This window comes from Rhinoderma darwinii, unplaced genomic scaffold, assembly GCF_050947455.1.
Source record: "Rhinoderma darwinii isolate aRhiDar2 unplaced genomic scaffold, aRhiDar2.hap1 Scaffold_3910, whole genome shotgun sequence".
Classification (NCBI taxonomy): Eukaryota; Metazoa; Chordata; class Amphibia; order Anura; family Rhinodermatidae; genus Rhinoderma; species Rhinoderma darwinii.
Window position 1 is genome coordinate 1,228 of NW_027463533.1, and position 71,879 is coordinate 73,106.

At 46.6% G+C, this 71,879-nt stretch overlaps 4 protein-coding genes across 8 annotated transcripts; 2 read left to right on the plus strand and 2 right to left on the minus strand.

Annotated features, from left to right (window-relative positions):
* Positions 1-18,001: 18,001 nt before the first annotated feature.
* On the minus strand, positions 18,002-33,372 carry MVP (major vault protein). 3 transcript variants are annotated; one of them, XM_075848377.1, is made up of 17 exons: positions 33,324-33,372; positions 28,889-29,027; positions 28,337-28,532; positions 27,641-27,761; positions 27,424-27,555; positions 27,248-27,342; positions 25,787-26,023; positions 23,563-23,688; positions 23,324-23,482; positions 22,588-22,826; positions 21,929-22,126; positions 21,229-21,373; positions 20,769-20,980; positions 19,574-19,690; positions 19,017-19,143; positions 18,509-18,697; positions 18,002-18,424 (listed from the first exon to the last, which is right to left on the minus strand). In XM_075848377.1, exons 2-17 carry the CDS (start codon positions 29,008-29,010, stop codon positions 18,287-18,289), a joined length of 2,553 nt encoding a protein of 850 aa, XP_075704492.1. In that variant the 5' UTR covers positions 29,011-29,027; positions 33,324-33,372; the 3' UTR covers positions 18,002-18,286. The 3 variants fall into 3 exon arrangements, with proteins under 3 accessions (XP_075704492.1, XP_075704491.1, XP_075704490.1); XM_075848376.1 differs by lacking the exon at positions 33,324-33,372 and adding an exon at positions 30,451-30,562; XM_075848375.1 differs by lacking the exon at positions 33,324-33,372 and adding an exon at positions 30,272-30,354.
* Positions 33,373-38,283: 4,911 nt separating this feature from the next.
* On the minus strand, positions 38,284-41,865 carry PAGR1 (PAXIP1 associated glutamate rich protein 1). Its single transcript, XM_075848379.1, has 4 exons — positions 41,576-41,865; positions 40,663-41,096; positions 39,448-39,530; positions 38,284-38,939 (listed from the first exon to the last, which is right to left on the minus strand). The coding sequence occupies exons 2-4, from the start codon at positions 41,094-41,096 to the stop codon at positions 38,755-38,757; spliced, it is 702 nt and encodes a 233-aa protein (XP_075704494.1). The 5' UTR covers positions 41,576-41,865; the 3' UTR covers positions 38,284-38,754.
* Positions 41,866-41,928: 63 nt separating this feature from the next.
* On the plus strand, positions 41,929-53,138 carry KIF22 (kinesin family member 22). The gene is made up of 14 exons (XM_075848378.1): positions 41,929-42,172; positions 44,406-44,605; positions 44,781-44,908; positions 44,982-45,139; positions 45,209-45,418; positions 46,767-46,997; positions 47,254-47,407; positions 48,988-49,105; positions 49,199-49,367; positions 50,003-50,195; positions 50,346-50,404; positions 50,673-50,870; positions 52,224-52,283; positions 52,464-53,138. Exons 1-14 carry the CDS (start codon positions 42,080-42,082, stop codon positions 52,491-52,493), a joined length of 2,001 nt encoding a protein of 666 aa, XP_075704493.1. The 5' UTR covers positions 41,929-42,079; the 3' UTR covers positions 52,494-53,138.
* A 9,303-nt stretch (positions 53,139-62,441) lies between these two features.
* On the plus strand, positions 62,442-71,012 carry MAZ (MYC associated zinc finger protein). Of its 3 annotated transcripts, none has more exons than XM_075848380.1 (6): positions 62,442-62,746; positions 64,437-65,176; positions 65,275-65,338; positions 65,429-65,600; positions 66,608-66,809; positions 67,146-67,233. In XM_075848380.1, exons 1-5 carry the CDS (start codon positions 62,714-62,716, stop codon positions 66,796-66,798), a joined length of 1,200 nt encoding a protein of 399 aa, XP_075704495.1. In that variant the 5' UTR covers positions 62,442-62,713; the 3' UTR covers positions 66,799-66,809; positions 67,146-67,233. The 3 variants fall into 3 exon arrangements, with proteins under 3 accessions (XP_075704495.1, XP_075704496.1, XP_075704497.1); XM_075848382.1 differs by lacking the exon at positions 62,442-62,746 and adding an exon at positions 63,040-63,205; XM_075848381.1 differs by lacking the exon at positions 66,608-66,809 and having other exon boundaries at positions 67,146-71,012.
* The last annotated feature ends 867 nt before the right edge of the window (positions 71,013-71,879 follow it).

Here is a 71,879-nt window from a genome sequence, read left to right on the forward strand (position 1 = left end):
CTATATACAAGAATATAACTACTATAATACTGCCCCCTATATACAAGAATATAACTACTATAATACTGCCCCTATGTACAAGAATATAACTACTATAATACTGCTCCTATATACAAGAATATAACTACTATAATACTGCTCCTATATACAAGAATATAACTACTATAATACTGCCCCTAATGTACAAGAATATAACTACTATAATACTGTCCCCTATATACAAGAATGTAACTACTGTAATACTGCCCCCTATATACAAGAATATAACTACTATAATACTGCCCCCTATATACAAGAATATAACTACTATAAAACTGCTCCTATATACAAGAATATAACTACTATAATACTGCCCCCTATATACAAGAATATAACTACTATAATACTGCCCCCTATACACAAGTCTATAACTACTATAATACTGCCCCTATATACAAGAATATAACTACTATAATACTGCCCCCTATATACAAGAATATAACTACTATAATACTGCCCCCTATATACAAGAATATAACTACTATAATACTGCCCCCTATGTACAAGAATATAACTGCTATAATACTGCCCCTATATACAAGAATATAACTACTATAATACTGCCCCTATATACAAGAATATAACTACTATAATACTGCCTCCTATATACAAGAATATAACTACTATAATACTGCCTCCTATATACAAGAATATAACTACTATAACACTGCCCCTATATACAAGAATATAACTACTATAATACTGCTCCTATATACAAGAATATAACTACTATTATACTGCCCCCTATATACAAGAATATAACTACTATAATACTGCCTCCTATATACAAGAATATAACTACTATAATACTGCCTCCTATATACAAGAATATAACTACTATAATACTGCCCCCTATATACAAGAATATAACTACTATAATACTGCTCCTATATACAAGAATATAACTACTATAATACTGCTCCTATATACAAGAATATAACTACTATAATACTGCTCCTATATACAAGAATATAACTACTATAATACTGCCCCTATATACAAGAATATAACTACTATAATACTGCCGCAATATACAAGAATATAACTACTATACACTGCTCCTATATACAAGAATATAACTACTATAATACTGCTCCTATATATAAGAATATAACTACTATAATACTGCCTCCTATATACAAGAATATAACTACTATAATACTGCCCCTATATACAAGAATATAACTACTATAATACTGCTCCTATATACAAGAATATAACTACTACTAATACTGCTCCTATATACAAGAATATAACTACTATAATACTGCTCCCTATATACAAGAATATAACTACTATAATACTGCCCCTATATACAAGAATATAACTGCTATAATACTGCCCCCTATATACAAGAATATAACTACTATAATACTGCCCCCTATATACAAGAATATAACTACTATAATACTGCCCCTATGTACAAGAATATAACTGCTATAATACTGCCCCCTATATACAAGAATATAACTACTATAATACTGCCCCCTATATACAAGAAATATAACTACTATAATACTGCCCCTATATACAAGAATATAACTACTATAATACTGCTCCTATATACAAGAATATAACTACTATAATACTGCCCTATATACAAGAATATAACTGCTATAATACTGCTCCCTATATACAAGAATATAACTACTATAATACTGCTCCCTATGTACAAGAATATAACTGCTATAATACTGCCCCCTATATACAAGAATATAACTACTATAATACTGCCCCCTATATACAAGAATATAACTACTATAATACTGCCCCTATATACAAGAATATAACTACTATAATACTGCTCCTATATACAAGAATATAACTACTATAATACTGCCCTCTATATACAAGAATATAACTACTATAATACTGCTCCCTATATACAAGGAATATAACTACTATAATATTGCCCCCTATATAAAAGAATATAACTACTATAATACTGCTCCTATATACAAGAATATAACTACTATAATACTGCCCTCTATATACAAGAATATAACTACTATAATACTGCCCCTATATACAAGAATATAACTACTATAATACTGCTCCTATATACAAGAATATAACTACTATAATACTGCTCCTATATACAAGAATATAACTACTATAATACTGCTCCCTATATACAAGAATATAACTACTATAATACTTCTCCTATATACAAGAATATAACTACTATAATACTGCCCCTATATACAAGAATATAACTACTATAATACTGCTCCCTATACACAAGAATATAACTACTATAATAATACCCCTATATACAAGAATATAACTACTATAATACTGCTCTTATATACAAGAATATAACTACTATAATACTTCTCCTATATACAAGAATATAACTACTATAATACTGCCCCTATATACAAGAATATAACTACTATAATACTGCCCCTATATACAAGAATATAACTACTATAATACTGCCCCCTATATACAAGAATATAACTACTATACTACTGCCCCCTATATACAAGTATATAACTACTATAATACTGCCCCCTATATACAAGAATATAACTACTATAATACTGCTCCTATATACAAGAATATAACTACTATAATACTGCTCCCTATATACAAGAATATAACTACTATAAATACTGCTCCTATATACAAGAATATAACTACTGTAATACTGCTCCTATATACAGAATATAACTACTATAATACTGCCCCCTATATACAAGAATATAACTACTATAATACTGCCCCTATATACAAGAATATAACTACTATAATACTGCTACCTATATACAAGAATATAACTACTATAATGCTGCCCCTATATACAAGAATATAACTACTATAATACTGCCCCTATATACAAGAATATAACTACTATAATACTGCCCCTATATACAAGAATATAACTACTATAATACTGCCCCCTATATATAAGAATATAACTACTATAATACTGCCCCCTATATACAAGAATATAACTACTATAGTACTGCCCCCTATATACAAGAATATAACTACTATAATACTGCCCCCTATATACAAGAATATAACTACTATAATACTGCCCCCTATATACAAGAATATAACTACTATAATACTGCCCCCTATGTACAAGAATATAACTGCTATAATACTGCCCCCTATATACAAGAATATAACTACTATAATACTGCCCCCTATATACAAGAATATAACTACTATAATACTGCCCCTATATACAAGAATATAACTACTATAATACTGCTCCTATATACAAGAATATAACTACTATAATACTGCCCCTATATACAAGAATATAACTGCTATAATACTGCTCCCTATATACAAGAATATAACTACTATAATACTGCTCCCTATGTACAAGAATATAACTGCTATAATACTGCCCCCTATATACAAGAATATAACTACTATAATACTGCCCCCTATATACAAGAATATAACTACTATAATACTGCCCCTATATACAAGAATATAACTACTATAATACTGCTCCTATATACAAGAATATAACTACTATAATACTGCCTCTATATACAAGAATATAACTACTATAATACTGCTCCCTATATACAAGAATATAACTACTATAATATTGCCCCCTATATAAAAGAATATAACTACTATAATACTGCTCCCTATATACAAGAATATAACTACTATAATACTGCCCCTATATACAAGAATATAACTACTATAATACTGCTCCTATATACAAGAATATAACTACTATAATACTGCTCCCTATATACAAGATATAACTACTATAATACTGCTCCCTATATACAAGAATATAACTACTATAATACTTCTCCTATATACAAGAATATAACTACTATAATACTGCCCCCTATATACAAGATATAACTACTATATACTGCTCCCTATACACAAGAATATAACTACTATAATACTACCCCTATATACAAGAATATAACTACTATAATACTGCTCTTATATACAAGAATATAACTACTATAATACTTCTCCTATATACAAGAATATAACTACTATAATACTGCCCCTATATACAAGAATATAACTACTATAATACTGCCCCTATATACAAGAATATAACTACTATAATACTGCCCCCTATATACAAGAATATAACTACTATACTACCTGCCCCCTATATACAAGTATATAACTACTATAATACTGCCCCCTATATACAAGAATATAACTACTATAATACTGCTCCTATATACAAGAATATAACTACTATAATACTGCTCCCTATATACAAGAATATAACTACTATAATACTGCTCCTATATACAAGAATATAACTACTGTAATACTGCTCCTAATATACAAGAATATAACTACTATAATACTGCCCCCTATATACAAGAATATAACTACTATAATACTGCCCCTATATACAAGAATATAACTACTATAATACTGCTCCTATATACAAGAATATAACTACTATAATGCTGCCCCTATATACAAGAATATAACTACTATAATACTGCCCCTATATACAAGAATATAACTACTATAATACTGCCCCTATATACAAGAATATAACTACTATAATACTGCCCCCTATATATAAGAATATAACTACTATAATACTGCTCCTATATACAAGAATATAACTACTATACTGCCCCTATATACAAGAATATAACTACTATATACTGCCTCCTATATACAAGAATATAACTACTATAATACTGCCCCCTATATACAAGAATATAACTACTATAATACTGCCTCCTATATACAAGAATATAACTACTATAATACTGCCGTCTATATACAAGAATATAACTACTATAATACTGCCCCTATATACAAGAATATAACTACTATAATACTGCCCCCTATATACAAGAATATAACTACTATAATACTGCCCCTATATACAAGAATATAACTACTATAATACTGCCCCCTATATACAAGAATATAACTACTATAATACTGCCCCTATATACAGGAATATAACTACTATAATACTGCCCCTATATGCAAGAAATATAACTACTATAATACTGCTCCTATATACAAGAATATAACTACTATAATACTGCTCCTATATACAAGAATATAACTACTATAATACTGACCCTATATACAAGAATATAACTACTATAACACTGCTCCTATATACAAGAAATAACTACTATAATACTTCTCCTATATATAAGAATATAACTACTATAATACTGCTCCCTATATACAAGAATATAACTACTATAATACTGCCCCTATATACAAGAATATAACTACTATAATACTGCCCCTATATACAAGAATATAACTACTATAATACTACCCCCTATATACAAGAATATAACTACTATAATACTGCCTCCTATGTACAAGGATATAACTACTATAATACTGCCCCTATATACAAGAATATAGCTACTATAATACTGCCCCCTATATACAAGAATATAACTACTATAATACTGCCCCTATATACAAGAATATAACTACTATAATACTGCCCCTATATACAAGAATATAACTACTATAATACTGCCCCTATATACAAGAATATAACTACTATCATACTGCTCCTATATACAAGAATATAACTACTATAATACTGCCCCTATATACAAGATTATAACTACTATAATACTGCCCCCTATATACAAGAATATAACTCTTATAATATTGCCCCCTATATAAAAGAATATAACTACTATAATACTGCTCCCTATATACAAGAAATATAACTACTATAATACTGCCCCTATATACAAGAATATAACTACTATAATACTGCTCCTATATACAAGAATATAACTACTATAATACTGCTCCTATATACAAGAATATAACTACTATAATACTGCTCCCTATATACAAGAATATAACTACTATATACTTCTCCTATATACAAGAATATAACTACTATAATACTGCCCCCTATATACAAGAATATAACTACTATAATACTGCTCCCTATACACAAGAATATAACTGCTATAATACTACCCCTATATACAAGAATATAACTACTATAATACTGCTCTTATATACAAGAATATAACTACTATAATACTTCTCCTATATACAAGAATATAACTACTATAATACTGCCCCTATATACAAGAATATAACTACTATAATACTGCTCCTATATACAAGAATATAACTACTGTAATACTGCTCCTATATACAAGAATATAACCTACTATAATACTGTCCCTATATACAAGAATATAACTACTATAATACTGCCCCCTATATACAAGAATATAACTACTATAATACTGCCCCTATATACAAGAATATAACTACTATAATACTGCTCCTATATACAAGAATATAACTACTATAATACTGCCCCTATATACAAGAATATAACTACTATAATACTGCCACTATATACAAGAATATAACTACTAATACTGCCACTATATACAAGAATATAACTACTATAATACTGCCCCTATATACAAGAATATAACTACTATAATACTGCTCCTATATACAAGAATATAACTACTATAATGCTGCCCCTATATACAAGAATATAACTACTATAATACTGCCCCTATATACAAGAATTATAACTACTATAATACTGCCCCTATATACAAGAATATAACTACTATAATACTGCCCCCTATATATAAGAATATAACTACTATAATACTGCTCCTATATACAAGAATATAACTACTATATACTGCCCCTATATACAAGAATATAACTACTATATACTGCCTCCTATATACAAGAATATAACTACTATAATACTGCCCCCTATATACAAGAATATAACTACTATAATACTGCCCCCTATATGCAAGAATATAACTACTATAGTACTGCTCCTATATACAAGAATATAACTACTATAATACTGCTCCTATATACAAGAATATAACTACTATAATACTGACCTATATACAAGAATATAACTACTATAACACTGCTCCTATATACAAGAATATAACTACTATAATACTGCCCCTATATACAAGAATATAACTACTATAATACTGCTCCTATATACAAGAATATAACTACTATAATACTGCCCCTATATACAAGAATATAACTACTATAATACTGCACACTATATACAAGAATATAACTACTATAATACTGCCACTATATACAAGAATATAACTACTATACTACTGCCCCTATATACAAGAATATAACTACTATAATACTGCTCCTATATACAAGAATATAACTACTATTAATGCTGCCCCTATATACAATAATATAACTACTATAATACTGCCCCTATATACAAGAATATAACTACTATAATACTGCCCCTATATACAAGAATATAACTACTATAATACTGCCCCCTATATATAAGAATATAACTACTATAATACTGCTCCTATATACAAGAATATAACTACTATATACTGCCCCTATATACAAGAATATAACTACTATATACTGCCTCCTATATACAAGAATATAACTACTATAATACTGCCCCCTATATACAAGAATATAACTACTATAATACTGCCCCCTATATGCAAGAATATAACTACTATAATACTGCTCCTATATACAAGAATATAACTACTATAATACTGACCCTATATACAAGAATATAACTACTATAACACTGCTCCTATATACAAGAATATAACTACTATAATACTGCTCCTATATATAAGAATATAACTACTATAATACTGCTCCCTATATACAAGAATATAACTACTATAATACTGCCCCTATATACAAGAATATAACTACTATAATACTGCCCCTATATACAAGAATATAACTACTATAATACTACCCCCTATATACAAGAATATAACTACTATAATACTGCCTCCTATGTACAAGGATATAACTACTATAATACTGCCCCTATATACAAGAATATAACTACTATAATACTGCTCCCTATATACAAGAATATAACTACTATAATACTGCCCCTATATACAAGAATATAACTACTATAATACTACCCCCTATATACAAGAATATAACTACTATAATACTGCTCCTATATACAATATAACGACTATAATACTGCTCCCTATATACAAGAATATAACTACTATAATACTGCTCCCTATATACAAGAATATAACTACAATAATACTGCCTCCTATATACAAGAATATAACTAATATAATACTGCTCCTATATACAAGAATATAACTACTATAATACTGCTCCCTATATACAAGAATATAACTACTATAATACTGCTCCTATATACAAGAATATAACTACTATAATACTGCCTCCTATATACAAGAATATAACTACTATAATACTGCTCCTATATACAAGAATATAACTACTATAATACTGCCCCTATATACAAGAATATAACTACTATAATACTGCTCCTATATACAAGAATATAACTACTATAATACTGCTCCTATATACAAGAATATAACTACTATAATACTGCCCCTATATACAAGAATATAGCTACTATAATACTGCCCCCTATATACAAGAATATAACTACTATAATACTGCCCTCTATATACAAGAATATAACTAATATAATAATGCTCCTATATGCAAGAATATAACTACTATAATACTGCTCCTATATACAAGAATATAACTACTATAATACTGCTCTATATACAAGAATATAACTACTATAATACTGCCCCCCTATATACAAGAATATAACTACTATAATACTGCTCTATATACAAGACTATAACTACTATAATACTGCCCCCTATATACAAGAATATAACTACTATAATACTGCTCCTATATACAAGAATATAACTACTATAATACTGCTCCTATATACAAGAATATAACTACTATAATACTGCTCCTATATACAAGAATATAACTACTATAATACTGCCCCTATATACAAGAATATAACTACTATAATACTGTTCCTATATACCAGAATATAACTACTATAATACTGCCCCTATATACAAGAATATAACTACTATAATACTGCTCCTATATACAAGAATATAACTACTATAATACTACCCCTATATACAAGAATATAACTACTATAATACTGTTCCTATATACCAGAATATAACTACTATAATACTGCCCCTATATACAAGAATATAACTACTATAATACTGCCCCCTATATACAAGAATATAACTACTATAATACTGCTCCTATATACAAGAATATAACTACTATAATACTGCCCCCTATATACAAGAATATAACTACTATAATACTGCCCCTATATACAAGAATATAACTACTATAATACTGTTCCTATATACAAGAATATAACTACTATAATACTGCCCCCTATATACAAGAATATAACTACTATAATACTGCCTCCTATATACCAGAATATAACTACTATAATACTGCCCCCTATATACAAGAATATAAATACTATAATACTGCCCCCTATATACAAGAATATGACTACTATAATACTGCTCCTATATACAAGAATATAACTACTATAATACTGCCCCCTATATACAAGAATATAACTACTATAATACTGCTCCTATATACAAGAATATAACTACTATAATACTGCTTCTATATACAAGAATATAACTACTATAATACTGCCCCTATATACAAGAATATAACTACTATAATACTGCTCCTATATACAAGAATATAACTACTATAATACTGCCCCCTATATACAAGAATATAACTACTATAATACTGCCCCTATATACAAGAATATAACTACTATAATACTGCTCCTATATACAAGAATATAACTACTATAATACTGCCCCTATATACAAGAATATAACTACTATAATACTGCCCCCTATATACAAGAATATAACTACTATAATACTGCCCCCTATATACAAGAATATAACTACTATAATACTGCTCCTATATACAAGAATATAACTACTATAATACTGCCCTCTATATACAAGAATATAACTACTATAATACTGCCCCCTATATACAAGAATATAACTACTATAATACTGCCCCCTATATACAAGAATATAACTACTATAATACTACCCCTATATACAAGAATATAACTACTATAATACTGCTCCTATATACAAGAATATAACCACTATAATACTACCCCTATATACAAGAATATAACTACTATAATACTGCCCCTATATACAAGAATATAACTACTATAATACTGCCCCTATATACAAGAATATAACTACTATAATACTGCCACTATATATATACAAGAATATAATTACTATAATACTGCCCCTATATACAAGAATATAACTACTATAATACTGCCCCTATATACAAGAATATAACTACTATAATACTGCCCCTATATACAAGAATATAACTACTATAATACTGCCCCCTATATACAAGAATATAACTAATATAATACTGCCCCTATATACAAGAATATAACCACTATAATACTGCTCCTATATACAAGAATATAACTACTATAATACTGCCCCCTATGGACATGTTGTTATGTATAGAGTCTATGATGTAACTGAAGCTTCTTTCTTTTGGCAGCTGTGGAGAGAAGGAAAGGGAGACTTTTTCTTGGGGTGCATGCTTATGGCTGAGCTCAGCACCCCATTTGTTTGCCTGGGTAAAGTCCTCATCCAGGTGAGTGCAGCGCTGGACACTATTGCGGATATATTTTGCCTGCGGTCGGTCGTTCTTTCCGGCCATCACTTTGTTCTCATGGATCCGCCGCCACTTTTCTCATTTCGCAGGTTCTATTTTCCTCCGTTAGTGGATTGTTGAAGACTTTGTATTTCTTTATTATAATTTTCACCGTGACTTTCTTGCCCCTCCCCTTTTTCTCTCCGCCATCTTGCAGTATAAGAAGCAGGACACACTTCTGCATCGTGTGAATGGCGTCATCATGCTTGTGACTTTTTTCTGCTGTCGCTTGCTGCTCTTCCCCTACATGTACTGGGTGTACGGGCAGCGGGTGGGACTGCCCCTCTACAGAGTCCCCTTCAACCTTTCCCCGGAATACAACATTGGTGCGGCCATCCTCATGGCTCCCCAGGTCTACTGGTTTTATCTAATCTGCCGAAGAGCTTACAGTTTGTTCCAGCAGTCTAGGATGAGCCGACGACCCAGGAACGGACACCCAGTCACCGACTGCCCCTCAGCCAAAGACCTGGACTGCTCACAGTGACATTCACCCCTCATAGATGCTCTCACCCAACTGGTTCCAGAAAGCTCACCCCCAATTCTGAGACTCAGTGCGACCGCTGCGGCATAATAGACTGTGCCTTGCTGGATGCATATAAGGCACGGTGTCATGTACTGCTAATGGGGTCATCGGAGGTCCCTAGAGTGTCCTGGAGAGCGGGCGGTGGGGAGACATCATGTCCTCTCCCTGAAGTTTCTCATCCACAGCGTGACAGTATTAATGGATTCTCCTCTGCAGTACTCTTAGTGACCACTGGGTGTCACTCATCCCTCCAACAACCGTGCAATATACTCAGTGTCCACCAGGGGTCAGTGTTATTGTGCAGTTCACAGCTATTGCACATGGTGACACTCCATGGACCCATAAAGAAGCCACACTGGATATACAGAAGGTCCCACCTTCAAAATAGGACATTAGGATGGCAGCAAATCCGTCCTGTAGTACTCACAGTGACCACTTGGGGGGCGGGGGTTGGGGTAAAGCTTTGTTTTATGAAAACCTCATGATGGGGGTTATGCTCCAGTAACGCACAACGAAGTGGCTGAACTATATAGTAATGTCAACCTCCCTCCTGCTCTCTACCTCCCCTGTAGTTGTGTGGGTGAGGGGTTAATGCTTTCTGCATCCCTCCCTGTAGATATGGGTGAGTATTGGGCAGCAGCATGTTAGGGGTTAAGTCTAACTGCCCGGACAATTAGGGAATGGCTGCAATGAAATAAGCAAAAAAAAAAATGTAAAAAAAAATATTTGCTCAAAGCTGCACATTTAAGGGTTAAGCATGGCGAGATATTAGCCAATCAGACAGCTACGTTTGCCTCGATCAGAACCTGTAGATCCCTGAGCGCTCCGTGCCCCGGACCGCTGCGCTTTTTAACCCCTTTGAGTTATGTCACCGCTAATATTAATTCTCCATGTTATTTTTACGATATATTACAAGGACTTGGTAACGACTTGTCGACCCGTCGCAAAGATGGCGGCCATTTTATACGTAGGCGTCCTCAAAAAACAACCCTAAAATTTACTTGGACCCTCGTGACGATGCTTCAGCCCATAAAGCGGCAGCCTCGGTGATGTCACCGATTCCGAGTGAATTCATAGGCTGTGTCCTTGTGAATTATATTAAGCTTTAAAAATGGCTGCCAGTGCGCGTGGCGGTGATGGAGTCGAATATTCCCCTTTAAATGATTTCAGAGTAGTAGTTGCAGAAACCTGGGTCTAAGCGGGGGCGGGATTAAGGATGGTAAAGTAGGAGGGGCTAGGGATGCAGGTAAGTTGTAATGTCTCTGCTGTACACCAGGGGGCGACTACTAGTAAAGAAATGATATCTATATTTTCTAAGTTGCTGCTACTCCGGGGTTTGTGAGGTTCTGATACCTGAGCTCAGCGTATACACACATAGATCTCACCGTTACGTTCTCCCCTCCCCCACTTCCGTCCTCCTTATTTATTTTAATTTATTATTAATTTATTCCGCTTATTTTTTGTTTTTTTAATGAATGTAAATATATTTCAGCCGAGCGAAATGTTAGTCAATGTATCGCAATTTATAAAACGTGTACAAAGGTATTAAAGCGATTAAACGCAAATCCAAAGACCTTCTGCGGGGAGTGCCTCATTGCCTGGGGAGACTGGTGCATGATGGGAGGCAGCGTGGAGAAGGGACCCCAGGAGCCCTGTATATAAACTAGTGCAGTGACCGCTGGATTCCTCTGGGTGACGCTGCGCTTTGTTTTGCGCCGTCAGTCGTTTCGTGCAGAGTTGAGGATTTCCATGTCAGTCCCTTCTTCTTTTGTGATAATCCGGTCCACACCACTAGGGGGCGCTCTCTACAGACTGTACAGCTCCCATTCAACCTAATGATAACGGTGTCTTCAGTAGGCTCCTGAGCTCCCTCTAGTGGTAGCAGCAAGATAAGGGTTTAATGTACTGCATAATGAATCCGCACAGAATGTTGGGGGGGGGGTCACTATTACTCTATGGCTGTGGGGATTATTTGGCTCAGTGCTGGACGATGCAGAATGAGACCCCCGAGTGCACCCGTTACCGCCTGATCTCTCCACCAAGTCCAGAACAGACACAGTGTAAGTTTTTCCAGGGTATTTTTGAAGCCTGTGAATCCCCTCCACCACACAGAGAAAGCCTGTGAGTCCTGCCTTCTCCGTCCACACAAAGTGATTGACAGTTCTCTCTGTAACTGCAAGAAAAGCTGCCAATGACTGAGTGGGTATGTTCACCCGGCAGCGTCCATTACGGCTGGAGAAAACAGCTCCGGAATTTCAGACGTAATGGCATTTGCAGGCGTTTTTTGCGGCGTCCATTACGGACGTAATTGGAGCTGTTTTTCTATGGAGTCCATGGAAAACGGCTCCAATTACGTCCCAAGAAGTGACAGGCACTTCTTTGACGCGGGCGTCTTTTTTACGCGCCGTCTTTTGACAGCGGCGCGTAAAAAAAATGACCGTCGGCACAGAACATCGTAAAGCCCATTCAAATGAATGGGCAGATGTTTGCCGGCGCTTCGGAGCCGTATTTTCTGACGTAATTCGGGGCCAAAACGCCCGAACTACGTCCGTAAATAGAGTGTGTGAACCCAGCCAGAAGTGGTGGAGGAGATGGACTCACAGGCTTTCTCTATGAGTGGTGGGGGTATACAGGACTCACAGGCTTCCTCTATTAGTGGTGGGGGGTATACAGGACTCACAGGCTTTCTCTATGAGTGGTGGGGGTATACAGGACTCACAGGCTTCCTCTATTAGTGGTGGGGGGTATACAGGACTCACAGGCTTCCTCTATTAGTGGTGGGGGGTGTACAGGATTCACAGGCTTTCTCTATGAGTGGTGGGGGGTGTACAGGACTCACAGGCTTCCTCTATTAGTGGTGGGGGGTATACAGGACTCACAGGCTTCCTCTATTAGTGGTGGGGGGTGTACAGGATTCACAGGCTTTCTCTATGAGTGGCGGGGGTGTACAGGACTCACAGGCTTCCTCTATGAGTGGTGGGGGGTGTACAGGACTCACAGGCTTTCTCTATGAGTGGTGGGGGTGTACAGGACTCACAGGCTTTTTCTATGAGTGGTGGGGGGTATACAGGACTCACAGGCTTTCTCTATGAGTGGTGGGGGGTGTACAGGACTCACAGGCTTTCTCTATGAGTGGTGGGGGTGTACAGGACTCACAGGCTTCCTCTGAGTGGTGGGGGTGTACAGGACTCACAGGCTTCCTCTATGAGTGGTGGGGGGTGTACAGGACTCACAGGCTTCCTCTATGAGTGGTGGGGGGTGTACAGGACTCACAGGCTTTCTCTATGAGTGGTGGGGGTGTACAGGACTCACAGGCTTCCTCTATGAGTGGTGGGGGTGTACAGGATTCACAGGCTTTCTCTATGAGTGGTGGGGGTGTATAGGACTCACAGGCTCGAGTGGTGGGGGGTGTACAGGACTCACAGGCTTCCTCTATGAGTGGTGGGGGTGTACAGGACTCACAGGCTTTCTCTATGAGTGGTGGGGGTATACAGGACTCACAGGCTTTCTCTATGAGTGGTGGGTGTATACAGGACTCACAGGCTTCCTCTATGAGTGGTGGGGGTGTATAGGACTCACAGGCTCGAGTGGTGGGGGGTGTACAGGACTCACAGGCTTTCTCTATGAGTGGTGGGGGTATACAGGACTCACAGGCTTCCTCTATGAGTGGTGGGGGGTGTACAGGACTCACAGGCTATCTGTATGAGTGGTGGGGGGTGTACAGGACTCACAGGCTTTCTCTGAGTGGTGGGGGGTGTACAGGACTCACAGGCTCTATGAGTGGTGGGGGGTGTACAGGACTCACAGGCTTTCTCTATGAGTGGTGGGGGGTGTACAGGACTCACAGGCTTCCCCTATGAGTGGCGGGGGTATACAGGACTCACAGGCTCTCTATGAGTGGTGGGGGGTGTACAGGACTCACAGGCTTCCTCTATGAGTGGTGGGGGTATTCAGGACTCACAGGCTCTCTCTATGAGTGGTGGGGGGTGTACAGGACTCACAGGCTTTCTCTATGAGTGGTGGGGGGTGTACAGGACTCACAGGCTTCCTCTATGAGTGGTGGGGGTATACAGGACTCACAGGCTCTCTATGAGTGGTGGGGGTGTACAGGACTCACAGGCTTTCTCTGAGTGGTGGGGAATGTACAGGACTCACAGGCTTCCTCTATGAGTGGTGGGGGTATACAGGACTCACAGGCTCTCTATGTGTGGTGGGGGTATACAGGACTCACAGGCTTCCTCTATGTGTGGTGGGGGTATACAGGACTCACAGGCTTCCTCTATGTGTGGTGGGGGCAGTTAAACAGGTTTTACATAAAGAAAACTCTTCAGCCCCTCCCCCTTACAGAGACGCTAATCCTAATAATGACCAATCGGTGCTCGATGTCAGGGCCATATTATCTGAATGTGACCTCAGCCCCGGCGTCCGGCTGTTCAGTGATTGGTCGTTTATTGATCATGATATTAGGAGTAACGACGTAAGTCTATAATAGAGATCAGCGGCGCCTGACAACCTGTGGGGACCTCGATGTGGACGGTGACTGGCTGAATCTTCACACTCCATACGCACAATATCTGGGAACACGAAGAGATTGATGTTAATGACAGGAAATAAAATCTGAAAAATAATAAAGTGGGAGGAGAAGGGAGACCTGACGACAAAGAAAGGGTTACATCCAGAGCTGCATTCACAATTCTGCCGTTATGTTGCGTCTTATACTCCAGTCACATCCAGAGCTGCATTCAAAATTCTGCCGTTATGTGGCATCTTATACTCCAGTCACATCCAGAGCGGCATTCACAATTTTGCCGTTATGTTGCGTCTTATACTCCAGTTACATCCAGAGCTGCATTCACAATTTTGCCGTTATGTTGCGTCTTATACTCCAGTTACATCCAGAGCTGCATTCACAATTTTGCCGTTATGTTGCGTCTTATACTCCAGTTACATCCAGAGCTGCATTCACAATTCTGTCGTTATGTTGCGTCTTATACTCCAGTTACATCCAGAGCTGCATTCACAATTTTGCCGTTATGTTGCGTCTTATACTCCAGTTACATCCAGAGCTGCATTCACAATTCTGTCGTTAAGTTGCATTTTATTATCCAGTCACATCCAGAGCTGCAGTCACGGTTCTACGGATTCTCACTTTGAATCCATCAAGCACCATGCTAACTGATAATCATTGCTCACATCACAGCTGCTGCATTGCATTCTGTGAGATGTTCATCATATAAACACTACATCTGCCTCAATGCACAACAGCAGAACATGAGAATCAGAGTAACCGTAAACTAGCAGAAATGTGAATGCAGCTTTGGATGTGATTGGAGCATGAGTCAGAACAAGATAAGGCAAGTAAAATATTTGCAAGGTTTCTGAATATTAGACGTGGATGTAACTGCGGAGCGAGGACCTGGTCCGGGGGCTGCAGATCCTGACGGAGGACGACGAGGGACGGACAAGAAAATAAAAGGTTCAGATACTTACAATCGGCAAAAGACGTGATACAAGATGAAGAGGAGGAGCGCGAGCAGCAAGACGAGCGCCGTGATCCGCACGACATACGAAATCTTCACTAGAAGACAGAAGACACGCACCTTACACCCGCAGGATCCACTCACATCAACTACTACCCCCATCGTACCACCCACGAGATCTACTCCAACCTCTAACATCCCTAATAACGTCCTTCAGTCGTCTTCTATTCCGCCGTTTCTTATGACCGCCATCCCAGCACCCACAGGGTGGTCACCCAGCTTTCCCAGGGGTCTGAATACTGGACGAGGATGGATCTGTACACCAGAGACTCGCCATGGAGGGGGTTGGCAATGCTGGGAGTGACGGGTCAATTCGGGTCCCACCTTGAAATGCTCTTTACTAATAGACTCCCAAGATGAGAAGTATTTGCCCCCCTGAGTTAACCCTTTATATATGTTTTTACCGCTTGTGTCGGTCACGGGCGGTTCTCCAATAATTTTCGAAATTTCAGCACTTTTGTTTAGGTCGTCATCAGCGTAGTCAAAAAACATGGCGACGCTGGGGGTGGAGTCATAGGACACGGTGGTGAGAGAGTCCGGACGTGAATCCCTGGGGCCTATGATTATAAGGAGCAGCAGACATTCATGGGAATCTCCAGTCCTCACATTAGATGACACCTCACCTCCCACAATGCATCATTTCCATTTGCCGGTTTCCCCAAATATTTCCCACTCAGGGTGGAGCTCTGTTGTCTCAGGACTGTGTGGTCTGGCCGTGTGGGGATAGGGAAGCAGCAAAAGGAGGTTGTCTGACAACTATTTCCTGGCGTGGGAAAATAGTTGTCATGGAAATAATAGCAAAGTGCCGCTGCAATGTGGGGACAGTACAGTAAGAGAATACAGGGAGCGCCGGAGCTCTACACTGTGCAGGTCACTATGGGGAGGCGAGTTCATCTTGGAGCGGAGTTTATTATTATTTCTATCACAAATAATAACATGATAATTATTTTATTGCCCCTTTTATCGTCTGAATTACCTGCAATCGCTGCAAAAATCCCTGAGAAGAACAACCACCAGAGGCCGGCAATAGTTTCCATCTTCCGGTCTGTTTAGATTCTGCTCCGCCCACCTGAGTGACATCACAGTTGGTTGAGTGACATCATCCACAGACTGGACTGCGGCTACAGGATCCAATGGAATTATGTGAGGAGCTCGGATGTTTCTCGTTACTTGTGTCCTTACATTTTAGACAAACATATAAAGATACAATAAGGGGAAATATAAATGGCCGCACCCTAGACCGGCGCGATTACCAAGGTCAGCGCACACCCCTCCCCCATACACAAGATGCCACACACAGATCTACAACCAGCCAACGAGATCATTTTATGTTTCTGTGTTTATTGGTGATAATCGTCACACCGGAGGCTCAAGGCACAAGTCAGAAACTGGAAGAACTGGTGATCGCAACAGGAGGAGGAGGGATGAAATGACAGATTAAGGCCACGGGATCGGACATGCCACGGCTGGAGAGCAACCGCCAACAGCTACAGGAGAGGACACGGCTGGAGAGCCCAGACCAACAGCGCCACATGATAACATGCACTGGGGGGGGGGGGGCAGACACGAGGGGTAATCACATGGCGGAGTTGGACTGAGGGTCCCTTCACTTCTCGCCGTCCGTCTTTTGGGGTACAGCGCTGGGCAGCCCGAGGAGTCCGGTCGCTGTGCTGAAGAGGTTGATGGGAGTGGAACCATCTGTGATCAGAGTCGACTGGATCCCCAGACCCTGCAGCAGCTTCACCTGGGGGAACAAAGGGTTAAATAGTAAAAAACCCCAGACTGCATGAAGCTGTGGGCACGGTGCGGGCGTGGACGGGTCACTCACCTGCAGCTCTGGGCCGGCCAGCGCGATGTCCCTCAAGGTGTCCGCACCAATCGCCTCCGTCATTCCCCGGAACTTCTTGATGGAGATCTCGGCCAGTTCCTGCTCTTTCTCGATCTCCAGCTTGTTCTTCTCCTCCAGATACTTCAGCTCCTCACTCCGGGCCTGGCGCAGCCTCTGCAGCTCGGCCTCCTGTGCAGTGTGGACAAGGGGAGGTCAGAAGAGCACCACAGAGGCCGACGACCACTTACCCACCCGCCCGCCGGGCACTGCCCGCCTCATCCTGTCCGCCTCATCCCGCCCGCCGGGCACTGCCCACCTCATCCCGCCCGCCTCATCCCGCCCGGCTCTGCCCGCATCATCCCGCCCGCCATGATCTGCCCGCCTCATTCCGCCTGCCGGGCACTGCCCGCCTCATCCCGCCTGCCGGGCACTGCCCGCCTCATCCCGCCTGCCGGGCTCTGCCCGCCTCATCCCGCCTGCCGGGCTCTGCCCGCCTCATCCCGCTCACCGTCTCAATGGCCAGCGCCTCCGCTCGTAGTTTGGCTTGCAGCACGGCTCCCTCACCCTCGATCTTCGCAGCTTCCGCTTTAGACTGGGCCTCGGCTTTCGCGGCTCCGGTGCTCTCTACACTCGTGCTGAAGATCAGAAGATGGAGTTAAAGGGGCATTCCAACCGCAGACAGTTATCTACCTGATGGAGGAGGGGTCCGGTGCTCGGCTGGGACTCCGAAAAGATGGAGAGAGCGGAGGACGCACACGGCTCCATTTACTCCACCAACGGGGGTCACGAGAGAGCCCAGAGGTGGGACCCCCCCATCAGCCACTTATGAGGTACATGCATTACTATCTATGGCCGGAGTCCCCGTTATCGGGCAGGTTCATGGTCTGGAACTATAATCTATACCAGGCAGCGGCAGAAATAGCGATTCCCTAATATTCATATTTCCAGCCGGTCTTTGTCCTAATAAAATAAAAAAGTTGCAGAAAATGGACGTTTTCTGGCAGCGGGGACATCGTCATAATACAGGCTGCTGCATATGAGGGAAGTTCTCCTGCGCTCTGGTACCTCAGCGCTTCCAGCTCCAGCAGCTGCTTGCGCGCTCTCTCCGCCTCCGCCTGGTCGGTGATCCGCTGCCTCTCCAGTCGTCCCTTCGCCTCTTGCTCCAGTCTTTCAGCTTCATGTCTGCAATGCAACAGCAGAACAAGGGTTAATATCACAACTACAAATAACCACCTGGTGCATTTACCAATGATCACCACTGGGTGGCACTACAGACCCAGAAATGACATCACACACAAATTTCTATTTTAACCCTTGTGTGACAGGTGCCCAATCTGTATATATACCACCAGACACCATATGTTCTGAGCACTTTCTATTGTCGCAGTTTAGGTGGCAGCATGGGTTAATAATAATACATTACTATATCGAGGGGGGAGGGGGCTACAATGAGTGACGTGTGGTCTGCAGGGAACCCCCACACTCTAATAACATAAATATCTTGTTTACAGTGAGATCTATTCTGGTTCCAAATTCAGGGTCCTTTACATACAGCTCCCTGCTGTCACCACTAGAGGGAGCTCACTACATACAGATATATACAGCTCCCATAGGGTTACATGATAACATGCTGCTGCCTGCAGTCACCACTAGAGGGAGCTCACTACATACAGATATATACAGCTCCCATACAGTTACATGATAACATTCTGCTGCCTGCAGTCACCACTAGAGGGAGCTCACTACATACAGATATATACAGCTCCCATAGGGTTACATGATAACATGCTGCTGCCTGCAGTCACCACTAGAGGGAGCTCACTACATACAGATATATACTGCTCCCATAGAGTTACATGATAACATTCTGCTGCCTGCAGTCACCACTAGAGGGAGCTCACTACATACAGATATATACTGCTCCCATAGAGTTACATGATAACATTCTGCTGCCTGCAGCCACCACTAGAGGGAGCTCACTACATACAGATATATACAGCTCTCAGAGTTACATGATAACAATCTGCTGCCTGCAGTCACCACTAGAGGGAGCTCACTAGATACAGATATATACAGCTCCCATAGGGTTACATGATAATATTCTGCTGCCTGCAGTCACCACTAGAGGGAGCTCACTACATACAGATATATACAGCTCCCATAGAGTTACATGATAACATTGATTTATATAATGGGCGGCTCCCTCACTATCATGCGTGATACTCGCAGCGCAGACGATACGCAACGTCAGTATGGTCACCTGGCCGTCGCCTCCTGGGAGTTGGTGGTGATCTCGATGGCGAGCTGTACGCTCTTCTGCAGGGCGTCCCGGGTGCGCTGGTCCACAGGTTCCACGGACTGAATGTCCACGCTGGTAATGACCAGACTGTTCTGCGGGAACTTGAAGAAGTTTCGGATCTTCACCGAGTCGTCGAATCCAAATACGGCCGAGCAGATGATGCGGTTGGAGTTCTGGGCACGAGAAAAGTACGAATGGTGAACCGGAGGGATGCGGGCCGAGACAAGGACGTAACGGACACAGAAGCCCATACAACCCCTGCGGGCCCATCATGGAGGAAGAGAAACCGCCTCTATATCCGGGGGACATTTCTGACAATTGTTATGGAATCTTCAAAGCCCCTGGAAATGGCAGCTGTGGGGTCCGGCCGATATGGCTGGAGCAGAATGAGCCCGAACGTGCCGAGCGCCCACCCACTCACCTTATGGAAGTCGTCAAACTGCACAGAGGCCACGGCTCCTCTTATCCGGGAGGCAATGGCTTTACAGGCGTCGCCCACGAAATCCGGGACACTGAAAATCTTTGATGCCTCCTGCGGGTCGCCCTTATCCTTCATCTCAAAATGCCTGAGAGAGACGGAGAATGGAAATATCAGGACCCTCATCCCACATCTCCCCGCAGACCGCTGAGTGCCCCAAGTCACTGCTGGGTGGGGGAAGGGAAGTGACAACCTATTGTAGCGCCACTAGTGGTCAGTGGTGAAACCTGCAATGCAGTTAGAGGGCACCGGTCATCTTAAAACAAGGCGTCTGTAAAATGTCCTATCAAAACTGAAATAGCGGGTACAATCTCAGCCTCAAAGTGGCCGTCCAAACAAGCTCCGCCCCCTGACTACTTAGGAACGGGAGTGCAGGGAAGTGCATCATGGGATTGCGGATTAACGGTGAGGGTTCGCAGGGGGAGGGAAATATGTGACAAGATTTATTCAAACGCCCTGGTGGGTTCTACAAGATGATGCGAGTTATTAGGGGTGAGCGGTCCCTTTAAGACGTTGCAGTTTATATTCCTATTACGTTACAGGATTCACCTTTTCTCAAGTTCAAATATCGCACAACAGGGGCAGGAAATTGGGAAATAGTCGCCAAATTCAAAAATAACCTCAGTATCATTTTGTGTCTCACCAGTTGTACGACAGCTGAATCTGGAGCCGGGCGTGATCCGCCGTCTCAATATTGATGAGGTCGGTGCAGAAGTCCGGTCCCAGGAGGAGACAGACGGCCTTGATGACGTTGGAGCGTTTGGGGGTTCCTCCTGAGAGACTGAGAACTGTGAACTGTTCATCGGGCCCCAGGATCACCAACTCGGGGCCAAACACCACCCTAGGAGAAAGAGCGAGACCGTTATATACAAACTCCGGCGGACACATGAAATAACTCCCACCATCCTCAAACCTCGCCCACATTATAAGAGTAATCTACTATTTCCCCCTTTAATTTAGAGCATGCTCCAGCTTCTGTCCGCCATCTTGATTGTAGAAATCAGTATCTGCAGGCAGTAGATCTGATTACAACATGTTCCATGATGCCTGACCACGGCATCACATAGGGAGGCGATGGCCAGATCTATCAGAAACTATATGCAGGTATAAGGCCCACGAGAGGCAGCGGGCTGTGCCCTGTGCAGCAGCACGCATGTCACAGGCAGTGTAAAAAGTCCAGCCCACTGCAGGGAGGGGCAGAGCTGATTGGTTGGTTTTAGTCTTACATTATATACAGGAGAGAATATGGAGATTTAGTGACCGCAGCAGAACACACAGGGCTATACACATCTCCCGGCTCACCTGGCCTTCTTCTCTCGGTAGTCATACACTTGGACGGCGGCGTTATTTGGCACGCGGTAGGTCACCGCCCTGGTCTTGTCCCGTGTTTGTGCCTCTTGTGGTTTGGTCCCGCGGGTGGATCTGTCCGCCACAGGGTCCTTCCCAGAGGCCAGGAGCGTCTCCACATTGGAAGGAAGCTCCTTCTCCCACAGCTCCTCGTCATGTGTTAACATATAGGTGTGTCCGACCACCGCCCGCACCTGGTGGAGGCAATAGATCAGTGAGCGCAGATGGAGACATCTTTAGTGTATAGTCTGAGACGCACTTACAAAAGGGATCCAGAATTAATTACATGATCCATGACAGAAAAATGGATTTACTGGAACCTCATTGCACTATGGCCCCCCCAGGCAAGTTCTGAGAGGGAGGAGTCCGACTAATGAGGTCTGGACTCAAAACGAGAGTCCGAGGGTGTTGTACATGTTGTACATGTGGGGAAAGGGTTAAACCCGTCAATTCCTAGGATGACAATCATGACAGCTGTGGAGGATAGGGGTGCGGCGCGTCTAAGATTTCACATACTGGCTCCATGTTCTATTCCTGGCCACAATGTTGAGTGATACAGAACACAACTGGAGCGCGGACACGCACGTGCGTTACCGGTTATGAGGCCTCCATCCCAAAATATGGTTGAAACCACAGTAACAAGTCCAACCAAGATGGCTACCTGGAGGATGGTGGTGGTGGTTATACTAACCTTGCCTGTTTTGATGTCTCGCACGTATATGCCTTCATTTTCATCCAGAGGGATGGACTGTCTCCTCACCACAACCTCTACCTCTACAGGGGGGACATACTCTAGGGGACCCCTAATCATCCAGCGGTCTCCCGGTTTGCGCTCCACTTCATTGCCATCCTGGTAGGAAATACAAGAAAAAGAATGATGGGAGTGAAGAAGATGATGAGTAAGTGATAGTCTCCACATTTTATACCCACCTCATCCACCTCCTCCAGGACCTGCAGGGCTCTCAGGACCAGACCCTCCTCCTCGGACAGGATGTAAATATCCTGGATTCCTGACTCCAGGGTTTCTCCAGGCTGCAGGAAGAAGGACTTCTCCCCCTGCACAAGAAGGAGATGTAGAAGAGCTACTAGGTTATTTAGCTCAAGACTAGAGACCAGGCAAGGTCACCTAGTAGGAAATTAGAGAGAGCCAGGCTAGCGACCAGAGAGTGGGCAACTGGAAAACATAGAAAGCAGTGTCACCGGGCTAGGCCGACTAGTTACAGGGAAGACACCGGGCTAGGCCGACTAGTTACGGAGAAGACACCGGGCTAGGCCGACTAGTTACGGAGAAGACACTGGGCTAGGCCGACTAGTTACGGAGAAGACACTGGGCTAGGCCGACTAGTTACGGAGAAGACACTGGGCTAGGCCGACTAGTTACGGAGAAGACACTGGGCTAGGCCGACTAGTTACGGAGAAGACACTGGGCTAGGCCGACTAGTTACGGAGAAGACACTGGGCTAGGCCGACTAGTTACGGAGAAGACACTGGGCTAGGCCGACTAGTTACGGAGAAGACACTGGGCTAGGCCGACTAGTTACGGAGAAGACACTGGGCTAGGCCGACTAGTTACGGAGAAGACACTGGGCTAGGCCGACTAGTTACAGAGAAGACACTGGGCTAGGCCGACTAGTTACAGAGAAGACACTGGGCTAGGCCGACTAGTTACAGAGAAGACACTGGGCTAGGCCGACTAGTTACAGAGAAGACACTGGGCTAGGCCGACTAGTTACAGAGAAGACACTGGGCTAGGCCGACTAGTTACAGAGAAGACACTGGGCTAGGCCGACTAGTTACAGAGAAGACACTGGGCTAGGCCGACTAGTTACAGAGAAGACACTGGGCTAGGCCGACTAGTTACAGAGAAGACACTGGGCTAGGCCGACTAGTTACAGAGAAGACACTGGGCTAGGCCGACTAGTTACAGAGAAGACACTGGGCTAGGCCGACTAGTTACAGAGAAGACACTGGGCTAGGCCGACTAGTTACAGAGAAGACACTGGGCTAGGCCGACTAGTTACAGAGAAGACACTGGGCTAGGCCGACTAGTTACAGAGAAGACACTGGGCTAGGCCGACTAGTTACAGAGAAGACACTGGGCTAGGCCGACTAGTTACAGAGAAGACACTGGGCTAGGCCGACTAGTTACAGAGAAGACACTGGGCTAGGCCGACTAGTTACAGAGAAGACACTGGGCTAGGCCGACTAGTTACAGAGAAGACACTGGGCTAGGCCGACTAGTTACAGAGAAGACACTGGGCTAGGCCGACTAGTTACAGAGAAGACACTGGGCTAGGCCGACTAGTTACAGAGAAGACACTGGGCTAGGCCGACTAGTTACAGAGAAGACACTGGGCTAGGCCGACTAGTTACAGAGAAGACACTGGGCTAGGCCGACTAGTTACAGAGAAGACACTGGGCTAGGCTGACTAGTTACAGAGAAGACACTGGGCTAGGCTGACTAGTTACAGAGAAGACACTGGGCTAGGCTGACTAGTTACAGAGAAGACACTGGGCTAGGCTGACTAGTTACAGAGAAGACACTGGGCTAGGCTGACTAGTTACAGAGAAGACACTGGGCTAGGCTGACTAGTTACAGAGAAGACACTGGGCTAGGCTGACTAGTTACAGAGAAGACACTGGGCTAGGCTGACTAGTTACAGAGAAGACACTGGGCTAGGCTGACTAGTTACAGAGAAGACACTGGGCTAGGCTGACTAGTTACAGAGAAGACACTGGGCTAGGCCGACTAGTTACAGAGAAGACACTGGGCTAGGCCGACTAGTTACAGAGAAGACACTGGGCTAGGCCGACTAGTTACAGAGAAGACACTGGGCTAGGCTGACTAGTTACAGAGAAGACACTGGGCTAGGCTGACTAGTTACAGAGAAGACACTGGGCTAGGCTGACTAGTTACAGAGAAGAGACTGGGCTAGGTTACATAGTAGGAGCAGATACTGGACTGGGCTTTATTTGTAAATCATTTCTTTGTGCATTTATAATAAACACCACGCGGGCTGAGCACCCTCCAGTCCTGGACCAGTCTTATCCTGCCAGGACTAGTTCACGACACACATGTGGGATGCGTTGGGTATTGGGGTAATACATCTCTGCATGGAATGGTAATCTAACTGTCGCCCCATCTTCCCGTTACCTTCACGACTTTCTTCTGCCCGAGTTGTGGTTTCCCATCTGCTCCCAGAGGGTCCAGGATGACACAGTACTCCCGGCTGTTGAGCGTTGTGATGTCCACCACTCCCACCACCTCCTCGTACACGTTGGGGATGTAGGCTTCCGTGTCCTCCATGGTGACCAACCACTCCTCTCCGGTACGCCGCAGGTTCCCCTTCTCATCACGGAATGTCTTTGTGGCGCGGATGTGCAGAGCTCTCTAAGAAATATACAAAATTGTATATTGGACTTCAAATTTAAGAGCCCCCACCCCGCACCCTGCATAATATCATAACATGGACAGGAAACACAGAGAGTGCACAATGTCAAGTGGATTGTGGAAAGCTGATCTGTCCCCGAGTCACACATCCACCCAAGGTTGCCAAATTCCTGCGCCGAGGGTATTGTATTCGACAACGCTTCCGCAATTACTGACCGCTACGAATAGACACCCGTACAGCGCTTCCGCAATAGGGGACAGGAAGAGGACACGTTTCATATTTTGTGCATCCTTTCTACGGCCCGGACACACATCCGTAAATGTATGGAAAGGTGGTCGTGGCCTATTGAAACACATGGGTCCGCAGACTATCCGTAATTACGGATGAAAACTACAAGGGGCCTTAGACTGTGGGCTTCCAACACGGCAACCGTGGTCTGAGCACCCAAAAGACCTGCTGCAGTGACCATGGTAACGAGGACTCCATGTATCACGGACATCAGTAGGACACATGGAGACGAGCGGTGACGCCGCCGGGATTCCCTCTGTTGGCGGTTTTATGACATTTTCACCGTTCTGAACGCTAATTACTCTATTTCTAGTAGACGAGGTCACATTCCTTCTGTGTGGGTGGAAAGGGCGAGGTCTGGCACTTATCACCCGCGCTACGTCACATGACCAGCAATAGAAAGACCTTTACACTTGTGTCTGGGGGGGGGGGGGGTAAGTGAATGAGTCCACGGACCCCCCTGCTGCAGGGCCCGCGGCATACAGGGGCCCCTGTATGAAAAATTAGTAATGGGGCCCCACTCCTCAATGCCTAGAAGATTATTTTGATTTGCAGTCCCCCTCCCCCTCCTGCCGTCATCTACGACAATAACTGTGAATCTGGTCTCCAGGTGGAGCTAAGCCCCCATAAATGGGCGGCCCCCCCAGCAAATGCTTTGTCTGCATCCCATGACCAGAAGGGCAGAAACTGAGAGTCATTGTCTATTATAGTCTCAGGTAATCTGAAATGTACCTACTGTCCGATCAGAGGTTTAGGCTGCTCTGTCTCTCCCCCATGCTTTATACTGCAGCTCAGCTTGTGTAGATTGGCAGCTGCTGTGCTGAGGTACCCCTGGGTGCTACCACGGTGGTCACAGAACTATTATCCGTGTCATGATGGGGGGGTCGTGTCAGAACAGTGTCCCATGGGTAGATAACAGGGGGGTTATATTTCACCTTGTCCGTCAGGACAAATGCGTCCACAATGTCCACGACCTCTTCGTAGACCCCCGGAAGATACGCTCCGACCTTCTTGACCAGCCATTCCTCCCCTACAAGACGGAGAGATGTAGTGAGTGAGAGAGACGAAGAGGAGCCAAGAAGAAGACTAGTGACCCGTCCTACAGACTGACCCGTGACCCTGGGGTGGTCCTCCCGATCCTGGCACTCTTTGCGGGCGCGCAGGCGGATTGCCTGGTTGTGTCGAATGACGGTTGCTTGTATGGTCTGTACCACCTCCACCTCCTTTCGGGGAATGTAGGTGCCTATGTGCGGGCGACAAGTCACAGCTCAGCGTCCTCTTATTACAGGGACACGGTCAACGATGATCAAATGTTCTCCGGATCTTACCTGGACCTTCGAACAGCCACTCGTCACCGGCCACAAACTTCTCATCGTCATCCTCGAAGTCCAGCAGAGCTTTCAGGTGCAGGGCGGTGTTGGAGAGGACCACGGTCAGCGGGGTGATACCCTGCGCCCAGGAGGAGACCGTTAAATCCATTCCCAGACCAGTATTCGTGTTCTCCCATCAAGTGATGGCGTATATATCGGACTTGGCGTCACTTGCTGATCGGTGGGGGGCGACTATTGTGACCCTGGGCTGAGTAAAAGTTCTTGGTGTAGAACCTGAACGGGAGCGTCGGCCCCTTCACCTTCTTGATCTGTGGGGGTTCCTCCAGTCGGACCCCCACCAGTCAGCAAGTATCCTAACGATATGTCGTCAAGATGGGAAAGCCCCATTAAATAGCTAAAGGGAACCTGGCACCAGCCCTGGCACAATTGTGTAATTAAACACACGCCCAAAGTGCCCATTATGTGGCAGGAAAATATCTGGTCACAAATGCTCCTCCCCTTTCTGAGTCATCACCCAATCAGCAGAGCCTAAAGTGGTCACATGACATTCCTGCAGCCTGACTCCTTACAAACAGGAAGCGTCTGGGGGGCGGGGCTCACCTACTCTCGTCCACTGATTGGCTTCAAGGGGCCATCACGTGACTAATACAGGAGATACATAATATATATATATATATATATACACGCACACACCTGCTGCAGCTCCTCCCCCGGGTACAGAGGGAATGGATCTTGGGTCAGTCGGATCTCTAGGTCTCCATGGCGCAGCTTGGCCTGTCCTATGTCATCGAACTGAACAACGCGAGCGGCGTCCCGCAGAACCGGGTTCTGAATCACACAGTAGTGACGCGGAGGCACCATGACCATGCGGACCGGGTGGAAGAGAACCCTGTGGAAAATTGCAACATTGTATCCTTCAAAACAGATTCCTCTTGACAGGTCACATGCCCAAGACTCAGCAGGGGGCGACAAAGAGTGCAGGAGAAAGCTCCTCCCACAGCAAAGAGAATCTGAAATCTGGGCACCGTCCTGGGGCATGATGGGAGTCGTATTTAAAATCCAATATAATGGGATTTATTCCCCCTATTATAAAATGTCTTCACCACGTGACTCAGGAGGGATTCCTGCACCGGGGAGGAGGATATCAGGTGTGACCGGAGCCGCCCTTTAACGGAGACTATGATCTGGTCAGACACCTTCCCCCCCAGCCCTACGTTATAGCCCCCCTGGCCCGGCCCGCCTCACCTCTCATTGTCCTGCCGGATGTAGGTCTTGGGTCCGGTCTCCACGCGGGAGATGTTGCTGTTTTGGTCCAGCACATGGATGTAGTAATAGGGCGGGATACGTATGATGGATTCTTCACTCATTCTCAGGCCGGACAGGACTGTGTGGAGAGAGCGCGCACGCGTATAGTGATAGCGAGTATTCAATGTATCATTATAAACCGTATATTATAACACCGGAGATTATACGTCATCGATATACCGAACACCCAGCAGGACACAAACGGGATCACGTTTCCATCTCGTATCGTGACATCGTACCCGACCAAGACTACAGCGTGGATATCGGATGACAGAACTCGCCATCGTGTCAACCCCCATCGTGTCCTTCACTCCCCCCTAATATTTGCATCTCCTCACAATAGTTTCCGATCAGTGATTTGTGGGATTTATTGTCCCCTCCCGTGACAATACAAGAATGTTTTTGGGGGGGGGGGGGGGTGATGTAGTGTATGACATCATCACGGAAATAATCAGGACTATACAGGACCTTCTATATATAAATATACTGCATATCCTCCATCCGCATATCCCGCCGGTGTCCAGGACTAGACTACTACCCCCAGCAGAGACGAGTCACGATCAGAACTACATCGTGATTGGAGTCGCACTACAATAGAAGTCCCGTTCACTTATATGGGGGAGGGGTGACTGGGAAGTTACGTCAAAATGTCGCTTTCCTGCATCTCCGGGTAACATGCGGCTCCCGAGGACGCGTCAGTCGCCTGTACGACCGCGCCAATAAACCCAAAAGGAATGTCGCCCGCGTGACTCCGGAGAATTCCTCGTTGGCAGCAAAAAAACGAAGAAAAATCTGAACCAAAACGCCTCAAATCAGGGGACGACCGGAGGCCTCAGGGTATGTTCACACGCAGCGTTTTCAGCCGTAATTCGGGCGTTTTACACCTCGAATTACACCTGAAAAAACGCCCCTAATACGCCTACAAACATCTGCCCATTGCTTGCAATGGGTTTTACGATGTTCTGTTCCCATGAGGTGTAATTTTACACGTCGCTGTCAAAATACGGCGCGTAAAAAGACGCCCGCGAAAAAGAAGTGCAGGACACTTCTTGGGCCGTTTTTGGAGCCGTTTTTCATTGACTCCATTGATAAACAGCTCCAATAACGTCCGTAAAATACGCCGAGAAAAACGCGAGTACTTGCAAAAACGTCTGAAAATCAGGAGCCGTTTTCGCCTGACAGCTCCGTAATTTCAGAAGTTTTTTGGTCACTGCGTGTGAACAGAGCCTTACACCTCATCTGCGTGACCAGGAAATAACTCGGGTGGAGTATGACCTCCGTACACCGACCGATTGTTGGATGCTGCACTGAAGAAGGCTCTACCTGCAGTGCAGTACATGCAGAAGACATGCAACCCTGTGTACGCAGCAGAATGTGACTGATCTGCTACAAGTCCCCTCCCCCTCTAGATTATTTCCAGGAAGTTTAGTGTGCGCCCCCTCCCATGCACTCTGGTGTAGGGACAGGACACCACCCGGGAGACCCCAACATGACGCCGTTACCTTCCCGGTGCAGCCAGCAGATCGGATGAGGAAATAGAAGGAAGAAGGGAGCGGCGTCAGCAGCCACTCCTTGTGTTAACTCCTTGTATCAGGGAAGAAGCTGCAGTCTGCTCCACCTGTAAATAGTCATTACTGCAGTGCACCAAGGGTTAAATTCCAATGTTGCGTTTTTGGCAGTGACGCCGCGATGGGGCCGGAAACGCAGCGATTTTTTATTTGTACAAGGTCTATAAGGGGCTGAGAGTCTATGGTCCCTCCCCCCAGCGCAGTGGAAACGGAGGCGCTGGGCGACTCGGAGGAAACGGAGACGCGGGGCGACTGGGCGGAAACGGAGGCGCGGGGCGACTGGGCGGAAACGGAGGCGCGGGGCGACTGGGCGGAAACGGAGGTGCGGGGCGACTGGGAGGAAACGGAGACGCGGGGCGACTCGTAGGAAACGGAGACGCGGGGCGACTCGTAGGAAACGGAGACGCGGGGCGACTCGGAGGAAACGGAGACGCGGGGCGACTCGGAGGAAACGGAGGCGCGGGGCGACTGGGCGGAAACGGAGGCGCGGGGCGACTCGGCGGAAACGGAGGCGCGGGGCGACTGGGCGGAAACGGAGGCGCGGGGCGACTCGTAGGAAACGGAGACGCGGGGCGACTCGTAGGAAACGGAGACGCGGGGCGACTCGGAGGAAACGGAGACGCGGGGCGACTCGGCGGAAACGGAGGCGCGGGGCGACTCGGCGGAAACGGAGGCGCGGGGCGACTCGGAGGAAACGGAGACGCGGGGCGACTCGGAGGAAACGGAGACGCGGGGCGACTCGGAGGAAACGGAGACGCGGGGCGACTCGGCGGAAACGGAGGCGCGGGGCGACTCGGAGGAAACGGAGACGCGGGGCGACTCGGCGGAAACGGAGGCGCGGGGCGACTCGGAGGAAACGGAGACGCGGGGCGACTCGGAGGAAACGGAGACGCGGGGCGACTCGGAGGAAACGGAGACGCGGGGCGACTCGGAGGAAACGGAGACGCGGGGCGACTCGGAGGAAACCGGGCGTTACATCGTTGCTGGGTGGACATGGGGGGGGTTGTACGTAGGGACCGTCTAAAACGTCATGGATTACAGGCTGCGATAATGTGCGACGTGATTATTCTCTCCACAGTGGCGTGCGGTCATGAAGGAGGCGCCGTCCCGCAATTCTGTACCAAAACGACATCACACAGACACATGGGAACGTCCCCGCAAAATTGACGCTAAATCCACTTAGAAAATGAGCTTGTTTTCCACGTTGATTTCGACCCATTTTTTCCGGCACGTTTTTCTAAGAACCGCGCACTGGAGATTTGGACTTTGAACAATAAAATTAGCGCATGGTTTTTGGCGCAGTTTTTAACAACTTTGAGGCCCTGTTCACACAGAGTTTTTTTGCAGGCAGAAACTTCTGCCTCAAAACTCTGTCTGGAATTCAGATTTTGCTCTCCCTGCGCGCCGTTTGCTGCCTTTTTCGCCCGTGGCCATTGAGCGCCGTGAGCCAAAACGCCATGAAAAAAGCTTTCTCTGCCTCCCATTGATGTCAATGGGAGGTCAGAGACGTAAACGCCCGAAAAAGAGGACATGTGCCTTCTTTTTCCCGCGAGACGGTTTTTACGCTTCCATCTCCAATTGAAACCAATAGGAGGCTTTTTTGGCGCGTTTTCCGATGCAGTTTCCGCATCAAAACCTCTGTGTGAACAGGGCCTGAAGGTATTCGGCGCGGTTTTTTTCTTCGCTAGGGGTGGCGCATTATTCAAGGGCCGGTGTAATAATGTTCATAGTCATCTGTCAGGCCATAGATTACTGTCAGTGAATAGAAACAATCTTGTTTACATCCAGAAGCCGGAAACCTGCACCGATCTAATCCTGCTCACGCAGCTGAGGGTTTGTTACAATGTATCAGTCGAAAAAAATATATATTTGTAGCTATGGCTGTAATTAGAGTTTAGTAAAGTCAGGGACGGGGTTGGATGAGATATACCAGACAGCGCGGCCCCTTCAGCCTCCGGGCCCCAGAGCAGCACAACTATAGGTGTGGCTCCTGCTCAAAGAGGTTTTACTAAACTGATGCATTGTAACAAACACTCAGTTGTGTGACATACTCCCTATAGTTGTAGTGTGAGGGGTGCAGGAGGGGACGGGGCATGCTGGGAGTTGTAGTCACTGGAGGTCACAGACTACGTGGAGAGAACTCGTTGTCACCTCAGTGTGACGGGCTGTGTGTTTAGGGCGCGGCGCCATTGTCCGTTATTCTGGGGATTACAGCGTTGACTTTCGCCGGGCGATTGTGGCGCCAGGTGAGCAGGAGCCGGTTCTGCCACATTTTAGCTCCAGGCGGAGAGATAAAGGCCGCTCACCCTCCGAGACAATGATGAGAGTCCGGGGGAGGGGCGGTGGCGATTTCTCCGTACATTATATATATACACATTGCGTCGAGCACCGGAGACACTTTACGTCTTTTTACACTTGGTATTCGGGTGTCACGTACGATAAAGTGTATATATATTATTAACCAGTTCATGACCAGAGAAAATGTCCAGCGACACGATATCGATGTGGTCACCCCGGAGCAGCGCTGTTATACGGGGGAGGGGACGAACGTGAATATTTCCTTTGTATCCGCACGTCGTGACCACGAGAGGCTGAAGACCGATCCTAACCAGGTCCTGCTCACACAGCTGATGGGTTTGTTACAATGTATCAGTGCAGGGAATCCTCAATCTCTCCTGTTCTGGTCTCCAGTCTGACAGCCTTCACTGGTACACTGTAACAGTCCAGTCAGCTGTGTGAACAAAACCGTAAACAAGAATATTCCCATTCACTGACTGCAATCATACAGTGATTAACCCTATGACGACCTGTGGGCTGCAGCGCGGTACATCCAGGCTCATGTTTACACTCGCCTCCGGTTGCTAAGCCCCAGGTGTAACGCGCGACATTTACCCTCCCCCGATACCGGTTACTCTTTACGGTATTTGCATATTTTTCTGTAAGCATTTAACCCTTTGCCATCAAAGACTCCGCAGGTAGGTGAGAACTGGGTGCAGCCAAAGGATTCACACGTTCAGGTTCAGCAAAACCAGGAGTGGAGAATAACTGAAGGGAAGGTATAAAGGACAGACACTACTACTCCTACTATTACTACTACTCCCCCATCTTCTACTACTACTCCTACTACTACTACTCCCCCATCTTCTACTACTACTCCTACTACTACTACTCCCCCATCTTCTACTACTACTCCTACTATTACTACTACTCCCCCATCTTCTACTACTACTCCTACTACTACTACTCCCCCATCTTCTACTACTACTCCTACTATTACTACTACTCCCCCATCTTCTACTACTACTCCTACTACTACTACTCCCCCATCTTCTACTACTACTCCTACTATTACTACTACTCCCCCATCTTCTACTACTACTCCTACTACTACTACTCCCCCATCTTCTACTACTACTCCTACTATTACTACTACTCCCCCATCTTCTACTACTACTCCTACTATTACTACTACTCCCCCATCTTCTACTCCTACTATTACTACTACTCCCCCATCTTCTACTACTACTCCTACTACTACTACTCCCCCATCTTCTACTACTACTCCTACTATTACTACTACTCCCCCATCTTCTACTACTACTCCTACTATTACTACTACTCCCCCATCTTCTACTCCTACTATTACTACTACTCCCCCATCTTCTACTCCTACTATTACTACTACTCCCCCATCTTCTACTCCTACTATTACTACTACTCCCCCATCTTCTACTACTACTCCTACTATTACTACTCCTACTACTACTACTCCCCCATCTTCCACTACTACTCTACATTATAATAAAATTGCATCAAAAAACGCATTTTGACCGCGATGTGTGAACGCAGCCTTATAATATAGTTATACATAATGAGCAATAACGATCTGCCTGTCCCCAAGAACGAGCGCGACCCCCGGACGAGCCACGGAACGCCCACCGCGCCACAACCACAAATCATCACAAATATAATTACTGCGGGTGAAATCAGAGAAATAAGTCCCGTTCTTACCTGAAAATTCTCTACCCTGGAATCACCTGGACACGTGCGAGATAAAAGAAGAAACACAGCCAATCAGAGTCATCGCCCTTCCCCCAGAGACTGCAGCCAGAAATATCTGCTGAGCCGTGTATCTAATCCTATCATGTGTGATACTGTCTGCTGAGCCGTGTATCTAATCCTATCATGTGTGATACTGTCTGCTGAGCTGTGTATCTAATCCTATCCTGTGATACTGTCTGCTGAGCTGTGTATCTAATCCTATCCTGTGTGATACTGTCTGCTGAGCTGTGTATCTAATCCTATCATGTGTGATACTGTCTTCTGAGCTGTGTATCTAATCCGATCATGTGTGATACTGTCTGCTGAGCTGTGTATCTAATCCTATCATGTGTGATACTGTCTGCTGAGCTGTGTATCTAATCCGATCATGTGTGATACTGTCTGCTGAGCTGTGTATCTAATCCTATCATGTGTGATACTGTCTGCTGAGCCGTGTATCTAATCCGATCATGTGTGATACTGTCTGCTGAGCCGTGTATCTAATCCGATCATGTGTGATACTGTCTGCTGAGCCGTGTATCTAATCCTATCCTGTGTGATACTGTCTGCTGAGCTGTGTATCTAATCCTATCCTGTGTGATACTGTCTGCTGAGCTGTGTATCTAATCCTATCATGTGATACTGTCTGCTGAGCTGTGTATCTAATCCTATCATGTGTGATACTGTCTGCTGAGCCGTGTATCTAATCCGATCATGTGTGATACTGTCTGCTGAGCGGTGTATCTAATCCTATCCTGTGTGATACTGTCTGCTGAGCTGTGTATCTAATCATATCATGTGTGATACTGCCTGCTGAGCTGTGTATCTAATCCTATCCTGTGTGATACTGTGTGCTGAGCTGTGTATCTAATCCTATCATGTGATACTGTCTGCTGAGCTGTGTATCTAATCCTATCATGTGTGATACTGTCTGCTGAGCCGTGTATCTAATACGATCATGTGTGATACTGTCTGCTGAGCTGTGTATCTAATCCTATCATGTGTGATACTGTCTGCTGAGCCATGTATCTAATCCTATCCTGTGTGATACTGTCTGCTGAGCTGTGTATCTAATCCTATCATGTGTGATACTGTCTGCTGAGCTGTGTATCTAATCCTATCGTGTGATACTGTCTGCTGAGCGGTGTATCTAATCCTATCATGTGTGATACTGCCTGCTGAGCTGTGTATCTAATCCTATCCTGTGTGATACTGTCTGCTGAGCTGTGTATCTAATCCTATCCTCTGTGATACTGTCTGCTGAGCTGTGTATCTAATCCTATCCTCTGTGATACTGTCTGCTGAGCTGTGTATCTAATCCTATCATGTGTGATACTGTCTGCTGAGCTGTATCTAATCCTATCATGTGTGATACTGTCTGCTGAGCCGTGTATCTAATCCTATCATGTGTGATACTGTCTGCTGATCTGTGTATCTAATCCGAACATGTGTGATACGGTCTGCTGAACCGCTGTATCGAATCCTGTGTGATACTGTCTGATGTATCTAAGCCTATGTGTGCTACTGTCTGCTGTACCCAATCCCACCATGTGTGATAGTTTCACAGCACTCCCTCCCCAGCTGTGATCTCTCTTACCTACAATGTATCTCTCTCTGTATATGATCAGCGCTGCGCTGTCTCCGTCCTCCGGTTCTAGGATATTTTCCGTTTTCTTCTGTGGGATTTTTGTGATGTTCCCGGTCAGGGGGTTTTGATCAGTGATCTGCGGTAGGAGTTTTGGGGAAGTGTCCAACTCTGCCACCTGGTGGAAACCCGGGGAACTGCAACACGGGCTCAATAGAAAAACGCCAACTAAACTCCTACAAACATCTGCCCGGTGAATGATGTCGGTCCGTGTGAATTGGGCCTCAGTATCGGGGACGCTGCGGTCACGTTGGGCTGTTTAATTCTGTCAGTGTTTGTCTAAGGCTGGATTCACACGAGCGTTGCGTTTTTGCGTGCGCAAAAACCATTTGACAGCTGCGTGTGTCATGCGTGTCTGATGCGCGGCTGCGTGATTTTCGCGCAGCCGCCATCATAGAGATGAGGCTGGTCGACGCCCGTCACTGTCCAAGGTGCTGAAAGAGCTAAATCTTTCAGCACCCTCGACAGTGAATGCCGAACACAACAGCGAAAAACCTGTCAAAAAAAAAGATAAAGTTCCTACTTACCGAGAACTTCCCGGCCGTTGCCTTGGTGACGCGTCCTTGGTGACGCGCCTCTCTTGACATCGGGCCCCACCTCCCTGGATGACGCGGCAGTCCAAGTGACCGCTGCAGCCTGTGCTTGGCCTGTGATTGGCTGGAGCTGTCACTTGAACTGAAGTGTCATCCCGGGAGGTCGGACTGCAGGAAGGAGACAGGAGTAATCGGTAAGTTAGAACTTCGGGTTTTTTTACAGGTTCATGTATTTTGGGATCGCAAGTCACTGCCCATGGTGCTGAAACAGTTTAACTCTTTCAGCACCATGCACAGTGAATGTCTCCCGACGGAAATTTTTTTGCCGGGTTCGGCCAAAACGAGTTTGGCCGAACCCGGTGAAGTTCGCTTCGGTTGTCGGGTTTCGCTAATCGCAAAGACACTCCGTTTGGATGTTCGGAAACAGAAAAGCACGTGGTGCTTTTCTGTTTACATTCATCCTTTTGACAGCTGTTGCGCAAACACGCAGTTCGCACGGAAGTGCTTCCGTGCGACATGCGTGGTTTTCACGCACCCATTGACTTCAATGGGTGCGTGATGCGTTGAAAACGCTGAATCAACGGACATGTCGTGAGTTTTTTGCAACGGAGCAACGCTGCGCAAAAAACGCTGCCATGTCTGCACGGCCCCATTGACTAATATAGCTACGGGCAACGCACGTGAAAATCACGCGCGTTGCACGCGCGTAGTTTACGTTCGTCTGAATAAGCCCTAATAATTAGATAAAAATAAAAGTTACGTCTTCATTTTCTCCTAAACATGAACCAGGAATCTGGGAAACAAGCGCTCATTTATTTGCCTCTGGGAATTTGGTCTTTTTTGTGAATCTACCGCCAGGCCCCCTGCACGTGACTACAGACTGACGGCCGCGGACTGTCACCCCGTGGTCCCATTATAAAATGTAGAGCGGTCCGTAAACTCAAAACATAGAACGAGTCCTTACACGGCCCGGACCCTTCATGTAAATATCCGGGGGGGCGTCCGTATTTTTATCCACAATTGCAGGTCTGTGCCCGAGGCCTCACTAAACTTTAAAAAAATGTCTGACATGTCAGAAGGTTTGATCGGTGGGGGGGTCCGAGCACCGAGACCCCCACGATCGCTAAAACAAAGCGGCAGAAGCGCTCAGGTGAGATCCGTGCCGCTTGGTCTCTGTTCGGCTTTTCTGAATGTTTAGTTACCCTTTAATAATATAAGCGGGTTGGGGGTCCCCACTGTATAGAGCAGCTCTCATTCTGGAGCCCCCAGCCCACGTACGCCCCATTGTATGACATAATATTCCTCCCCCGCCAGATACATCTGCAATCAGTGCGGGGGAGACGAAGGGGACGCCAAGTGGAAAACAATCCCCTCCTAGGAAATACTGCGGTGTGGTTTACACTGCTGAGCAGCTGACTGGGCGGGGCTGGGGCTGATTGACAGCTCTGCTCTCCGGTCCTGTGCTGGGGTGTTCGCTGCCCGCAGACCTATCACAGGAGTCGGTTTTCTGTTAAATGACGGCAAATAAACAGTAAGTTAAATATTCGATTTTAAGAGGGAAAAGAAAAGTTAATTTATTTACAAAGGACAACGCTGCGGGGGACACGAGGCGGCCTCCACAACAGTCACCTCAGGGCTCTTCACTCGCAGCATTCAGCTGAGACACTGCACAGATCCTCCAACCGGGGAACTACAACTCCCAGCTACCGCACGCAGCAGACACGCTGGAACCTGCTGGACTGGAGCCGCGTCCACTTTTATTATGAGAGTCCTCGTCACTTCTCAGGAGGTGGAGGACGTATTAGGAGATGCGGACCGCGAATATGTGAAAACCCGCTCCGCCCGACACTTCAGTGAACAGCAGGGAATATTTCATTGGCGTGCAGTACATGTAACGTCCACAAGGTGGCGCCATGTCTATTACACTGATGTAGAACGCACAGATTTGCCATCAGTCTTTCACGGTCGCGGCGTCAGTTCTGCTGCAGTTACATTGCGACAATTTCCAGCTGTTGATGCTCAGTACTTCCGCTGGCGGGGGAAGATGGCGGACGAGCGTTTGGGGGTCGGCACAGAGTCTGGGTCCATATCAAACAGATCACGGCCAGTCTTCAGGATCTGCTCCTCGATCTTCTTGTGGCGCTTCATGTCGGACAGGACTTTATCCAGCCGCGCCTCCCTCTTCTGACTGCGGCCAGAACTCCCTGATAAGCGGAAGAGAAAGAGTTAAGTATAGAAGTCTCCGCAGCGCCGCTCATCGTCATCAGGTGCCATAGACATCTGGCGCTTACGTTTGCCCTCTGCTTATCAATTTGGTATCAAGGTCAACTTTCTAGTTTGAAATCCATCTCGCGTCTCACCAGAGGCTCCACCTGCTGCTTTGCCACCCCATGCTTTACACTGCAGCACTGCTCTATTAGTGTACAGTTATGGCCACTGACTGCAAGGTCAACTCGAGTACGAGGTGACATGGAATCCACCTTCTAACTAAGAGGCTCAGGCGGCTGCTCTGTCCCCTCCATGCTTTACACTGCTGCTCCGCTCCATTAGGGTTTGGCTACGTCCACCGACACCAGTTTAGCTGCATCATCTACAATCACTCCCTTTATACGCAGAACGGATACAATAATAAAAGAAAGGAATCTGCAGGCAGCCTGTAATCTGCGGATGGATAGGGCTCCGCCCCCATTTATCCCCTCCCCCATCACTTACCAGGTGTTCGTCGTCTGTCAATTAAAGAGTTTTTCGGAGTGGAAGGTTCATCATCAAAATCAAACTCTGTGGGGACAGAAGGCCTGCGGGGACAAGACAAAAATCAAGAGGACGCAAGTAACACGAATGACAGGAGGAATCTGATTGGTCCTCGCGGGAAACACCAGTGATGTCATCACCGTTACCTCACACATGACCGAAGAACAAAGCTTAGACAACAATCCCCTCAATAACAGGGTGACCAGAATCTCTCGCTCAGCGGCCGTCCCTTCCAGCTGACGCCGCCATATTGTGAGAGTCCCTAATAAATTCTGCACAGAAGCGGCAAACTAAAGATTCCCCTTAAAGGGCCGGTCCAGCGTTCTAGAAATAGAACGTAGACATTTATGGCATCTCCACCTGTGGGAACCGCACACATCTCGAGAATGGGGGTCCCCAAAATGCTGGCTGCCGCACCCGGGCGGGGGATCAGTGGAGATGTGGTCGGGATTCTGGAAACAGCCGAGCTCGCTGAGATACACGGTCCCCGTAACTCTCAGTGATTGGTAGTAAACAGCGTAGAACGGCGAACTCGGCTGTTTCCGAAATCCCAACCACGGTCAGAGGACGACCCCCCCCACTATGAGCCGGATATGGCGAGCGCTGTAAGACTCATCTGTATGGCCGCATGTAATACTACATTCCCCCTCTAGTGGTCGCTGCAGTGGAAATGTCTGGCTGGCCGAGGCTCCCCCCCGCTCTCGTATGAAAGGGGTTGTCTGTGATGAGACCCCCTTTAATTATCGTATAACAAAAAGTTGGTTTCAAACCCTCACCATTTGTAAGATCTCTGCTTGCCATCAGTAAATGGAGACATCCAGAGGCCTGTACAGACCGAATACCTCTCACAGCTGAGTTTGTTACAATTGTATCCAGTCTAAGGAATCCCCTGTGAGCTCCAGATTGATACATTTTACCTGCACTGATTCATTGTAACAAACTATCAGCAGAGGAGAGAGATTTGTGCTGCTGTGTTTAGCTCACAGAGGATTGTCTAGACTGGATATAATTGTAACAAACCCTCAGCTGTGAAAAGTATTAGGTCAGGATGGGTTTTCAGCCTCTGGATGTCTCCATTTACTGCCAGCAAGCAGAGATCTTGTAGAGCTTTTCATGACACAATGATGAAGCGTCATTGACATCAGATTGGACTCGTCGGCTCCCTGGGTCACTCACATCTCTTCTTCCTCCTCCTCCTCGTCCTCTTCCTCCTGCTCGGATTCTTCGTCCAGGGTGTCCGGCTCGGGGGTGGGCGGGCGGCGCAGCAGGAGGTCCACCTGCAGGGGCAGCGTTCTCTCGCTGGCGATGAGCTCGTACAGCCGCTTTATCTCCTCCGGCGCCGGCATCCAGCCTTCAGTCTCATCCAGGTCGTCGTCACTGCACTGAATGCACCAGTCCTCATCCTCATCCTCCTCCTCATCATCATCATCATCGTCCTCCTCCTCCTCCTGCCGCCGCTTATCTCCTTCACCCTCCTCTTCCGCTTTCTCTCCTTCGTCTTCCTTCTGCTTCTCGTCTGCCTCCCCCTCCTCCTCTTCTCCTTCCTTCACAGCCAGCGACTCCATCCCGGACGTCACCTTCTCCTCGCCATCTTCCGACGCTTCCTGCATCTAAATTCGGGACGGGATAAAGTTCGCATTAGTAAACGCCGCGACATCTGTAATCACATGACTTCCTATTAGAGACGCCCGGGGGTGGAAGCGGCAGAAAATGTATTACACGTTTTGGCGCACAAACTGGCGCAATATTAACGGTGACTCATGTCCCAGGTCCTCAAAGGAATCATGTGACGTCCCAACACGGAGATTATATCACCATTAAGAAGTGCGACTAGAACAATATAAATTATAATGAGGTCCGAGTCCTGACTCTTTATATATGGACAGTAACATTATAAGAGTTGTATATAATCAGCTACTTGTGACGTCACCACTGCACAGCTGCTGTATTCCCGGCTATAATCTCCTGTAACATTGGTATGAAGGGTCCTGGGATTTATAACTGCTCCTGAGTGGGCTGTAATATGATTATAATGGATGAGAGGGGCTCTGATGAGGACACTCCGGTTATCCCTCCTGTCACCACTCACCGTACACGCCGCCGTGTTCTGCTCTCAGAAATATCCACCGTTATTTAGAATGAGGAGGGGGCCGCCATGTTGTCAGAGTCCTGTTTACCCCGCCAGGATCACAGGACATCACATCCGGTCTGCTCTCCCCCTGTCATTTCCAGGCGCATCCACAAGGTGGCGCTGTGTGTTTCAGCCTGTGGCGGCCATCTTTAGTTTGGCAGGGAGCACTGTGGATAGCGCAGCGGCTGGTCTACATCACGTTCTCTGCGATTTTTGTGGCTTCTAAAATAATAATCCGACAGTGAAGATGAATAGTACAAGTCAGGACTCTGCCAGGTAATTATAACATGCCAGACTGTGCCCGCACTAAACATGGCCGCTCTGCCTCCAGTCATGTGACCGCCGCTGCAACGTCCTAGTTTTTTGAACTGGCCAATGAGGACTGATTTGCGTTTCAAGCCTCTCGTTAATCGTCCAGTTTAAGCGTCAAGTGACATTTCGGGGGCTTCCCATTGGCTGTTGATGAAGGAGGCCGCCAAATACGAAATAGACCGACTAAACGAAGCATCTGCGGCCTCTGGAGGAGGCTGGATAGGCCGGCGTGGAGAACCTGAGGTAATAATGAGGGGGCGCCTGTGTTCACCTCACCCTCGTCTGTGGGGTCCTGGTCCGGGTAATTACAGAGCAGCCCCCGCATCTGTAATAATATATAATACATTCCTCCTAGTCCAGGTGTGATCTGTATCTGGGTATAATGAATGCGGCATTACAGCCGGACCTCTGCGTGTTGTATCGTGACTTTGCCGGTCAGGGCAGTAGGAAAGCTGGGTGACAGATTATCACTGATTCTGGCAGACGGCGAGGGCGTGACATCCGTCTATGAGATGAGCCCCTCTTGTCCCCGCAGCCGGATCTCTAGACCTTCCATGTAGAAAACGACGTCCCCCCTAAAATCATCAGTTTGCCCCCCTGACAACACTCCCTGTCACCTGCTGTGTATTGATGGTTACAGGAGGGTTAATGCGCTGCCCCTTTAATGGCGGCCGGTCGTTTCCAGAACTAGGATTGTGGGCGATTCCTGTCTTTCTGTAACGCTTATTGGGGGTAACGCTGGCGGCCGTGTTTCACGTAGGGCCCCGCTATGTGTGTTTGTTTCCCTGTCCACCGCGGTCCGGATAATTTGCCTCTCCTGGGAAGAACTTGTCGCGAGGAAATCGAGATGTCATCATACCAGAATCTGGACAACGATTCCGATACTTCGTGTAATATTAAGATACCAAAACGAAACGTCACCAACAACAAAAAAATATTAAGATTAATAGTAATTAACCCCATGATGTTCCTCAGTCATAATGGACAACATTGGGTTAATGTGCGGCGCACGGAGGGTCATCGTCATCGCGCCTGACATTAATACGTGAAGTATTGTATATTATAGCGGCGTAAACACGAATGACGCTACAAATGTTATCCGTCACGACGATGCAGAATGTGATGATTATTTGTAGTGACTTATTCATGTTTGTTGTAAAAAATGTCGGGTTTTTGTTTAACTTTTACTTTATTTTAACTTTTTATTTTAATGTACAGGCGTATATACTGATGGCGCGCGGGCGTTTACCACCTCAGTATGCCCGAACAGGAAATGTTGTCAGACAGCCCTGGGGACCTTCAATGGACCCGGGGCTGTCTGCCCATATATGGTATGTCCTCGATTGCGTCACAGGGATCCCCGTACTCCTTTTCCCCTGAATGCTGCGGTGGTGGTCGGCTTTGATCGCAGCATTCAGGGGCATAATGGCGGAGATGAGGTCTCTCTGATCTCCGCTGTTCTAGAGCGGGCTGCGGGTGCGTGATACACGTGTCATACAGTCATTGCCCCGCTCCGGAGTCCTGACAATAAGTGCGTGAGGAGATGCGGCCAGCGCTGCACTAATGAGCGGCGTCGCGGCCACTGAACACAAAACATGGGGGTGTTTTGCAGCGTGCCCGCCATGTTCTGTCTTCAGCGCCGGCCATATCACCTCATGCACTTATTGTCAGGACTCGGGAGCGGGGCAATGACTGTATGACACGTGTATCACGCACCCGCAGCCCCGCTCTCATCCATTCATGTGTTACTATACTGCAGCCGCACAGCCTAGTATTGAAATACATTACATAACGGTATCAGGCATTGTCTGGGTGGTCCGCGGGTAGCGTTGTCTGGGTGGTCCGCGGGTAGCGTTGTCTGGGTGGTCCGCGGGTAGCGTTGTGTGGGTGGTCTGCGGGTAGCGTTGTGTGGGTGGTCTGCGGGTAGCGTTGTGTGGGTGGTCTGCGGGTAGCGTTGTGTGGGTGGTCTGCGGGTAGCGTTGTGTGGGTGGTCCGCGGGTAGCGTTGTGTGGGTGGTCCGCGGGTAGCGTGTGGGTGGTCCGCGGGTAGCGTGTGGGTGGTCCGCGGGTAGTGTTGTGTGGGTGGTCCGCGGGCAACGTTGTGTGGGTGGTCCGCGGGTAGCGTGTGGGTGGTCCGTGGGCAGCGTTGTGTGGGTGGTCCGCGGGCAGCGTTGTGTGGGTGGTCCGCGGGCAGCGTTGTGTGGGTGGTCCGCGGGCAGCGTTGTGTGGGTGGTCCGCAGGCAGCGTTGTGTGGGTGGTCCGCGGGTAGCGTGTGGGTGGTCCGCTGCAGCGTTGTGTGGGTGGTCCGCGGGCAGCGTTGTGTGGGTGGTCCGCGGGCAGCGTTGTGTGGGTGGTCCGCGGGCAGCGTTGTGTGGGTGGTCCGCGGGCAGCGTTGTCTGGGTGGTCCGCGGGCAGCGTTGTCTGGGTGGTCCGCTGCAGGTTTTATCTTCAGATATTTGTCATTATTCATCCTGCAGATTGTGAACATGGCGCAGAGAGTGAGCATCGTGGACGGCCACGCGGTGAATAAGAAGCCCTCCCCGTCCCGTGTACGAGTGGCGGTGCGGCTCCGGCCCCCCACGGAGAAGGATGAGGATAAGACCTGTGTCCGGGGCCTGGACTCGCAGTCACTGGAGATTGTGAACTGGAGGAACCAGCTGGAAACCATGCAGTACCAGTAAGTCACCCGCAGGGCACCGTCACCACGGTTACACTCAGGGCAAAGGTCACGGCTCCTGGTACATGTTCCTCGGTGATGGGCACTCGGCTTTCCCAGATACAGATATAATGGCCGGACAGAACGACGATTGTCATGCAGCTGCGGGGCTTATGATGGTTTTTCTCCTCCTCAGGTTTGACGCTTTCTACGGGGAGGAGGCCACTCAGCGGGAGATCTACACCGGCTCCGTCTACCCCATCCTCCCTCATCTATTGGTCGGGCAGAATACCAGTGTGTTTGCTTATGGACCTACAGGAGCGGGTACGTGGTGTCCTGCCTGTACTGAGGAGTTCCTATATCCCCGCTGCTCTATATAACGTGTCCTCCTCTCCAGGTAAGACGCACACCATGCTGGGGAACCCGAGCCAGCCGGGCATCATACCCCGCGCTGTCAGGGACTTGCTGCAGATGACTCGCGGGGTGAATGGTAAAACTGAAGAGAACTGGACGTACACCATCAGCATGTCCTACGTGGAGATCTACCAGGAGAAGGTAAGTGACGGGCCCCGTAGTGTGCGCATCGTGCAGGTCCTCGTGTCCGTTTAACGCTCTTCCTCTCAGGTGATGGATCTTCTGGAGCCCAAAAACAAGGACCTTCCAATCCGAGAAGACAAAGATCACAACATCCTCATCCCCGGGGTGACCCAGAAGATAATCCGCACCTTCTCAGACTTCGATGAACATTTAATTCCCGCTAGTCAGAACCGCACGGTCGCCAGCACCAAACTGAACGACCGCTCCAGCCGCAGCCACGCCGTGCTGCTCATTAAGGTGAGTGGCTTATTGTTCGCGTCTCCCGGAATGATCAGACGTGTGGTGATTCTTCCATAGTAATTGTGTCTTGAGGGGATGAAGATGGCGGTGGCCTCCGGCTGTGATATGTGAGAACTCTGCTTGTTGGATCTTCACGTTGTCTGTATTTCTCTGGTCCGGTCCACGTTCTGTATATGAATCGCTGAGATGTCTGATAAGTTTCTCCAGGATTTAGGCCGGGGTCACTCGTAGTCGCATTTGTCCACGTTACCTGTGGAGAGGTCAGAACGGCCGGATATGATCTGAGCGCTCCCCCAGGAGGAGGCCGGGGGCTGAGATCTGAGCGCTCCCCCAGGAGGAGGCCGGGGGCTGAGATCTGAGCGCTCCCCCAGGAGGAGGCCGGGGGCTGAGATCTGAGCGCTCCCCCAGGAGGAGGCCGGGGGCTGAGATCTGAGCGCTCCCCCAGGAGGAGGCCGGGGGCTGAGATCTGAGCGCTCCCCCAGGAGGAGGCCGGGGGCTGAGATCTGAGCGCTCCCCCAGGAGGAGGCCGGGGGCTGAGATCTGAGCGCTCCCCCAGGAGGAGGCCGGGGGCTGAGATCTGAGCGCTCCCCCAGGAGTAGGCCGGGGGCTGAGATCTGAGCGCTCCCCCAGGAGGAGGCCGGGGGCTGAGACTTCCAGCTTCTTACTGCCTGCTTGTTGTAGCGACGCTCAGGTCTATACCTGCCCCCCCCCCCCCCCTCTGTCTGGTTCACAATGCGGGGAGACGTCCTCTGGTAACGGGATTACGGCGCGTTCACTTTCAAGGCTGCAGGAAATTTCACTGTCATCGTTCCCAGCGGGTTTCACTGGCGTTTGAGGGCTCAGATTTCCAGCGCTTCTTTAGTGTTTTATTTATTGTGGGACGAGATGATGGCAGAGGCTGGTTAATGCCCTTACCTAACCGTAACAGCAGGTGGCGCCAGTGGTCTGCAGTACAGGTGGGGATTGACATCCTGGTGGGTTTTGTGGCGGGATTATAGTCGTGTGTGACCCACAGATAAAAATTCTGTTTATCCAGTATCCATGGGATTTCCAACGTGCCAGATTATCCGACATTCTGGACCATCAGAGATGCATATTGTACACCTGTTATATGTCACCTGCTGCAAGGGGAGTCCTGAAGGTTACAATTAGGTCTTCTACACCAGCACTGGCATCAGACTTTATTGTGCCCTTCAGGAGTCGTGTTGGGCCTATTGAGTGTCTGGCGGGACTTTTGTTTGTTGCCAGATTATCAGTATTTCCGGACCGGTGCTGGACTATGTAGCGGGTAGATATAAATCTGCAGTTTCTGAGAGGAGGTAAAACCTTCTATTCGTCTTTTCAGGTGCAGAAGATTCAGCAGATTCCCCCGTTCAGGCAGCTGACGGGAAAGCTTTATCTCATAGACCTGGCGGGTTCAGAAGACAATCGCCGCACAGGAAACCAAGGCATTCGCCTGAAGGAGAGCGGCGCCATCAACTCGTCCCTGTTTACCCTCAGCAAAGTAGTGGACGCCTTAAATCAGGGGCTCCCCAGAATCCCTTACAGAGACAGCAAGCTGACCCGGCTGCTGCAGGTGAGTGAGGCCGCGCTTCCTTCTCTACCGGACGTTCATGTCATAAATACAAACCGCCGGCGACGCGTCCAGACCGCAGCGTAATGACCAGCGCTAGGGGCAGGAACCAAGACCAGACATTTACCTGTATGAGCGGACACGGCAGCATCGCCCTCTGCAATGCGCTTATTACGGGAGACTCCTTTACTATGGCAGATTATATTGTGACCTGAGGCTAGAAGTCGAGTCTAATGTTTTTATTTAACGGTCTCCTCAGGATTCGCTCGGTGGCTCCGCCCACAGTGTAATGATCGCAAATATCGCTCCAGAACAGAAGTATTACTTTAACACTCTCACTGCCCTCAACTTCGCTGCCAAGTCCAAGCAGATCATCAACAAGCCGTTCAGCCAGGAGACCACGCAGGCACCAGGTAGGAGGTCACGGTTTCCACGTGTGTAACCGCCGGAAGCGTTGAATGTTTTGTCATGTGACTGACACATTCTACAGTAATTACTAAGGCCTCATGCACACGGTCCGCGATTACGGGCACGGCTGGTGGCCGCGGATAGTCACCAGCGTTTTCGGCCTGTGTTGCCATACAAAGTATAGGAGCACGGTCTGTGAAAAGCAAAAGATGAGACACGCTTTATCATTTGCAGAGGTTTTCTACGGCCCAGACATCTTCCCGCAAACATATACGGGAAGGTGTCCGCGGTCAATAGAAGTGAATTGGTCCATAATTGCGGACCGTAATTACGGACCAATTCTGTGGCTGTGTGCACGGGGCCTTAAAGAGGATGTCACCACATTATAAGTGGCCTATCTTGTACATGATGTGATCGGCGCTGTAATGTAGAGAACAGCAGTGGTTTTTATTTAGAAAAACAATCATTTTTGAGGGAGTTATGACCTATTTTAGCTTTATGATAATGACTTTCTGAATGCCCAACTGGGCGTGTTTTACTTTTTGACCAAGTGGGCGTTGTGGAGAGGAGTGTATGACGCTGACCAATCAGTGACCAATCAGCGTCATACACTTCTCTCCATTCATTTACACGGCACATAACGATATAGCTAGATCACTATGTGCAGCCACATACACACACTATAACATTACTGCAGTGTCCGGAGAATTAATAGACTTCACCTCCAGCCAGGACGTCGTGTGTATTCAGAATTCTGACACTTCGCTAACGTTTGTGTGTCATTTACAGCAAGGCAAGCGTAATCTAGTTTTAAATGACAGTTTACAGTGTAATCTCACAGAAACTTTATCGAAGTGTCAGGATTGTGAATACACGTCACGTCCTGGCTGGAGGTGATGTATATTCACTGTCAGGACACTGCAGTAACGTTAGTGTTCGTGTATTAGGCTGCACATAGTGATCTAGCTATATCACTATGTGCAGAATAAATGAATGGGGAGAAGTGTATGACGCTGATTGGTCACTGATTGGTCAGGATCATACACTCCTCTGTACAACGCCCACTTGGTCATATAGTAAAACACGCCCAGTTGTCCACTAAGAAACTCATTAGCATAAAGCTAAAATAGGTCATAACTCTGCTGTAATCTGCATTACAGCGCCGATCACATCATGTACGAGACAGGCCACTTAATTCAGGCACAGACTCTCCATGGAACTCTATGGGCGCTGCCGTCATTACGGAAGGCTACGGATGTGTACCCATCTGTAATTATGTAAGCGTTGCTATTTGATGTCAGGATATTACCCAAGATTCATCGTTTTGTGGATCTGTAAATGCGGATGTGCTACAGATCGTATTTCCGGACACCAGTCCCTATATGCAGCAGGCTTACGGATGACTATAAATGACCACGGATCCGTATTTGCAGATGGATGAAAAATAAAGTCCTGGTCATGGGGCCTAAACAATATTTCTATCTCCACGGGGGAGACATCCGGGAACGGTCACCGTCCCATAAACCAAACATTGGAGGGGGATCCGGTGAGTTATGTGATCTCCGGTCTTTTCTTTTCCCCTCAGCTCAGCTCACCATGAAGAGACCTCGGGAGGATTTGGAGGCTTCATCTCGACACCTGAAAAAGAACAAGACGGACTCCACAGAAGAGTCTCCCGAGAGTTCTAAAGACGGCACGAATAAGTACGACCCCCCCCCCCCCCCCTGTCCTCCGGGTGTTACCCGGGTGTCTGCCCCCAGCCTGCCCCTTGCTGAGCACCTTTCTGCTTCTTACAGGAAGAAACTCCAGCTAGCCTCCCTAGACCCGGCCGTGCTGGACAGGCTGCTCAAACTGGATAGGATACTGACCGAGAAGGGAAAAATGGAAACCCAGCTGCTGAGCACGCCCAAACGGGAGCGCATGGCCCTGCTAAAGAAGTGGGAGGAGAGTCAGATGGAGATTGAGGTGAGGGGTGAGGGTCCGGCACATACAGCAGGAGGCATTGCTAGTATCTTAAAAGCATATATGGACAGTGATGTCAGGGGTTTACCTGGAGCAGAGCCGCTAGCGCTCTGCCTGGGACTCCTTCTCTCGTCCTGACATCACTGTCCATTGATGGACAGTAATGCCGTGATGACGGCACCCGGTGGCCGAGTGGGTCCCCCTAGGGTAGTGGGCCTCGGCACTTTCCCAGGTTCGCCAGGTGCTGCCACCGGCCCAGCAATTTGTTTTTTCTGTTTACGTGCTGGGAGGCCCCTTCCTCTATGTAGATGCTTTGTGCTATGAGCAGGGATATGTTCACACGTGGCAGATTTGGTGCAGAAATATGCAACTGAAAGTCTGTTCCATACATGTGAATGGGGATGTTTCTGCAGCCGGTGAATGGATTTCTGCAAATCCTAAAAATTTCTGAAACAAATCTGCAGCGTGTAAATTTACTGAGGCAACAAACGTATTCAAGGTAATAACCTCGTTATGTGGGGCGGTCGGTAATATGACCTGACGGATGATTAGTAGAGACAACATGGAGACTGGACATGGGGATTGTCTTTTCTGGTTGTGTTAAAAGGTGGACTGTCTCTTTAATTCCCGTTCCTCAGAGGCTGAAGGAGAAGCAGAAGGAGCTGGAGGAGAAGGCTCTGGCGGCTGAGGCTCGTTTTGAGAAATCCAGCGGCTCAGACTTTGAATTGTCGGATTCCAGCGTGAACGAGAGCAGTTTCCGGGCTCCTCTGAGGACTCGCGCCATGTCCACGGCCAAGGCCAAGAAGGTGCTCCGTGTCCTGCCTCTGCAGGGTGAGTGTCCTGGAGCGCCTGGGTGGGGGTCAGACGCTCATCTGTTAGTGACTGGGGTGATGGGGTCTTGTGGGTGCTGTGACTTTAAGATCCTGCCCTGACCGCGCTCACGTCTCATGCGTCCGGTATTTCCACTTTTATTGTGTCCAGGACTTAACCAAAACGAGACCAAAGAAGAAGGGATCACGGTGGTCGAGAGGAAAACGCGGGTGAGTGAGAAACGTCTAAAGCCTGTCGAGTCTATTCAGGGGGGAGACGAGGGGTCTGATGCTTAGAGGATTTTCACCTAAAATCTAATGGTCACTCGCTGGGTGGTAACATGGCGACCAGTACAAGACACTCACAGGGGTCATCGCACGCCGGGGTCATCGCACGCCGGGGTCATCACACGCCGCCATTATTACCAGGAAACTGCGGAATAGTTTTGCTTGTTGTCTTCTGAGGTTTTAGTTTTGGTCTCACTTGTCACATCCACAGGAACCTCGGGCCGGACGTGAGAACGAGTCCAGCTGGGTGGTCAACCTGCGGACAGATCTGCTCCAGAGCGGCCAACAGAAGATTTTGAATCTGCTCAATAGCGGCTCAATAAAAGAGCTGAAATCCTTACAGAAGATCGGAGACAAGAAGGCAAAGCTCATCCTGGGCTGGAGGGAGGTCAACGGCCCCTTCAAAAAGGTACACAAATAATAAGGTAAAAGGGGTTTTCCACCATCTGACGACCTGTCCACCGGATACGTCATCCGTATATCATTGGTGTGGGTCTCACACCCGGACCCTGCACCGATTAGCCGCTCCGGTGGCCTGCGGGCACCAGATGTTATGGCACATGATGCGATGTACAGAGCTGGAAGCAGTTGGCTCCGTGCTGCAGCTCCGCTACTATTTACTTGAATATTGCAGCTCGGCTGCTATTCCGTATAACTGCTTCCGGCCTGTACGTCCAGTGTACGGAGACATTGGACCAGCTGATTTGTGCGGGGTCCGGGTGTTTGCCCCCTGCAGATCATGTACTGATGACCCATCCGGTGGATAGATTATCAGTTGTCAGAAGGTGGAAAACCCCTTTATTCAATTACTGGATCGGGAGAGTTTCAGGTTTGGTGCTGAGCAGAAAGTGTTATTGTACACATGACCTTCCGGTCTTCTTGGGGAATCCATCTCTTTAGGGGGAGGGTAAATGACGACATTCAGGTTTATGGGAGTTTTTCAGGCCTGGGGAATATACACTTTGTGACCATCAGTTTAATTTAAAGAGGACCGGTCACTAAGTCATGGAAAGTGAACCAGCCGTCTCCCCCGATTACCGCCGTCTCCCCCGATTACCGCTGTCTCCTGAACTCCAGCGGTGCTCATATTTTATTCCCGTTCCCACCTCCACTGGTACCAAGATAAAGCCCCCGGTTGTTTTGGCGGCAAATATGGTAACGAATCACTGGCTAACCAAGAGGACATCAATGCCAGTGATTCTCCAGAGAAGGAGCGACCTCACACCTCTGTCCTATCAGCGGGATCTCGCGATTAATGTCTTCACCCAGCGTGTTCTCGCGAGATCCTGCTGAGCTGGCGCTGTGTGTGAAGCCGCCTCACCCTGATAGGACGGAGGCTGTGATGTAGCTCAACCTCAGGGGAATCACTGGTGTTGACTCGTTACCATATTTGCCGCCAAAACAACCGGAGGCCTCATCTCGGGAACGGGGAACATAGAAATGAAATGAAAGCACTGCGGGAGTCCAGGAGCCGATATGTAGTCGTTTGTGCCGGTTTTTAGGACAGAAAAAGAGCGAGAGAGAGAACGGGATCCCCTGTAGATTAGACCTTCCCGGACTGAAGTTCTGACTTGGCAGTGAAATGCTGATCCGTATGTGATGATTATATCAAACGGTTCTGGTCTAAGCAAGAAGGATTAAAAATCTCGTCAGTTCCTTCTATAGATAGAAAGGAACTGACGGGATTGCGGCCCGGCCTGGGCTCCGTGAGCGGTGTCTGTAGTAACTGCGCGGCTGAGGTTCTGTGACTTCTTTCCTTCAGGTGGAGGACCTGGCGTGTATGGAGGGGATGTCGGTCAAACAAGTCGGCTCCTTCTTAAAGGTACGACTCCAATGCTTAATGTTCATGTCTCCGCTTCTGGATTGACAGCCAAAAACACAATGAAACCATTGACTTTCTTTAGTCGTTACCTGTTGGCTGTAGTGTGATAAGGGCAGGGATGATGGGGGTTATACTGCGGTCATGTGAGCGGATCCCGTACTGAACGTTCTCTCCCCACAGGCCAATATTCTGAGCATAGTCGCGAGCTGAAGACGCCGGCGCCCTGCACTTCTCTCGGAGGAGCCGTCATCCCATGGATTCTATGAAACCTTTAATCTCCCGCCTGATGCACAATCATCCTCTCCGTCAGCCCGGCGGTAAATTAGGCTGCGGAGTGTTTGGCATCGTCTTGTGTTCCACCCCGACAAATGCGACTTTGTCCTCCACTAAACATCATTGTGGGGCCCAAGACTGAGGGGGGGGGGGGGGGTGTCGTCTTGTTTTTATTATTATTTTAATAGTATTTGTGGAAGTATGAGCTGCATCTGTGCATTAATCCCCCCCCCCCCCCCCCCCCGTACATGAGGCGTCATTACAGATGTGTATATAGGGTCCTTGTGTTTCGTGTATGTACCAGTAATACAATGCAGCCACTATTGTTTATAGGACCAAACGTTTTTAAATGACCTTAGACCTGCAGGGAAATATCGCGGCTCCGTGGAGCGGAATTATGAATGCAGATTGAGGTATAATGTAAGTTATCGGCGCCCGTCCGGTCACCAGGTTCTCAGTCCACAATGAGCTGCTCCGGGGCTGATGAACTCCACGTTTTACTCTCTGACCCAGAAGACGAATCACCGATGTTACTAAAACCTGAACTTTATGTTGACAATAAAACGTCTGACTTTTTTTAAATTACATTTTTCTTCTCATGTTTTCAACTGAAATTCAGAGCGATTGTAAAATATAACAGATTACTGATAAATCCAAAATTACAGAAAAAGGGGGAGACCCCTGACGAGTTACTGACCCGGTTATTCAGGGAAAATTCGGCGAGGGGAATGAATGAGACCCAATCATATTGACAGTCAGAGATAAAACACCTTAAATATTGTTCTAGAGACTGATTAGTCCTCTCCGTTTGGCCATTAGTTTCAGGATGGAAGGCAGAGGAGAAGGACAGATCAATCTCCAACTTCTTACAGAAGGCTCTCCAAAACAATGAAACAAATTGTACCCCTCTGTCCGAAACAATATTGACAGGGGCCCCATGGAGACGCAGGATGTGTTTGACAAACAAGGTAGCTAACGTCTTAGCATTGGGTAGTTTCTTGAGGGGCACAAAGTGGCACATCTTGCTGAAGCGGTCTACTACAACCCACACCACCGACTTGCCTTGAGATGGAGGCAAATCGGTGATAAAATCCATGGAGATATGGGTCCAAGGTCTCTGGGGAATGGGCAAAGAACGTAGTAAGCCCGCTGGTCGGGACCTGGGAGTCTTGGACCTAGCACAAACCTCACAATCGGCGACGTAGGTCTTAACGTCTTTAGGCAACCCAGGCCATCAATAGTTTCTGGCAATGAGGTGATTGGTACCCAGGACGCCTGTATGACCAGATAGTGCGGAGTCATGATTTTCCCTGAGTAACCTTAGCCGGAATTGCAGGGGAACAAACAGCTTGTCCTCAGGAAGGTTCCCGGGAGCTGCACCTTGATCAGCAGCAATTTCAGAAACTAAATCAGAATCAATGGAAGAAATGATTATACCATGAGGCAAAATACAAGCAGGATCTTCCTCCGAAGGAGGGCTGGCCACGAAGCTACGCGACAGTGCATCAGCCTTAATATTTTTAGACCCAGCTCTGTAGGTAACCAAAAAGTTGAATCTAGTAAAAAAACAACGCCCATCGAGCTTGTCTCGGGTTTAGCCTCCGGGCAGATTCTAGGAAAACCAGATTCTTGTGGTCGGTAAGGACCGTTACCTGGTGCCTAGCCCCCTCCAGGAAGTGGCGCCACTCTTCAAATGCCCATTTATTGGCTAAGAGTTCGCGGTTGCCAATATCATAGTTACTTTCATTGGGCGAGAACTTCCTGGAGAAGTAGGCACAGGGACGGAGATGGGTGAGGGACCTGGTACCCTGGGACAAGACAGCCCCCACTCCCACCTCGGAAGCGTCAACCTCCACGATAAATGGCTCCATTTGGTTGGGCTGAACCAGCACCGGGCCGAGATAAAGCACTTCTTAAGGACCTCAAAAGCCTGGACAGCCTCAGCAGGCCAGTGGAGGAGATCAGCACCTTTGCGAGTGAGGTTCGTAAGAGGCTTAGCGATGACCGAGAAGTTAGCAATAAATCTGTAATAATTAGCGAACCCCAAGAAACACTGTAACGCCTTCAGGGAGGCAGGTTGGACCCATTCCGCCACAGCCTTGACCTTGGCGGGTCCATGCGGAATTCATGAGGAGTGAGGATTTGACCCAAAAATGGTATCTCCTGCACCCCAAACACACATTTTTCGGTTTTCGCAAACAGTTTGTTTTCCCGAAGGACCTGGAGCACCTTCCTGACGTGCTCAATGTGGGAGGACCAGTCCTTGGAAAACACCAGTATGTCATCAAGGTACACTACAAGAAATACCCCCAGGTAATCTCTTAAAATCTCATTTATGAAATTCTGGAAGACCGCAGGAGCATTACACAACCCAAAGGGCATGACGAGGTATTCGAAATGACCTTCGGGCGTGTTAAACGCAGTCTTCCACTCATCCCCCTCTTTGATGCGGATAAGGTTATATGCCCCCCGTAGATCAAACTTAGAGAACCATTGGGCCCCCTGAACCTGATTAAAGAGATCAGGAATCAAAGGAAGGGGATACTGGTTCCTTAGAGAAAACATCAGCGAAGTCCTGAACAAACTCAGGTAGCGTGTTCACCTCCTCAGGGAGAGAAATAGAATTAACAGAAAAACATGACGTCAAGCATTCATTACCCCATTTGGTAAGATCCCCAGAATTCCAGTCAAACGTGGGATTATGCAACTGCAACCAGGGAAGGCCTAAAACCAAATCGGACGATAATCCCTGCATCACCAGTACAGAGAACTGCTCCAAATGCATGGAGCCAACAAGGAGTTCAAAAACAGGGGTATGCTGTGTAAAATAACCATTAGCAAGAGGAGTGGAGTCGATACCCACTACCGGGACAGGTTTAGGCAAATCAATCAGAGGCATAGCAAGAGACATAGCAAATTCCACAGACATGATATTAGAAGAGGGTAGAAAAAACACAAAGCGCACAATAGTGCATGACACTGTGATGGTACACGTGTGAACAAGGTGTTAAATAATGCTCACCTGGTGCGGTTATGCTGGGAGCATAACATCCAGTGTAGCAGATTCCAAATAGGTAGCCTCCACGGTGTGTTGGTGGCAGGATCAAATTGCAGCATAGAACCCGATTTGAGAACTTGGAAAGCGAAGTCTCAATATGGAATTAAGGAATAGAGGCAAAAAACGGGCGTCTTCCATGCGCTACTGATCGGTATGATCATCCATAACACGTATAATCCAAATTCCTCAAGGATAACGATGTAGTCAGTAATAATATACGGATTTATTGGTACGAATATAAAAATATAAAACACGACTGTTTGACAGCGAACAGTTTCGAAACCGAACCGGTTTCTTCCTCAGGTAGTATATAAATAGATGGGTGGGGTGCCGGTTAAATAACCGAGTGAAAGGTCAGTTGAAGGCAAGAACTACCGGGTCGGGTACAGAGATAAAAACCAACTCAAATGACATATCGGAACGTACATATAATTACAACCGATTAAAATAAGGATAAAAAATATATATTTTTTATCCTTATTTTAATCGGTTGTAATTATATGTACGTTCCGATATGTCATTTGAGTTGGTTTTTTATCTCTGTACCCGACCCGGTAGTTCTTGCCTTCAACTGACCTTTCACTCGGTTATTTAACCGGCACCCCACCCATCTATTTATATACTACCTGAGGAAGAAACCGGTTCGGTTTCGAAACTGTTCGCTGTCAAACAGTCGTGTTTTATATTTTTATATTCGTACCAATAAATCCGTATATTATTACTGACTACATCGTTATCCTTGAGGAATTTGGATTATACGTGTTATGGATGATCATACCGATCAGTAGCGCATGGAAGATGCCAGTTTTTTGCTTTTTTGCCTCTATTCCTTCACAGACATGATATTAGCAGAGGACCCTGAATCCACGAAGGCACTGCCGGTGGCAGACCTACCACCAAAAGAGACCTGAAAGGGAAGCAAGATCTTATTACGTTTCATATTTACGGGAAATACCTGTGCGCCCAAGTGACCTCCCCGATGGTCACTTAGACGCGGAAGTTTTCTGGCTGCTTATTCTTACGCCTAGGACAGTTGTTCACTTGATGCTTGTCATCCCCACACTAGAAGCAGAGACCATTCTTCTTGCGGAGCTCTCTACGTTGTTGGGGAGACACGGAGGCCCCGAGTTGCATTGGTTCCTTTCTGTGGAAGAACGAAGCAACGGAACCTCGGGAGGCATCATAGGGGAGCCAGAGGAGAATGCACAAAAACGTTCAAGTCGTCGTTCCCTGAGACGTCGGTCAAGACGTACCGCTAAAGCCATAACCTGATCTAGGGAGTCAGAAGAGGGTTAGCTAACTAACAGGTCTTTCAGGGCGTTCGACAGACCCAACCTAAACTGGCACCTTAAGGCAGGGTCATTCCACCGAGAAGCTACACACCACTTCCTAAAGTCAGAACAATACTCGTCAACGGGTCTCTTACCCTGACGTAAGGTCACCAGCTGACTCTCGGCAAAGGCAGTCCTGTCAGTCTTGTCATATATGAGCCCGAGAGCAGAAAAAAAAAAAAAGGTCAACAGAAGAAAGTTCAGGGGCATCAGGAGCCAAGGAGAAGGCCCATTCTTGGAGCCCGTCCTGGAGCCGGGACATAATTATACCCACCCGCTGGCTCTCAGAACCTGGGGCCTTAAACGGAAATAGAGTCTACAACTCTCTCGAAAGGAAAAAAAAAGTCTTCCGGTCCCCTGAGAACCGGTCAGGCAACTTGAGGTGGGGTTCAAGAGGTGAGATGGAGGGCACTACCTGGGTCGCATCACGTTGGTTGCACCTCTGAGCCAGGGCCTGGACCTGTAGGGAGAGACCCTGCATTTGCCCTGCCAGGGCCTCAAGGGGATCCACAGTTGTGTCAGGGACCAGGGTAGAAAAGGTATTGGGCCTGTGATTATGTAATGACGGGATAGGGAGACGGACAGGTGAGCCCTAATCTACCCGCCACTCAGTCCCTGCCTGCTTGCACGGCCCGTCATAGGCGACGGCGTACAACTGGGTGATGGTCCCTACGCTCAATATGTGCCCGACAGACAAACAGACAAGGGAACACAGAAGCAAGGGAAATGGGGAAGTTGCCCACGGCAACACCGTGAGCAACAAGAGTAGTGAATGAGCCGAGTCAAACCAGGAGAGTACGTGGTAGAAAAAGCAGAGCAGGAGGATAGTCAGTCAAGCCAGGGTCAATATGAAGCAGAGGTCAATGGTAATAGCAGGAACAGCAGAGCCAGGAAACAAGAGAATCACAGGCAAAGGACAAGCAGCAAATGAAGGTATAAGTAGACCAAGGGCGGGAGCTAGAACCGTCTGGCCAGGCTGTGATAGGATATCCCACACATCAGCCTACCAGCCTGAGTGGTAGCAGATCGAGTCACTCGAGCAGACCTAGGAACAGATGCAGGCTGATTAACCACGGGCGTCGACACAGAAGCTGTGTCAGGCAAATCCTTTACAGCAGGTGTGGATTTGCGCCATAATTTACACCAGTTTCTGGCATAAATTATGAAAAATCTGTCGTGCCGGTGGAGGCCCCTCCTTTGGCAAAACCCCCTACCACTTCTTAGTCACTTTTGGAAAGTGGCGAGGAAAGTAAAAAGACGCAAGTTTTAGCGCATCTGTGGTGTGTGTCAAAATTTGAAACTATTTTACGCCATAAAGCCGGTGTAAACGTTTTGAAATAGTCCCAGTGTTTCCTGTAAATACATCAATCAGTGATCAGTCCACAGTCTAGTGTCAATGCCGCCACTCAGTGTGCGGTCACTTTCTGTACAACTTCCAAGAGAAGGTGTATGGGCAGCACAGTAAAACAAAAACCTCCAGGGCATAAGGGTGCAAGCCTCCAGGGATCCGACTTGTAAATCCCCAATGGTATACAAATGTAAGGAGAAAGAGGCAGCACTCCAAGGTTCAAAAAATAGATAGTTTATTCACCCATCAGTGAAAAAGGTGCAACGTTTCAGCTGCTCAATGCAGCCTTTGTCAAGCGGTCTGTAAAGGTCGTTTAGAACGACCGCGCCACAAGTTAAAACGCCAAATCGTCGACCAAGATCTGTCTTGATCTGTGGCCTGGTCCGAGCTTCTATTGATGGGCTGCAGATCTGTTGTTTGCATGAACAAGTTTCCCACATGGCACATCAACATTTGGTTGGCGAGATCACGCTGTGCTGTCACATACACCCACATTAACTTTACTGAAGTGTCTTGAGACTGAATAGACATCACCTCCAGCCAGGACGCCATGTCTATTCACGATCCCGACACTTCGGTAAAGTTTCTGTGGGACTTAATCACACAGCACATCGAGACCTTGCGAGATCACGCTGTGCTGTGAATACAGATGGACATGAATGGAGGGAAGTGTATGACGCTGATTGGTCACTGATTGGTCAGCATCATACACTTCTCTTTACAACGCCCACTTGGTCAAAACGCCCAGTTGTCTATTAAGAAACTAATTAGCATAATTCTGACGTTCCGTCTGAGGTTTCCGTTAGAACGGTGTCCTGGGCAGTCACAAACTGACACCGAAGGAAACAAGAGGTTTCCGTTTCCATCACCATTGATTTCAATGGTGACGGAGCCGGTGCCTGTGGATTCCGTTTGTCTCAGTTGTGCACCGGACCCGTCGTTTTGCCCGTAGCAATAGAGAAGCAATAACGTAGTCGACAAGAAGCGGCTGAACTCAGAGGAACCCGGCACCGCGCAGCCTGGAGGAGAGCGCTACTTAGATTCTGCGCGTAACCTCGGGGTAGATGAAGCCACTCGTTGTCAAATCCTCACTCATCCACCTGAGGAACAAAGTGCGAAACGCATCTTATTCTCCGGAAGATCTACTGAAACTTTATACACACGCATCATCCCCTCCCGACTACAACATTGTGATACATGTATCTACAGGAGAGCAGCAGCTATTACATATAATACAGAGTAAAGAGAATATTAATAAAGTATGTATCTAATCCCATCATGTGTGATACTGTCTGCTGAGCTGTGTATCTAATCCTATCATCTGTGATACAGTTTGCTGAGCCGTGTATCTAATCCTATTGTGTGTGATACTATCTGCTGAGCTGTGTATCTAATCCTATCATGTGTGATACTGTCTGCTGAGCTGTGTATCTAATCCTATCATGTGTGATACTATCTGCTGAGCTGTGTATCTAATCCTATCATGTGTGATGCTGTCTGCTGAGCTGTGTATCTAATCCTATCATGTGTGATACTGTCTGCAGAGCTGTGTATCTAATCCTATCATGTGTGATACTGTCTGCTGAGCTGTGTATCTAATCCTATCATGTGTGATACTGTCTGCTGAGCTGTGTATCTAATCCTATCATGTGTGATAATGTCTGCTGAGCTGTGTATCTAATCCTATCATGTGTGATGCTGTCTGCTGAGCCCTGTATCTAATCCTATCATGTGTGATACTGTCTGCTGAGCTGTGTATCTAATCCTATCATGTGTGATACTGTCTGCTGAGCTGTGTATCTAATCCCATCATGTGTGATACTGTCTGCTGAGCCGTGTATCTAATCCTATCATGTGTGATACTGTCTGCTGAGCTGTGTATCTAATCCTATCATGTGTGATACTGTCTGCTGATCAGTGTATCTAATCCTATCATGTGTGATACTGTCTGCTGAGGTGTGTATCTAATCCTATCATGTGTGATACTGTGCTGAGCTGTGTATCTAATCCTATCATATGTGATACTGTCTGCTGAGCCGTGTATCTAATCCTATCATGTGTGATACTGTCTGCTGAGCTGTGTATCTAATCCTATCATGTGTGATACTGTCTGCTGAGCTGTGTATCTAATCCTATCATGTGTGATACTGTCTGCTGAGCTGCTGTATTTCTAATCCTATCATGTGTGATACTGTCTGCTGAGCTGTGTATCTAATCCTATCATGTGTGATACTGTCTGCTGAGCTGTGTATCTAATCCTATCATGTGTGATACTGTCTGCTGAGCTGTGTATCTAATCCTATCATGTGTGATACTGTCTGCTGAGCTGTGTATCTAATCCTATCATGTGTGATACTGTCTGCTGAGCCCTGTATCTAATCCTATCATGTGTGATACTGTCTGCTGAGCTGTGTATCTAATCCTATCATGTGTGATACTGTCTGCTGAGCCGTGTATCTAATCCTGTCATGTGTGATACTGTCTGCTGTGCTGTGTATCTAATCCTATTGTGTACATAAAACAGAGGATTGGAGCAGCACTGTGGTTTTGTGCCTTGTTAGGCCGGTGTTCTGCTTCTAGCGAAGGAGTGACCTCTCCCTTTATACCGAACGTCAAAAGTGAAGAGAAAGTGAAGCAGAACTCAGAAAAAAATGGATTTATTTCTCCCGCATCCTCTGCGTTTCACCTTCTCTATGACGCCATTTATAAGCGTTGTTGTGGATGTTGGATAAATTAATCCATTTTTTTCTGAGTTCTGTTTCACTTTCTCTTCATTTTTGACCCCATCGTGTGATTTCTCAGAGGAGCGGAGTACTACAGTCCCCATCATGTGGGATATAGTGGAGTAGTCGCTCAGTAGATACAGAACAGGAAGAAATCTTGACACGCCGTCCACTGCGGTTCATTATTTTCTACTCCCGGCCTCTGCCGTCCCTCCAAGCCTATGATGTCATACGGCGGCACGAATCTCACAGATATATTGGTGTCTGCTCCGTTTTCGGTGTTTGACGGTACCGGGGGGAATGTGTACACCCGGCCCGTCCGCCTCTCAGGCTGGGTTCACATTGGTGCTTTTTTTTCAGTTTCAGCTGTAATCTGGTTTAGAATAAATTGGTGATCGTCTTACAGCTGAAACACTAAAAAAAGCGCGTGGGTATTCGAAAAACGCACCAGGTGAAGCCTCACGAGCCACAGCTCCTACTTCTAGAATATAAACCTCATCATTCCTGTTACATCTACTCATGAATTCTCTATTTTTCCAGATATCACTGTGATACTTTGTAGATGTGTCCTGCTTCACGAGCTGTGCTGTCGTTACTGTGTAACATCACCCTGCCCCCCAGCAGCCGCCATTGTATGGAATGCACCAGCAATAGGAGACGCTGCCCCTTTAAGAAATAAGCGCCCGAAGTGTCTGCCGACAAATAAATACTTGAGCCCAGAAGGAGGAGGAAGAGCTGCCCCTTCCCTTTTAGAGACAAGCTGCTCATCAATGCAGGCGGACGAGACCATTAACGCACGACGGGAGGGGGTGGGTTGCTTGTTCTGTGCATGGAAACTCAGCCGTAATTCATTCTTCTTGCTGCAGATTGTGGTTGGTGCAGGGTAGGGGACGGGTAGAGGGGAGCCGGCTGGCATTTATCACCCTCTGTGGGCAGCTGATGATTTAAGAGCAGGTTTCCCTTTCCAGTTGCCCCTTCCCCACAGCTCCCCGTTACACAATGCACGGTCTCCATTTTGCTCCGAAGCAGCAGTTTGTTCCCCCCTCCCTTGTTTATCTTTAGTTCAGTCCATATCTGCAGGGAAAAAAGATACAATGTTGCAAAACATTGATACTTTTTTGTTGCAGCAGATCCGTTGCATCTAGAGCCCCGTTTTTGCGATCTGCTGCATGGTTGAGACCCTGGGACTGGTTTCTTGTTTTTCTTTGATATTCGCAGATGGGGGCTGGGAAGCGGCAAGGTGAAAGGTCACAGTCGCTGCCATATTTTGGATAGTAAATAATGCACAAATAATCCGCAAGGGGAGGAGGGAGCCGAGAAATTTGGGGGGGGGAAGAAAAAAAAAAAGTCCGACTTGCAGGGCTCTCCATCCTGCTGTGTGCAGGGAGGGGGCGGTGGAGGAGTGCGGGGAGGGTGGAGGAGAGCAGGGAGGGAGGGGTACCATGATGTCATTGCAGCCCTGATCATTCTTTATTCAATGCTGTGTGTATTTTATAGGGTTTTTTTTTTTTTCCCTTTTAAATCAAGAGAAAAAAATCAGCCTTTAGGGGGCACTGATCTGCCAGAGAGACAGAGAGAGAAAGCAGACAAGGCACAGGAGGGAGGGGGAGTCCTCGACCAGGGAGAGGGGGGAGAGAGAGCAGGACACAAAAAAATATTTATATAAAAAAGAGATTTTATTATTTTTTTTCTGCAATATGGATACAAACTGGACCAGCTTTATATTCCAGGTAATGCTCGTGTGTGTGTGTGGCTGCAGGGAGGGGGAGGAGGGAGCCTTGTTTGTCTATTTGGCTGCATGCGTTTGTCTCTCCGTCTTTTGTGGATAAAGGGGCTTTAAATGGCTGCAGAAGAGAAAGCAGCGGAGCCCTGGAAATTTGCATCTTCTTCTGCCTTGTGAGTGTGTATTTTTTTGCAGGGAGGGAGGGAGAGGAGAGAGATGGTGTTGGGTGTTTAAATCACCACCCCTCCCTCCCATCGTTTTCCTCTCCCTCTTTCCTTTCATAGAAATAGCAAGGCTCGCTGCAAGGGATAATATTATATGCTCCCCGCATGGAGAGGTCCTCACCTGGCGCCTGCATGGCCTGTGCTGCCCCTGTACAATAATAACATACATGGAGGGCTGACATGCCATTGTGGAATGCATTAATAGGATTTGGTGGCTGCTGCGGCCGTGGCATCAGTAAACGGTTAATTGGGCCAGAATTGTATTTTATTTGGGGGTTACCGGTTTTGTATCCCTACGTCTCGTCAGGGTTTGGGGACACTAAGAAACGGGTGCACTGCATACAATGTGTGCACATGTGCTCTGATGTATAGGCAGGGTACGTATACACTATATATAGCAACGTGCAAGGGCATCGCGGAGTCACGGGCTCAAATTCTGCCTATTGCATGGAGGACGTGGATCTAATTGGTCTTTATGCAATGTTCTTATTTACAGTGTTCAGATCTAATACAATCAGATTGGGACAAATGCGAATTTAAAAAATGGAAACCTTTTTTTTAATGACTTTTATTTTTCTGTATGGGAACATTGGATACTGGTCTGAAGAGCTTGCACTCGCTCAGTAATTGGCTGTGGGCTCGTAGGGTTTTTACTATACGTAACCTCTTCCTTTTGCCTGATCACAAGGGGACTTGGGGGAGCGCTCAGCCATCCTGTGGTCTCTTAGGCTGACGTGCGATAGGTCGGGTAAACTTGCTGATTGTAACAACTATTTAATGTGTATGTGCCCCCCCCATGGCGGATTTCGGGGGGAAGCAGGATCCAGCATGAAACCTGCACGCTCATCCGATCATGTGTGTTTATGGTGCGCTCGGGATAACTGTGTTGGACCGGCTATCTGATCTGTATGGCTGGCTTTATAGCCCCTTTTCAATCGCTTGGACTAAAGGCCCTTATACACTGGCTAATCGGGCAAACTAGTATTCATATAAACACTCGTTCCCGATCATTGCCCTATGTAAATGGGGCAACAATCAGCCAATCAACGGGGAAATACTCGTTCATCGGCTGGTCGCATCTTTAATGCGGCAATAAATTTTCATTGTTGTCGGCAGCTCTTTTCCCTATATAAACTGGGAGATGGGCTGCCGACACGATGCAACGTCCCCATACATAACCATCGCTCGTCCCCGTGTATAACCAATCATTGCTCGTTGTGAAAGGAGCAAACAAGTTCCGGTCAACGAGCTATCTTTTTGATCTGTGCTCGTTTTCACGGCCCATATTGGCCTGTGTAAAAGGACCTTAACCAGTATGGTGTGGGGGGGGGGGTTGATTAGATGTGGAAAAAGTTTGTATGGCTGGTTGGCGAGTACTAACCCTCCACTGCAGTTATTTTGGAAACATGAAGGGGGTAAACAAGAACGTATTGGTTTTCACAGATCTATTTTCTGTTTTCTCTTCACCTTTAGACCCCTCCTCCACAACCTTCTGAGCCCTTACAAGTTGAACTTTTACCTGTGCTCACAACTGTTACTGCACAACCAGATGGATCCCTCAGCTCCCAAACCATGGTGCACACTATGGCATCCCAACACCCTTCCACAGTCGACACGGCTGCCCTCAAACAAGTGGTGCCAGGTCTGTCCATCCCGCAGCAGATGGCACCATCCCCAGTTACGTCTCAGAGTTCCACTTCTCTTCCGTTGCATCCGGTCATGGAGCTTCCCAAGAAGTCTAAGAGCCGAGGTCCCTACATATGTTCCTTGTGCTCCAAAGAGTTTAAGAATGGCTACAATCTACGGAGACATGAAGCTATCCACACGGGCACCAAACCTGCTCGAGCGCAGCCTGTAGTCAAGATGCCGACTATGGTTCCTCTCAGTTTGCTCAGTGTTGCTGGAACCCTTGGAACAGTTACGGAATCCCTGGAGGTTCCTACTTCCCCTTCCACGCTGACTCTACCAGGGCCGTCCCCTACAGCTAAAAAGATTCGGAAAAACCATGCCTGCGAGATGTGCGGAAAAGCCTTTAGAGATGTTTACCACCTGAATCGTCACAAGTTGTCGCACTCGGATGAGAAGCCCTACTCCTGCCACGTGTGTCAGCAACGTTTCAAGCGCAAGGACCGAATGACGTACCATGTCCGCTCCCACGACGGGACTGTTCACAAGCCCTACATATGTAGCCACTGTGGAAAAGGATTCTCCCGGTAAGATGCTGTGCGGCTTCCAGCTGGTAATGTTCGCTCTTCTTCGTGACGCTGCTGATCTTATGTTTCCTCTCATCCCATATTTTTGTCTATTGCAGTCCGGATCATCTGAACAGTCACGTCAGACAAGTTCACTCTACGGAGCGTCCCTTTAAATGCCAGGTACTTCTGAAATTCTGTGCTGCGTTCTCATTGTGATGTTGTATTGGTTGGTTTTGGGTTTACGTCTTTGTATTATCCTTCCGCCCACAGACCTGTGACTCAGCTTTCGCTACGAAAGACCGACTGAGGGCCCATATGGTGCGACATGAGGAGAAAGTTCCTTGTCATGTGTGTGGGAAGCTTCTCAGCGCGGCCTACATCACTGACCACATGAAGGTCCACAGCCAGGGTCCCAACCATGTGTGTGAGCTGTGTAGCAAAGGTAAGTCTTCGGAGTTGTGTGTTTTGTGTTACACGTGTATCAGCCACTAAATCCAACCCCACACCACTACACATCTAATGCCCCTAATCTGGCATATCCCAATATCCAGCGATGCTCTTCATGGCCACGTATGACCACTGTTTTATGGTGGGGTGGGTGGGGGCTTTGTTTGAGGGCCCCTGAATAGACCTGGTCTGTGCGGTCTTCTGTACAGACGTGAATGGCCAATGTCACTGGTGTGAATGGTTGTCTGGTGGGAGGGTTCTTTAATGTGTTTTAAGCAGGGGAGGGGGTCATCTATGATTATGTATATAAAATCCTTTCGAGAAAGGAACCAATAATAACGAATACATTTTCTTGAAGGGCCTTAACTTCTTGCTGCTAGTGCTTTTACTTATCTACAAATACCAGAACGCGTAATTGTCTGAGCTAGAACACAAGATTTTGTTAATTGCAAATGTTAAAATAACCACTAAGATCCTCGGGGGCAGGGCATGAGGGTGGTTTTATACTATTTGGGGTGGAGCTTTCTTTCATGATTTAAAGAACCAGTAAACAAATTTAGTTTTTTTTGTTTAAACACCTCATCCCTAGAAATGGCACCCTACCTTTATGCTTCCTCTTGTATTTTATCATGAGTTTAGCTAAGAAAATAGTCTCCAAATCGACATTGATATCTGTTACATTTGAGCTCAGACCCTCCCCCTCCTTCTTTTTTTTTTTTTTTTTTTTTGCCCGGTGTACTTTTATTCTGTAGCTTACATGTAAGCAGTTTTTATTAATTTATGGCCATATAGTGCCATAGTTGTTGTGTCCCCACAATCTTATGCAGAAAATGAATTGAGGGAGTTAAATAAAAATCTTCCTTTGTTTACTGGTTCTTTATTGGGGTTTAGAGCTCTTTTCAGGGTGGTATGAGTGCAATGAATAGGGGATCACTTTCTAATGATCGAGCAATGCCTGTGGCCCGGCCTTAAAGTGGCGTGTGCTTCTCCTCCCCCGTGTAGGTTTTGCCACGGCCACGTACCTGCGGGTCCACTCGGTGAAGCACCACGGTCTGGTGTGCCCACGGGCAGACGGCTTCCTCTGCAAGTTGTGCAGCGTTCACTGCAAAACCCTGGCACAGCTGAGCGGCCACATGCACACACACGCCATGTCGGGGGCCACGGGGCTTGCTGAGGGACCCCCACTGCAGTGACCACAGCTAAGGCAAGAGCCTAGTTACCTTTTCCCTTCCCTTTCCTGGGGATGTATGCATTGTGGGTAGCTGGAGGCTGTGCTGAGCATTGCTGGGTTTTGGGGTATGCCCTTTATACCGCCTCTTGTAGCATGCCTGGTATGTCATTAAGTGGTTGTGTTTGGAGATACCCCTGTAGCCTCTGCTCCTCCTGCTCTGCTTATCTAGATGCTTATTCTATCTGTTTCCTGTCGTCTATGTTCTTTATAATCCAATTTTTTTATTTCATCTCTAATTTCACTCTCTCCCCCTCCCGCCCTTGGACTTACAAACCAATAATGCATCCTCTATGTCCTCTGCCTTCACAGGGTCCTGCGAAGTCTGCCCTCTTGCGGATCCGACGGCCGCCGTAACTGCTGTGCTTCCGAACACTGGTGTTCCTGGCATGATGTCCACACAGCCCTGGTGACTGGCTCTCCTGGAGGGGGGTGCAGACAACAATACCTCTCTCTTCTGATGTGTTTGTGTACAGTGTTTGGGGGTCTGTATCTCCCCCGGCTCAGACACACATATATTTTGAAGAGTGGTTGCTTGTAACCCTCCTCCCACCTTCTGTTCTCCAGCCTCTAAAAGCCATGAGGCTAAAAGAAGGTGACAAGGAATTTAGGAAAATGACATCTTGGTCCCTAAGGATGACTTTCGAGTACCTTATTGCCCCTTGTTCACCGCTGGCCATTGTCCAAGTTGGCACTGGCTTTAGAAGTCTGATTTGTGCACTAAACACCCCTGTGACTGTCCATCCCCACTGTGAGCAGAGAACTTGGCATGGAGAACACGGAAACCACTGACCTAGCGGGCATTGATGGGTGGAAGGAGCTGCGAGCTTGCCCCAGACCAGGGAATGCAAGGACAGTGAGGTCAGGAGACAGGACTATGCTCTGCAGGGATATTAGAAAGATGCAATCATCTGCTGGTGGCACAGACTGGCGGGCTGCTCATTTTAATGATTAGTATTTCGACACTAGCTGTGTGAACAGTTATTAATCGTCCTGTTATTTTTCCAGTAAAGCACCTGGACGTTGTGGGCACTAATGTTAGAGGAGCGCTGGTACAGAGGAGGGCACGGTGAGGGAGGTGGATGGACGCAGTGTCACAATAGACATAGGACCCAGAGAAGTGGCGAGTGGTGGCGCTAGTTAGGTCTTCCGGCCACAGCGGGAGTTGAATAATGGTAGGGGTGGTCGGTTCCGGTACATTGTGGGTTATGCCGAGAGCAGTAGATGGTTGACCTCTACTTTGTGATCAGGTTTGGCCTAGTATCTCATCCGTGGACTGTAATAAGGATGTCCTACCACCCCAAAACGCGTTGCCTCTCCCACATGTAGGCAGAATAAATTCTATTACAGGATTTGCGTATGCTTATATAGAGGGTACCCCTGCAGTTCCAGCCTATGTCCAGGCAGGACTGACAACCATTCGGTCAGAAAGGGTCCTGTGGCGGAAATCATTGACTTCTACGAGGATGTGCATTCTCCGTTCTCCAGATCTCTCGTCCCCAAAGTGCTCTATGACCTCGCCCAGCATTCCCTCGCCAAAATTTTTGCACTCTATACCCAGAAAGTAGAACGCAGCAGAGGCGATAACAATACTGTAGGCTAAACACAAGCGCGTGTATGGCTTTAGTCTGGTCTGTAATCGTCTAGTATTACCGGAGTTTGGTATAGCGCCGCTATGTTCTATGGACTAGAGATGGGAACTTGAGGTTCTGAAAAGGAACTGACACCTTCCTGGCGATTCTCACATATAAAATACCTGCCGCAGTGTCGTAGCGTTCTCTGTATTCCTAATACGTGTAGGAACTTGATCTCTATGGGGTTGAGCGCATAATAATGATCTAGTGACAGCTACAGGAAACTAATAGGAAAAAGAGGCCGATCAATATCATCACACACTACAAGTCCAGTCGTCATCCGCCTGTCCCGAATTTTTGGAAACACAGATTTTGGCCGAGATTTCTGCATCGTTGCAGCTTCTTAAATTGCCGACCGTAATATCTCTCGACTCTGGTGAACAAATACATTATGGGGTTGTGCATACAAGTTATAGGTTTTAACCCTTTTTAGTTTTCTTATATTGTTTTAATTTTTATTTTTTCTTAAAGCTAGGATATAATATGGAATAACATGAACTAGGATATTAAAAAAAGAATGGGTTGATATAGATTAGAAAAGGTAGACCTATATATATATATTTTTTACCAGCTACCGAGGCTGCTCTACCATGGTGCTCCCGTTACTGTGAATCGTGTTCTTGAATGGGAATGCCGGTTAAATTTATTTTCTGATCTCCCAGAAACCTGTGGTGAAGACCATGAGCTGAGAACCCAAAACGAGGGGGCTTCCTCACCATTGCCTAAACTCTTTTGGCGCTGTACACAGGTCTCTGCCAATACTGGGGTTGGCCTAGAACATCATTGACGTGCCGGAGGATAAATATACCTGGAGTTCACCTTTTAAGATTTTATCCCCGATTTTTAGGTATTTTTATGGCATCGTATGTGTCCACATCAGGGCTCCGTCATCATTATCTTAGTTAATGGGTATGTGACCGCACACGAGTTATGTCCCCACCCCCACTGTACATAGGGCCATATAGCGGAGAGCGTCCCATGGAGGTCACTGAAGGAAAATCTGACATAACATGTACAATATGAGCGTCGCTCATGATTTATTTTATGAATTAATGTTTTCTACTTAGGAAATGAGATTAGTCCTAGAGATAGAGGTTTATCTAATAGCAGCCTGGGTTTAGTTGCGCCAATCTCCTCTCTTCAACAGACGAATGTCCAGATAACTAATAGGAAACGTTCCCAGTATCCTTGTTATGCCCCCAAACCAAGATAGTGGGGAACCTAAAGATTGGACATAGTGGATTTGATCGTATAACTGCACGGTCCAACGTTGTCAGTGGGAACAGAACAATGGCGCGTGTAAGCCCTGCCTGCGTCTACGAAGGCCACGTAGGATCTTGATATAGAAAGCTCGCTATGGTGGGATTTGCTCCTATTTCTGATATATAAGAAACGTACAGTCTAAAGACGACTGTAATGCGGTCGCATCCATCCGTATTATGGCCACAAATCCCGGCCTAAGATTTCTGTTCGGATCATTAGACCCAGTCGATCCAGGACTTGCAGCCATATTACGGCTGTCTGAGTAAGGCCTTCGTCTGTGTCTGCCTTATGGGGGCTGGTTCCATCCTCTTCATGGTCGTCTTCATTTGCTTTTCTTGAGTCCATGGATGTCTTTAAGTAGAATGAATGTGACTCTCTTAGCCATAAGTCCTTCATCTTTGCCCGTCGGAGCTTTGGTGCCCATACAGTCCACGTGAGCCCCGAAGCTTTGGAATTGCTTCTCCTCTAGGCTCGGTTTCTCACATTTTGCGGTCTCTGGTAGCCGTGCGGGCTGGTGGCCGCAGTGTTTTTCGTATTTTTTTTTTTTCCTCTTCATGTTAGATTTGGAAGGGACTGATGAAGCAGCAGTTTTCTGTACAACTTTGTGTATATCAATTACAGAAGAAATGCCTGTGTACAAAGCTTTATATAGATTCTGTCCATGGTCATTTCAGCCCTTCCTTGTCTCGGCGGTGCCCGGCCTTTACTTGCCCTGCATGTTGTCCTGGAACCTGTACGTGAACCATAAACTCTTAAAGGGCAAGCTGCGATCTACCTTTTAATTAGGGCAGGATCAACTGTTCTCCTCAAAGAGACAACATTTCAGGGCGTTCCCCCAAGTCCCTTTTTTTTTTCGGTAACACATTGGATATGCGTGTGCACAGATTTGATGTTGGGTGCATGAGCGCTTGTGTATATAATGTGTACAGGGGGTAGGTTACAGGCTGTATATAATGTATGTGTCACTTGCATCTCGCACTGTAAATACTGAAAACTGCTGGAAATCTGTCATTTTGATAACTGTTTAAAAAGAAAAAGTTAAAAAAAAAATGTTCTTAACTGTCCTTGTGGTGACGATCTCTTCTCACCTCCTCGCCCCCTCCGTACGTCACTCTGGGGTCTTCTTCTGTTCTTGATCTCCCTTCGTAAATATCATGTTCTTCTCCCTTCTCTATGTTCTCAGTGTCATATAATCTGTCTCCGTATATAAAGTATTCCACCGTCTCACCTCTTATTGTTGCTTATGAACCATCTGAATTTTAGTAAAAATATTAAATCCCAAGTTGTTTTGTTTTTTTTCTCTTTAGCCCGTGCATTGAAGACTGTTATTATAGTAGTTATATTCTTGTATATAGGGAGCAGTATTATAGTAGTTATATTCTTGTATATAGGGGCAGTATTATAGTAGTTATATTCTTGTATATAGGGGAAGTATTATAGTAGTTATATTCTTGTATATAGGGAGCAGTATTATAGTAGTTATATTCTTGTATATAGGAGCAGTATTATAGTAGTTATATTCTTGTACATAGGAGGCAGTATTATAGTAGTTATATTCTTGTATATAGGGGGCAATATTATAGTAGTTATATTCTTGTATATAGGGAGCAGTAGTATAGTAGTTATATTCTTGTATATAGGGGCAGTATTATAGTAGTTATATTGTATATAGGAGCAGTATTATAGTAGTTATATTCTTGTATATAGGGGGCAGTATTATAGTAGTTATATTCTTGTATATAGGAGCAGTATTACAGTAGTTATATTCTTGTATATAGGGGCAGTATTATAGTAGTTATATTCTTGTATATAGGAGCAGTATTATAGTAGTTATATTCTTGTATATAGGGGGCAGTATTATAGTAGTTATATTCTTGTATATAGGAGCCGTATTATAGTAGTTATATTCTTGTATATAGGGGGCAGTATTATAGTAGTTATATTCTTGTATATAGGAGCAGTATTATAGTAGTTATATTCTTGTATATAGGGGGCAGTATTATAGTAGTTATATTCTTGTATATAGGGGCAGTATTATAGTAGTTATATTCTTGTATATAGGGGGTAGTATTATAGTAGTTATATTCTTGTATATAGGGAGCAGTATTATAGTAGTTATATTCTTGTATATAGGGAGCAGTATTATAGT

What these genes read in the sequence shown, in the direction of transcription:
- MAZ (XM_075848380.1), top strand. Translation starts at nt 62,714, where the DNA reads ATGGATACAAACTGGACCAGCTTTATATTCCAG. An exon ending in GGACCAGCTTTATATTCCAG is followed by an intron (nt 62,747 to 64,436) that starts GTAATGCTCGTG and finishes CTTCACCTTTAG; the next exon opens with ACCCCTCCTCCACAACCTTC. An exon ending in AGCGTCCCTTTAAATGCCAG is followed by an intron (nt 65,339 to 65,428) that starts GTACTTCTGAAA and finishes TTCCGCCCACAG; the next exon opens with ACCTGTGACTCAGCTTTCGC.
- MVP (XM_075848375.1), bottom strand. An exon ending in GGCAGAAGAAAGTCGTGAAG is followed by an intron (nt 23,689 to 25,786) that starts GTAACGGGAAGA and finishes CTTCTTGTGCAG; the next exon opens with GGGGAGAAGTCCTTCTTCCT. An exon ending in AGGCGCTGGCCATTGAGACG is followed by an intron (nt 18,698 to 19,016) that starts GTGAGCGGGATG and finishes CACACTGCACAG; the next exon opens with GAGGCCGAGCTGCAGAGGCT.
- KIF22 (XM_075848378.1), top strand. Translation starts at nt 42,080, where the DNA reads ATGAAGGAGGCCGCCAAATACGAAATAGACCGACTAAACGAAGCATCT. An exon ending in ACGCCGTGCTGCTCATTAAG is followed by an intron (nt 45,419 to 46,766) that starts GTGAGTGGCTTA and finishes TCGTCTTTTCAG; the next exon opens with GTGCAGAAGATTCAGCAGAT. An exon ending in GGAGACCACGCAGGCACCAG is followed by an intron (nt 47,408 to 48,987) that starts GTAGGAGGTCAC and finishes TTTTCCCCTCAG; the next exon opens with CTCAGCTCACCATGAAGAGA.
- PAGR1 (XM_075848379.1), bottom strand. Translation starts at nt 41,096, where the DNA reads ATGCAGGAAGCGTCGGAAGATGGCGAGGAGAAGGTGACGTCCGGGATG. An exon ending in GAGGAGGAGGAAGAAGAGAT is followed by an intron (nt 39,531 to 40,662) that starts GTGAGTGACCCA and finishes TTGTCCCCGCAG; the next exon opens with GCCTTCTGTCCCCACAGAGT. An exon ending in TGACAGACGACGAACACCTG is followed by an intron (nt 38,940 to 39,447) that starts GTAAGTGATGGG and finishes TCCGCTTATCAG; the next exon opens with GGAGTTCTGGCCGCAGTCAG.